The 72089-nt window shown below is 31.8% G+C and overlaps 8 protein-coding genes across 9 annotated transcripts; 5 read left to right on the forward strand and 3 right to left on the reverse strand.

Moving 5' to 3' along the window:
* The first annotated feature begins 872 nt into the window (after positions 1-872).
* LOC105764837 (ethylene-responsive transcription factor ERF115) lies at positions 873-2727 on the forward strand. The gene is made up of 2 exons (XM_012583607.2): positions 873-1356; positions 2006-2727. Exons 1-2 carry the CDS (start codon positions 1215-1217, stop codon positions 2563-2565), a joined length of 702 nt encoding a protein of 233 aa, XP_012439061.1. The 5' UTR covers positions 873-1214; the 3' UTR covers positions 2566-2727.
* Positions 2728-15155: 12428 nt separating this feature from the next.
* LOC105764839 (mitochondrial import inner membrane translocase subunit PAM16 like 2) lies at positions 15156-17317 on the reverse strand. The gene is made up of 5 exons (XM_012583609.2): positions 17208-17317; positions 17047-17104; positions 16152-16239; positions 15882-16012; positions 15156-15790 (listed from the first exon to the last, which is right to left on the reverse strand). The coding sequence occupies exons 2-5, from the start codon at positions 17047-17049 to the stop codon at positions 15662-15664; spliced, it is 351 nt and encodes a 116-aa protein (XP_012439063.1). The 5' UTR covers positions 17050-17104; positions 17208-17317; the 3' UTR covers positions 15156-15661.
* A 1465-nt stretch (positions 17318-18782) lies between these two features.
* LOC105764838 (E3 ubiquitin-protein ligase ORTHRUS 2) lies at positions 18783-21903 on the reverse strand. The gene is made up of 9 exons (XM_012583608.2): positions 21335-21903; positions 20663-21198; positions 20439-20564; positions 20178-20277; positions 20028-20089; positions 19841-19943; positions 19571-19727; positions 19275-19489; positions 18783-19188 (listed from the first exon to the last, which is right to left on the reverse strand). The coding sequence occupies exons 1-9, from the start codon at positions 21869-21871 to the stop codon at positions 18991-18993; spliced, it is 2034 nt and encodes a 677-aa protein (XP_012439062.1). The 5' UTR covers positions 21872-21903; the 3' UTR covers positions 18783-18990.
* Positions 21904-29835: 7932 nt separating this feature from the next.
* On the forward strand, positions 29836-30453 carry LOC105762515 (uncharacterized). Its single transcript, XM_012580281.2, has one exon. It carries the CDS (start codon positions 29836-29838, stop codon positions 30451-30453), a length of 618 nt encoding a protein of 205 aa, XP_012435735.1.
* Positions 30454-37834: 7381 nt separating this feature from the next.
* Positions 37835-40758, forward strand: LOC105764840 (pentatricopeptide repeat-containing protein At5g50990). Of its 2 annotated transcripts, XR_001124732.2 has the most exons (3): positions 37835-37968; positions 38242-40256; positions 40388-40758. XR_001124732.2 is itself a non-coding variant. In XM_012583612.2 (2 exons), the coding sequence occupies exons 1-2, from the start codon at positions 37866-37868 to the stop codon at positions 39756-39758; spliced, it is 1620 nt and encodes a 539-aa protein (XP_012439066.1). In that variant the 5' UTR covers positions 37837-37865; the 3' UTR covers positions 39759-40758. The 2 variants fall into 2 exon arrangements, 1 of the variants encoding a protein (XP_012439066.1); XM_012583612.2 differs by having other exon boundaries at positions 37837-37968; positions 38242-40758.
* A 4131-nt stretch (positions 40759-44889) lies between these two features.
* LOC105764841 (probable beta-1,4-xylosyltransferase IRX10L) lies at positions 44890-48329 on the forward strand. The gene is made up of 4 exons (XM_012583613.2): positions 44890-45377; positions 46446-46834; positions 47064-47305; positions 47578-48329. The coding sequence occupies exons 1-4, from the start codon at positions 45269-45271 to the stop codon at positions 48089-48091; spliced, it is 1254 nt and encodes a 417-aa protein (XP_012439067.1). The 5' UTR covers positions 44890-45268; the 3' UTR covers positions 48092-48329.
* A 398-nt stretch (positions 48330-48727) lies between these two features.
* LOC105764843 (uncharacterized) lies at positions 48728-50089 on the forward strand. The gene is made up of 4 exons (XM_012583615.2): positions 48728-49122; positions 49224-49282; positions 49574-49691; positions 49807-50089. The coding sequence occupies exons 1-4, from the start codon at positions 48881-48883 to the stop codon at positions 49889-49891; spliced, it is 504 nt and encodes a 167-aa protein (XP_012439069.1). The 5' UTR covers positions 48728-48880; the 3' UTR covers positions 49892-50089.
* A 227-nt stretch (positions 50090-50316) lies between these two features.
* On the reverse strand, positions 50317-51209 carry LOC105764842 (uncharacterized protein At4g14100). Its single transcript, XM_012583614.2, has 2 exons — positions 50686-51209; positions 50317-50580 (listed from the first exon to the last, which is right to left on the reverse strand). The coding sequence occupies exons 1-2, from the start codon at positions 51149-51151 to the stop codon at positions 50387-50389; spliced, it is 660 nt and encodes a 219-aa protein (XP_012439068.1). The 5' UTR covers positions 51152-51209; the 3' UTR covers positions 50317-50386.
* Between the last annotated feature and the right edge of the window lie 20880 nt (positions 51210-72089).

Raw genomic sequence — 72089 nt, forward strand, 5'->3', positions numbered from 1 at the left:
TCTTTTTGGACAAAAACTGCGGCAAACCTCCTTCAAGAATTATTCGAAATAAAAAAAAATCGTCTCAATCGGACAACCGAGCCAAAAGTTATGGCCTTTCAAAGTTTTCCAAGCTAAAAAACATAAACTGTTCATGAATTATTGCTTCCACGTTAGCAAATCGCGCTTACGTGGACGCAATTTGTTGCCATATAAGTAATCGGGCTGACGTGGACGCGATTTGCTGACACATCCCCTGACATCGCGCTGACGTGGACGCGATTTCGGGGAAAATGGCCTATTCCGGTAAAAAATAAAATATCGGGCCCATTTCGGTAAATTTTAAAAAAATAGGGATTTTATGTGTAATTTACCCGAGATTTTCGTACAAAGTGATTTATTGAATATTACAATAATTCCAACATAAAAAAAAAAAGTAATGATTTATTTCTTGTCTCTATGTGAGCAAAAAGAAAATTTACCCTCGTATATTTAAAGTTGAAGTAAGATTCATGCACTCTTTATTTATCTTTGGGGAAAAAAGCATGGTACATGCTAGCTAAAATGTATAAAAGATAGCAAATTAATTTGTTAAATAATATATATTTGGCACGTGGAAAATTAGTTTAGTTGATTCATAAGTTTAAGAGTTTTAGTAAGAATTTTGTAATTGATTTCTTAATTTCATTTGAAACACATTCAAATATTTATCTTTAAGTACTATTAGCTATTGGTACTTTTAAATTATATATTTTAATAAATAAATAAAAAGTCTACAAATTGAACTCCATAGATGGCTTTCAGCATTGTCAGCTATCTTCAACCCTTGTTCACACTTAAAAAGAATCTTATAATTAACACATATAAAAATCCATAGTTACACCATCAAATTCCTTTTCGCCGCTCTCTTTTCCCTTCGTTTTCTCATTGATTTTAGTTCCAATATTAATTGTATTTTTTTTTAAAATTTCCATGTTTATTGCTTTGGTTAATCCGAGAAAACTATAAATATCTTCTTTGGGTTTGCTGGTTTTGCATGATACAGAGTGAAAGACTATCATTAGAAATTAGTAAAAGGGGAAGGTTTATCAAACCTCAAAGTGGATCGACGACAGGGGAAGCGGCCATTTCAATATTCCGGTCATGAATCGGAAGCGAAAGAAGAAACGGCCGGCGCTGAGGAGGTGGATATTGATCCTATATTTCCGGTCTATTCTGCTAGGTCTCAACAAGACATGAACGCTATGGTTCATGCCCTAGCTCAAGTTATTGGAAACAATAACAGTAACCCTCTTCTTCAACTTCATGATGATCAACATCCAAACCCCACTGCTCAACAAAACCAATCTCATCAACAGCCTCAACCTCAAGATCAGGGTATGCATAATCATATATATATATGTGTGTGTATAATTTTTTTGGATTTTTTTTTACTATTTTTGGATCTCTGTCAAATAGTTATTAAAGTTTTTATTTGGCGATATTCATAAGCCCTACTTAATCATATTTTATTCTTCCTAAAAAGGACCAAAAATCCCAATTCCAAACCAAGATGCTGAAAATATGAAGGTTAATTCATGGGTGGGCACACAGGAAAATAAATATAAAGTCTGAACAGTACATGGATTCACTTTTTTTTTCTACCAGTATTTGCAGGATTTTTTATGTTGTGAGTAAAGCTTACATTATGAGTGCATAAATGCTCTCCCCCTTGCAATAATTTCTAGCCAACTTCCTAACTTTGAATGACATATATCATTGGTCTTTTGAGTTCTTCCTTTTCTTCCTTTGCGGCCTGGTTCAGATTACGGCCGTTATTCATGTTCTTACTTAGCACGCATCTTTGGTTTTTTCCCACTAAAACCTTCAATATCAAGTTATTCTTTGATCCTTTTTGTGTTTTTATTTTTTCATTACAAAACACAAAAGAAAAAGAAAAGAAAAAAAAACACATGTACAATACAACCCATAGTTTTCGTCTGAATACGATGTTTGTTCTTTTTAACCCCCTTTTATTTAATTGAAGGGAACGCCAGGAGAAGACACTATAGAGGAGTAAGGCAAAGACCATGGGGGAAATGGGCGGCCGAAATTCGTGACCCGAAAAAGGCAGCTCGGGTTTGGCTTGGAACGTTTGAAACAGCTGAAGCAGCGGCCTTAGCTTATGATGATGCAGCACTTAGGTTTAAAGGAAGCAAAGCAAAGCTTAACTTCCCTGAAAGAGTTCAAGGAAGATTAGAATCCAGTTATCTCACAACAACTCGTCAAGAACTGGAACGGACGGAGGCGCCACCTCATCCGCCACCAACCTATCCTAATATTTCTCAGTACGCGCAGCTCCTCAGCGGTGGCTTACCCAATACTGCTTTCAACTACGCCATGCCAAGTGGTGCTGCCTATGGATCCTGGCCAGCTTTTACTACTAGTTCTCACTCTTCATCTTCATCTTCATCTTCCACAACGTTAACTTCTCAACAACAAGGGTATATGGGTGGATTTTCATTGCACTTTGGTGGTTCATCTCCAACCTCAGATCATACCAACAACATGGGAGATTATGATTATTACTATTCAAGAGATCAATAGAGTACTGTTTTAATCATCGTTTGGGTTTTGCTTCTGCATGCATTTCATTCCCTTATAAACTTGTTTAAAACTCTTGTGGCAACTTTTTTTTTTTTCCTTCAAGTTTTTTGACAATTCCAGAATCGTTGGTTTGATCATGATATTTTATGGGCTTCTTTAATATATTCTAAGCTCTCTTTATGAAGACAAAACACAGTAGGTTAACTTGGAAAAAAATGCAAGAAAATGAGGGAGAGAATTGCATTAACTGCAGGAAATATGAAGGGAATAATTTGTGGCCAAACTTGGCTTTAATTAGCTTAAATAATACTCCTACAATTGAAGTAGTAGAAGCTACAATGGGTTTCAATTTTAATTTCGTGCTAATGAAATTTTGACATTTCATTTAATTTTTAATGGTTATATATATTGAAGGTATATGATTCTATATTTGTCACTAAATTTTAATTATTTGGATTTATTTTTAAAGAGATTGAATGAGGTAATAAGGTGTAGTTGCATTGTTAAAATGATAAGATTTTTACCTATTAAATATAAGCTGGTTGTGTATATGTATATATATGGATGGTTAACCTTTCTAAACTCATTACTTGAGTTACATGTGTCTGTATATATGTGAATACTTTGATAGGCAACTATAATTATTATAACAATAAAGTAGGCAAAATGAAAATAAAAATCAGTAGAATAGCATAGTTACGTCCGTAATTATAATACGGTCATTTGCGATAGCAATTTAAGTCTACCCTAAATGGAGTAATTCTACCTTCAAAATGAGTTGAATTTTGGCATTGCTTTTCTGTTTCCGTATCTGAAGCAGGGTTTATGTGGAGATTAAAAATAGGGTAACCACATACCAACTCCTAGGTATATTGCTAACTCAAATTAAATATAGCCAGATCAGATATGAAAGACTTTGGAGGTATATAAAGAATTTTATGAGAAGGATAAATAATAGTATATAGCAAAAGTAGGATGATGAAGAGATAGTAGAAGTGTGTAACTTGCCGAAGAAAGTTGACCTCCACAGATATTGGTGATTGAGTCAATGAAAATTCTATTATTAAATACAATACTCAAATTTGGAAAAGAACTTGTCTAAACCCCCATTCATACGAACCCAACCTTTTTCCAATTTTCTCAGTTACGTTGCTTATTATCCATTACAGAATGATATTACCGGATGTCCATAAACCACACCAACTTCGTTACAACTACATTTTGCCACCCTCAGCTGCTCCATTTTTTTTAGAAAACAAATAGCTGATACTCTAAGCTTCAAAATTAGACCATAGATCAACAAATTAGTTACATTTGGTAAGAATATTATTTATTTATCATGTTTTACTATATTATTTTCAATCACATAACTTGTTTTAGAAAAAGAGAAGCTTATTTTCAAGAAACATGAATTTTTACGTATCTTTCTAGTTTTAATTTTCAATTTGTATCGGTTATTCTTTACTTTAAGTCTTACTATTGTAATATATATGTAATAAATTAGTTTTTTACTCACGTTATCACACTAGCAATCTTTCTACACATTGGTTAATGAACTTGCCAACTGCAAAAATAATCATATTTCGAGATATTTGTGCCTCAAGTAGAATTATCTATGTTGGCCATTGATGTTGATGGATGTCTAGGCCGACCTCTCTTTGATCAAAAATATTGGGGGGTTGATCTCCATGATTCTCAAAAATCTCTAGCTTGTTTCGAAAAAGGTTGCGAACTAGCTCCTCCTACCCTTTTACTTTGAACTCGGGCTTCGTCAGGTTTCCTATCCAAACTCATAGCTTGCTCTGCTATTTTTGCCATTCGCCCAAATCCAAAAATTCTTGAATTCGATGTGCAACCAACCGTGCCCTGATTTCATCTCTCAACCCGTGGAAGAATTGTTTACAACTTTCCTCCTTAGTCAGGACCATCTCCAGAGCATATCTACTGAGTTGTAATAATTTCCATTCCTAATCTACCACCGAAAAAATTTCACTGTGTCAACATTATAAATTCCTGCATCCTATCTTCCAAATACAATTTCTCGGACATATTTCTTTTTGAGCTCAGCTCAAAATAAGGTTCAAGTGACCTGTTCAACCAGAATATGATGAGTCATTCTTAGCCATCATTGGTACCTCTCCTCTTTTAACAACAAAACTGCACATATAACACACTCAAAAGGGTGTGGATTTAGGTGTAATTGCTTGTATTTGGGTGTAATTGTTTGTAATTACACAAGAGTGGCTTGTTTGTGTAACCATTGTAATTGGTGGGTTCCGCCGAATTAGTGTAATTGGAGCACCAAATTACACTTTTCAATTCTTAGGAAGAGGGTGAGAATTAGAGTAATTATGTGGGTAATTACATCCAAATCCAATACAAGTTATATTATAAGCATGAACACGTATAAGTGTTTGGGATGATTATAGTCAAGATTTTATTATATTATAAATTCTAAAATATTATATTATAAAAATAATTTATGTATTTTATAAAGTTATAAAAAATTATATTATTTAAATCTTAAAAAACACTACAATTATGGTAAAAAGTTTATTATAAAATAATTTGCATGTTATAAAAGTGTTATAATATATTTATTTATAAAAGTTATGGCTAAGGACATAACTTATTTCATTTCCATGCTATATCTTATAAAAGTAATATATTTACTTATAAAAATATTATTGTTTTTTTATCATAACTTATTTATGAAAAACAACTTTCTAAAGTTATGACAAAATTTTATATTATTCATAAGAAGTGTTATGAAAATTTTGAACAATTTATAAAGGTTATATATATTATAAATTTTATATTATTTTTACTTAATTTATGTATTATGAAAAAGGAATATAACCCATCATAAGCCTTTTTCCTAATTAAATTTATGTAACATTTTATAATTAAAGCTATAGACTTTTGAACCGTGAACCTAAATATTAGAATGTTGATCCTAATTAAAGATGTCCATGGTTCGGGTCAGATCGAAGCCCGATTCCAGAAAAATTCATGCCTAGGCCTATTTTTGGGCCAGCCTAGCTTGCCCAAAAAGCCCATTTCACTATTAAAAAACTATATTTGTAATTGATATTTTATATACTTTTATAATTAAATTTAAAAATAATTTTATTATTTAAATTGAGTTTGGGCTAGGCTAGCCCGAGGTACAAAAATCATTGTCCAAGCCCGACCCTTGGACAGGTCTAATGCTAATTATGTAAATAGAAAATGTTTTTTGTACTATATCATGGGGTACGATACCATTTAGGAGAATGATGCCAAACACAAGCACCATTGACTATAAAACTTTTGAGTTCAATAAAAATAGTTCGACAACAGAAGTCTTAGTAATTCTTAAAAGAAATCATAACATAAGTTTTTGATATATATATCCATTTATTTTTATTCATAATAGCATTAATATATAAGTTTCACTTTTAAAAAAAATAAGTTTGATCCAATTTTGAAAATCACATTTAAAATCTAATCCGTTTTAAGAAAACATTAGTTTATTTTAAATATCTCATTTACTTAATTTTAATTACAAGGTTAGTTGGAAAATCCATATCTAGGCTACTTAAAATAATTTAAAAATAAAAACTTTAAAAAATATTAATTGTATTAAAATAAATAATAAAAAACAAATAAAATAACACCCCAAATTACATCAGCCCAATACCCAATCTTACCCAAACCTAGAGCGGCCTAATAACACCAAAATCAGCCAACCCTAGCCCAAGTTGGCCTAACCCGAATGGCCCACATACCTAGCCCTAAAACATTCTCAAAAAAAACCCTAAAGCAACTATTTGCCTCAGCCACCGCAACAGTAGTCTCCCACACGTGCGCCTCCACGCCACGCTCCTCCGTACGGCCATACCTGCAACAGACACACAAACAAACAACAAGAGAAAAGCAGAGAAAAAGAAAAGAAAAAAGGAGTTTGTATTTTTTTCATTTTTGTTTCGGGGTTATAAAAAAGCCTTTCAAAAACCTGTAACGGGGGAAGGGGGGAGAACCCACAGGGAGATTGTATCAAAAAATTCTAAAAAGCAATAGAAAAGCAGTTTCTAGAGGTGATTTCGAGTTTTATTCTCTTGCAATTTTTTTTCTTCGATTCTTTGATTTTGTTTCTTTTATTCACTGTTTGAGAAAAGGAAACGGAGGGAGAGTTAAGGGTTTTACCTTTGTGGCGAATCCGAATCATCGTCCTCTTCGTCTTAATCGGAGTTGGGGCGATGGATCGGAGAACTTCCGAATGGCCGGGGCATGAAGCGGTGCAGGGAGCCCTTTTTTTATATATTGGTTTTAGGTATTCTTTAAAATAAGAATAGGTTGCTAATTTTAGGGTTTAGTTTTGTTTTTATATAACGAAAGAAACGACGCCGTTTAAAGGCCTGTTGACCCGTTCGGTGACCCGACCTGAGGGAAGGATCCGCGCGTTTTGGGTCTGATGGGATTATTCCGCAGCAAGCCCCTCCATATTTGTTTTCATTTCAACTCAATTTTTATTGTTTTTTTAAATCGCTACCTCATATTTCGTTCCAATTTCAATTAGATCCATGACTAAATGGCACCGTTTCGATGATTAGGTTTGAGTGCCTGGATTTATGCGCTTAATTGTTATTTTAGTCCCTCAATGTTGAATCAATTATCAATTTGGCTCGAATTTGTTTCTCTTTTTAAATTTTGGTTGCAATTTTGGTTTAGTTCCTTTTAGTACTTATTAGTTCTTATTTTATTATATTTATTTAAAAAAGATCTAACATTACAATGATATTTGAATTGGATATTGTTTTAAAACTTGTTATTAGTGTAATTTTACTATTATTTCAAACTAATATTATCTAAATTTATCATACATCGTTATTTTAATTTATTAAATATTATAATTTTGAATATATTTTGAATCACTACTTAGGTTTTATAATCAATATTTCTTTTTACGTTTATTTAACATAATTGGTACATTTTCTATAACTTTATAATATTTTTAAAACTTTCTTTTCTAAAAGTTATGTGTTGATACTTTCATGTATGTAATTTTAGTAACTTATTTTGAAATATATATTTGTATATATGTCTTAAATCTTATATATAATTTATTTCTTTTAAAATACTCCCTTATATACTTTACTTACTTCAATTTTTGTACATATATTACCACACATATACTATTATAAAATTTTATTTTGTATGTATCGTTTATTTAAATTAGCATATATATTATTTTGAGTTTATTTTAAAATTCATTTTTATATTATTATTTCATATAGTATTCCTTTTAACCTTTTGATATATTTCAATATTCATTTTTCTTTAGTTGAAAACTTATTATATTTTATTTATGTTATTTCACTTGGCATTTCTTTTAAAATTGACTATTAATTCATTTAGTTGTTGAATGTTGATATTTGTGTTTGCATGATGTGTGTTTGATATTATTACCGCATATGTATTATATTATTTATTCGTATTTATTGGTTATCAATGATTATTAGTATACTTTAGCCTATTATTTTGTGTTGTATATTAACATCCCATTGCATTTTTTTAATATTCGGTTTCACTAAAACCCCAAAATCATTTTTATTTCATAATTTTTAAAAAAAAAAGGCCTAGCGTTTATAATTCTCGAGAGAATTGTGCCCTAACTTACTGGGTTCCAATTTTTCTCGATGAATTAGATAGCCATGTGCTTCTTTTATTAAAACCATAGCATTTTAAAACTAAGCATTTAAGATTTCAAAATGTTGGATCCTAACTTACTGGATGTGACATTCCGTTATCCCGATTTTAAAATAAAGGCAATGTTGGATATTTAAGAACTTCAAGAAATCGAAACCTAACTTATTGGATCCCGATTTCTTGCTTGACTTGAATGACCGAACAACCTTTCCAAAATTCATGAATTTCAAAAATTTGAAAATACTTAACTTTGACGATTAAATTGCCGCACTCTAACTCACTGAGTGTGATAATTTATTTCTTCAAAATGAGTATATCTTTTATTCAAAGCTGAACTTTAAAAGAATCGTATTTTTTTTAATCTTTTCAAAATTTCAACACTAAGACATTAAACAATCAATTCGGTACCAATTTTAGGCGTCACGGGGGTGCTAACCCTTCCTCGTGCGAAACTGTCTCCCGAACCTATTTTCTCAAATCTCGTAGACCAAAATCGTTTTAAGGTGAGCCGATCACATCCCAATAAAAGATTGGTGGCGACTCTCATTCCATTTTCAAAATCGATTCTCGTTTTTTTCAATAAAAAATGGTTTCGACAGTATTCTTGTTTAATGTCAAAAGCAAGTAATGTCAAATCCCAAAATTTAACACCCATATGGAATAGTAAAGTCCATGCCATAGTCCGTTTGTAAGCAATGAAAAAATCAACAAACTTTATAAAATAGGGTTTAAAATACTTTGTATAAAAATTCGATGACGATGCTCCGAATGTCGAGTTCGAGCACTAACCTCAAGAATTATTTGAAAAGGATGGGAAACTAATGAGTGAGTTATAAAACTGCGATGTTCGAGCATCAAAGTTAGGGGGTGTAAGGGAGGTAATGGAAGGAGGATTCGGGAAATGAAAATTATGAAAAGGTATTTACCGCGACAGCAGTATTGACTGGTCCTTCGGAGCGATACCGTGGCGACGATATATGGCGTAAAACCATAGATGAAAGAGACTATGGCAATCTAGTATAAGGTATATGGTGTAAGGTCATATATGAAAGAGGCTATGGCAATCTGGTATGAGGTACGTAACATAAGACCGTGGATGAAAGATGTCATGGCAGTATGGTACAAGGTATAAGGTATACAGTGTAAGACTATAGATGAAAGAGGCTATAACAGCTAGGTATAATGAGTAAGACCATGGATGAAAGACTCCAGAACATCATATGATATTACGGCAAGATGGTGAATCGGTGTGAAACCACAGCTAAAAGACTCCATGGCATCCACAGAACAAATAGTTTGCTGGGACAGTAAACATAGAACAGATAGTCTATCGGGGCAGTAAACACGGGTGGTCCGCCAAGACCAAGGGAATATATGGCAAGAAGGGTGTAAGACCTTAGCTCAGATAAGGCAACCAATAGAGCCCACTAGTATATGAGTGCAGGTAGTTCGCCAGGACGTTAAACATGGGGATTATGTTGAGTTAGACCATGGTGATATGTCGTTATGACATTACGGAAAGTCTGTTGTGACGAAAAATGTGGAAAGAACCGTTAAAATGAAAGACATGGGACCCCTACAAGGGAGTTCACCATACAGATGGTACTCTATGGGCTAAGATAGAAAGGGCGACATGAATGACATGATAAATTTGTAGGTACGCATAAGCGAGATGTGCCCGAAATGCATAGACCACAATGATAATAAGGGAACTCGCCGAAGGTGGCATGGAATGGGATCTTAGGCATGTCAAATGAGTTCGCCAAGGGAAATCCTAAGGAAAAGTTAGTTGTTGGGTATTATCTAACACCTCGGAGACATCATGGAAAGATAACCAGAAGTGGAAAAGATCTTATAGGATCATTATGCAAGTACGAAATCGCAAGGAATAGGGAGTTTCATAATCGCTAAATCCTCCAAGTAAAATGATCGAAGAGAATGATTAAAATGGGGTCTTTACCCTAAAGAAGATCCAAGCAGTCAAACCTTGAGTTGAACATAGTAATGGTAACGCGGTAAGAATCCACTGAATTGATATGTATCATCCAATAGACCGCCACCATAGTACGCAGACTGCTAGACGCTGCTACACCAGGAAATCTGTGGTGCTCCCAATGATGCATGGGGGGTTTTAAAAATTGCATTTCGTTTCTTGTCTCCTGAACTAAAGAATCAATATGACATTACTGAATGGAATCTCACTAAGTTCGTCTGAACTTACATTTGAAGTGGATGATTGCAAGGTTAAGAGTTGACTCGAGGATCGTGATGAGGGACCAAACCAGATATAACCAAGCCCATATGAAGGGTTGTAATTGTTTCATGCATGTAGAGGGCCACCCCTTGGATACTACGCCTCAGGGAATAATCGAATATAACCGAAGCAAAATCACAAGTCCTATTAAGTTGTAGTAACTGTTCAAGTCTCTTACGTTGAAATGTCGACACCAACCTAGTACATGTATGGAATAGAAATTATTTCATTGTTTAAAGAGAAGCTATTATTATTTATGAAATTAAGTACCGGATAAGGGTATTTAATTTGTTATTGTTGCAAATAATCGGCTAGGAACTTATTAAGAAATAATGGGTAATTGTGGCATCCAATACCCGGACCCAGTGAATGGGTCAAGTATGAGGTGTTAAAATTTGTATGGCACAAGGGTTTAGAGTTTAGGTTTTAGGGCTTTTTTGGCATTCTAATAGTTCAGGCCCAAACAGAAGCCCATTAAAAAATTTAACAGTAACAAAATATAGCCCAAAAATTTTAATCTAGAAATCGGGCATGACATTGACAGCTCATGAGCTCTTTAATTTGAGACATTTAAGACTTCAAAATGTGGTTGATAAGACATTTGTAGTTCTAAAAAACATTTCTCATATTAATAACATCACCTTAGTATAGATAAAAAAACAAAGTTGGATCGTACTAGTAGATTGCATATTTCATAACTTCAGTCATAGGTGAAATTGAGATGATTTATACTTTGTAGAGTACATGGAAGGAGATGTTAATCTAAATGATACAGAATCAAATTTAGATGACGATGAACTCGGTCAAAGACCAACAGATGATGATAAATAGTAAAGAGGGAATAACCCAACAAATATGTATTAGAATAATTAGATAAAATTACATATGATGTTTATTTTTATTAGTAATCATGTTAGCAACTATATTTTGAGACTAAGATAATACATATGATGATTTAATTTTAAATTTTGTTACTTAGAAATTATTTTTATCATACTAATTTTTATAGTATTTAATAGTTTTTAAAATATAAATTATATAACGTGTAATTATAATTTGTACTACCAAACATGACACAGAGAAGTACGATATAATTACAATAAATCTAAAAATTACAATTATTTATAATTATAAAAAATATAATTCCACATATAAACTTATGATGTGAAAAAAGGAAATACCGTGCGTGTTCAATTATAACATATTTAAATAATAACATATAGTATGTAGTCAAAGTAAAGCTAGAGTTTGGACAATCACGTTTTGTCGGTTCGTATAGCAACCAATTAAATCTACCTCAATTACAAGATAATAAATAAGAAGAATAAAGATTATTGACATCTAAATTTTCAACATTTCGATCCGAATATCCAATTTATGGGCCAAATATCCAATTTAATAAATAATCAACCACCACATGGAGAGTGGAGACCTCAAATGCATCTTATTGATTGTAATATATTCTTCATCTTAATTATTACGGTTTTCTTTTTGTTCTTTTTCGCTCTTCGGCACCGTCCTTTTGAAAGCGTGAGCCGAAACAAAGAAAACACAAAAGCAAAACTCAGTAAATATTCTACAATAAAATCAATAAATAAACACTTGGCAACCTTTTTGGCCTTCAAAAATGGAGGGAAACCTAACAATATTCTTCCTTTTTGTGATTTCGACAATGATGGTTTGTTTTTCTATTTCTTCATACCATATTTAAAGGCTATACTTGTATTTATCACTCTAGTAATTTTATTTCTGTGTGAAAAATAGATGTACACAATTTTATTTCACAAATATATTAATATCTTTTCTTTTCTTTTCCAAATATATATATATATATATATTTTTTTTTAACATAAAAGCTTTTGTAAAATATATTTTCAGCATTTTCCAATACTTGTTTCATATAAAATAATTACTAATTTTTCCGTAAAATATTTTCTAAATTGATAAGACTTTGTTCACTATAACACCCTCATACTCGACCGAATATCGGGTCAAAAATCGGAATGTTACATTTTCTACTACGTTCTTCACTTATCAAATATTTTCTTATAAACTTTCATAACTTTTCAATTTAGGTTTTTTTGTCATAAAAGTTCAATATTCACTAATTAATCATATTAAATCAATATCCTTTCTTGTTAATTTATCTCAACATCTTGTTTCACATATCAAATTTCTATGTATTTCACTTCTATTATTTCATCCACATATTTTCTCAAGTTTAACAAGTTAGTCCTTGCCATCATAAAATTTCATATTTTTCCAAAATTTCACTTTTACAATACTCCATACATATTTTATTATCTTATAACACATTCATTAAACTTTTATCATAATTTTCTTATTCACATATTAAATTGGTTCACACGTAAACTTTTGTACATTTTTCAATTTAGTCTTTATTGCCACGTAATTTATTTTTCACCATATAAGCACTTTAATCAAATAATTCATTATAATATCTTATTTCACATAACAAATTTTCATAAATACCACTTCTCTTGCTTCAATTATAAATTTCACAAAATTTACAATTTACTCTTTAACATCATGAACATTCTTTATTTACTATAATTTCATATCAATTCATTACTTATAGTAAATCTCAAATTTAAGTTTATTTCACTAAAACAACATTTATAAAATATTTTTAAGAAAGCGCCAAACAATAAAAAGTTATTTTCATGATTCATCCAAACACAAAAAATATTAATTTTTTAGAAAAATAAATTATTTTCAAAAATCGTATTGTAGTGACATCCAAAAAGAGAAAAATGAGTGAGCATGCATAATTAATTATTAGAAATGGTTTAAATGGTATGAAATACTGAAAAGGTGTCATTTCTAGAATTGATTTAATTGGATGGCATGATGATTTATAAGGAGGGTCACTTATCGTAATTTGTTAAAATTATGTCCATTTGATGTGAGCCCAATCGCCACGGCGCAATTGGGAGACATGAAAACTGAAAAGCAAAGCAAAAGAAGGGATGGGCAGCGGCGGAAAACCAAATGTTGGGGCGGCCGAAATCTCGAGTATTGGCGGTGGAGTGAGTGAGGGTCAAACTTTGCTGCAATTGCTTCATTTTCCTCTTTTTATTTCACATCAGAAGTAGGTTTGGGAATTGACTCCAGAAGGATTGAAGTACAGATCACTGAGGTCTACCATTGGAAACATGTTGTGCAGCTAATACTGAAAAAGCAGATGAGTGTCAACACACCAATTATTACAGTCCATGTTCCAAACACAGCAACCATCATAGCTTTTTTGTTGTCCTTGTCACCTGACGCGTTTCTCTAATCTTCTTGTGCTTCTAATCAAGTTCCAATGTTTAGTGTGGACGTTGACGATTTTGTAAATCAATTGGCACCACCTGAATATAATTATGTATATTCTAGAAGACATTGTTCACTTCCTATTTAAACTTAAATATTTATTTTGTAATGAATTTAAAATTTTAAATACATTTATATTACTTTGGATTTTAATTAATTTGTCCCTTATTCATTTAAACAATGATGATGAAATTTAACAAAAGGTTTTAAATTTTAAAAGTATTTGATAATTATTATTACAGATTTTAAAATCATAATCTTTTGATGAGATTCTTTAAAAAAAAAACAAGGAAATTAAAACTAAGAAAATACATATATTTTGAAGTTGTGTAAGAGGAAGAAAATGTTTAGGGATTTTGAAAAACTATCCCCAATTTCAGTGGTTTAAATCTTATAAAATTCCGTTTAAGAAAAGTGACAACAGATAGGGTCCCCGCACTCTTCACCTTATTATTCTTTTTCTCTTTCGGATCCTTAACGTATTTTTGACGCCTCCAATTTCTGCTGCTAAGTGCTAATTCTTATACTTCATCACTTTTTTTGTTTTTCGTCCTTCTGATTTCACACCTCAATCCCTAATTAACAACAATTATTTCCTCACTTGAAGACATTAATAGAGTATTTGTCACTAGGAATTTTTAAAAAAAAATCAGAACTAAATTTTATATTCTAACAAGAGTTAAATCATAATTTCACAATTTCAATAACTCATATCTTTATAAGTTTTAAAAGATTAAATACAATTTTTGTCATTTTGAAGGAGAAGCCAAAGTCTAATTCTACTTTTTTACTAAATTAAAATCTTGTAAAAGTTGAAAGTCGAAAGTAAAATTTTTCAGTTTTAGGAGGGCCAGCCTCCCTGACTTCATCATATGTATTCGTTGAGATCTCTACCTTTTAGGAAAACCATCACAAACCACCACAGCATCCTTCTTCCTAAAATTATCATTATAAAAATTAAGACGAGTTTGGATTCCATCGTCACATATTACTGAACTTTTGCTGTGATATTAATATTTGAGTAATTTTACTATATTTTTTAATGACCATTTCAATTATATTTATTTATATAAGTGAACTTGGTATTTTATTTTATTGGAAGTGGAAGAAACGTAATATTTGCCTATTAATTTATATTACATTAATCAACTATTATAAATGACATTTTAATCATTTAATTATTTATCAATTGCAAACTTTTTAAATTAGGTTGTTTCTCTGCATAAGTTAATAGCTTCCTTTCATCGTTATTTCTGATTAAAAATACTTTAATAAAAAATTGCTATTAAATCACTTTATATTATCTAACTGATATCAAAATAAAATAATTATTATTTTCCCAAAATAATTCTTCTCCGATCACCCATCCAAAAAGTACCAACAGGTAGGAATAAAGGTGTCATGACTTCCGGGTACATACCTTTCTTTCTTGTTCACTTTTATACATGACGATGAAAATTAGTTTAACTTCAATCAGTGCGGATTTGCCGACAGGCAACCACAACTAGGTGTTTTCCAAAAGCCTTCCTGCCTACCAAACAAGGGCCATCCCCTACACCTACATATAAAAGTAAATGTAATGTAGGGAATAATGTAGCACGTTCATCATATCCCATCACCATATTTGGCTTCACATACTGCTGTCACTCAATAAACTCACACTGCCAAGTATCATTAATTGGATTACAGTAAATGGTTGCAATAAATAGTGTTATCACAAGTGGATTTTCTGTGAGCTCATGGATATTCAGAAGGATTTTTTTTCCCCGATTAGGGGAATGGAGTTATCGTTGCAGGTGTATTGTGTTCAACTGATTATATATCTGGGGTTCCCTGAGCGTTCTCTTGGTAAACTGCTTCTAAACATTCTTTAGCCCGATGAACCTTTGACTGAAGGTAAAAGCTCCCGTTCTTAGCATTTTGCTCGAACAAGTTGTCGTATTTCTGCAAGTAGCTCATTGAAAAATTTTCAATAAAACTTCATAAAAAAGAAGGCATAATATCAGAGGATAATAAGTAAAATTATCTAGCAAACCTTCAAGACTTCCTCCCAGGATGAATGCTCTGTCACACCTAATATCTGCCTTGCCTCTGGTTCGGCCATAATTTTGCTTCCTCTCCTGATATTCTGCATTGTTTCTTGAGCGACACCAGATTTTGAGGCATCTGCAATCCAAGCATATATTAGTGGTTGTCACTTCAAGGACTTCAAACATAGTATACAAACTGCGTAAATGCAAGATTATAATGATCATTTTTTTTATTTTAAAGAAAATGCAAGCCATGACACAGTGGAGAGACATACTTGCAAGAGCCTGACGGTATGCCTGGAAAACAGCCCTTCCCAATATTCCAGATCCCATAACAATCAAGTTTGCAAGAATTCTAGCAGCCTGTACAAACACATGGGGGAAAAAAAAGTTGACTTTCTAATAGCCTTTTTCTGTTACCTTACTAAGATTTCCCCTTTTTTTTTTTTTTAAAGTGTGTATGAACAAGCAAAGCACATACTGTAGTACATACTAGAGCCATTGAAGATAACCAAATTTAGGGCCAATAAAACTGCTATATACCATCATAAGGTTTCTCAGAATGCTATTTCATTATCTTGAACAATGTGATAAAGTGCCCCAAATTATCAAAATGGAAAGTCCATCCTAATGGAAACATGACAAGCAATTATCCTATCCAAACCATGTCCCTAAATCACAACTCATAGCTCAATGCTCAGATTGCACTAGCTAGAAAAATGTTCCAGCTGCGAGATTGCCAAGAAAACTAATATCATTTCCCCCAGAAAATTGCAAGCATGATAGCAATACATGCACATATAAGATTATAAGATGAGTACTTCCGAAGATATTTGATGTGTCATGTTGAAGGAGACCGCCAAATTCCCGAAATCTAACAACATTCCATTGATGACTTTGAAAACACTTCCAAGTTCCAAGAACATGAACAAGTGCTTCCCAACACGACACATAACTTTTTGACTAGCATATTATACAAGGTTTTTCAAACAACATGGCATCAAAAGGAAAACCCTTAATTGTTTAAAATTAATAGACCACATTATTACCTTTAACAGTGCTTCTGAAAATGACATATTCCAGTGGAATTTTTAATACAAAAATCAATAAAGCAAAACAACTTCAAAGAACGGAAAAGAAATATAAAAAACAGGGTTCAGATTTATTTACCATAGCTGAAGATTTAAGGTTACTGTCGAAGATAATTCGGAATCCCCAAAGCCTAAACCTGCAAAAATATCAAATATATTAAAGGCACTAAAATGTTAATAAAATAAAAAGAAAATAATCAATAATAAGTAGATAAAGAAGAGGAATATACTGTCACTTACAGAAGGAGATGTGGAATTAAAGAGTGAGGGTTTTTGGATGATTATTAGGGTTTTTGAACGAAAGGGATGAGAATTAGAAGCTTGTTGACAGGTATATAATAAGTTGGGCTTTGTTTCGTTAAACTGACAAATCGAATTAAACACTCCATATTGGGCCATTTTGGAAACCAAAATGCGTTTCGACAAGTCGGTTATTAAAACACAAAGAGATTTTGGGCTTCTAAATTATATTTTAACTACTTCCCGTATATCTTTGTAGTGCGATAAAGATTATATTTTAATCTTTTTATTAAGAAACTTGAATGAATAAAACAGTTTTTTTTTAATTTAAAATATCAAACATAATAATAAATTTAACCTTCTTTGATAAATAATTTAAAATTTTTTATTATTTGTTTTACGGTTCGATTTAGGGTTGCCTTATTCTAAAATTCAAACCAATATTTCTTTTTAAAATACAATATACATCATCGTTGCACCTAACTTATTGTTGTTTCTAACATAAATATTTTATTGTTTTAAAAATAAAAAAAAATGTTTGATAACTGTTTTCCAAAAATTATATTTAAACTATGAGCTACCACGTATTTCAATCTCCATGGTTTCACCAATAAATTTTGGCTGGAGTGGAGCTTAAAGCTCCAGTGGATGGACTGGAACCCCAGTAAAGGGACAGATTACTCCTTTAGCTCCTCTCTAATTATTATTTTATTTTTAATATAAATTATATTCTTAAAAATATTTAATTATGCTTTAACATAAATATAAATTATAAAAAAAATCACTTGCAAAGAGACTTGTAAATTTCAAAAAGCATCTCTGCCATTAAAGAAACGTACAAACTAATTAACCAATATATAGATAAAATGTTATTTTTGGTTAACAAAATCCAAAATTAACATTTAATTTTTGCAAAATGTTTTAATTATTTAATTTTATAAATTATTTTATTTAAGTGTATTTTCCTCTAATTATTAAGAGTTAAAAAGGAGTTATAGGTAAAAATAAAAGGTTTCATTAAAAATTAAAATATTTTTTCAATTTTATAAAAAATCTAAAATAATAAAAGACAAAACTAGGATAAATAGTAACTATTCATCATATATGTTTTTTATTACAATATAGAGAATATTAACGGATAAAATTTGTTAATTTCGTTAGTGACGTGAGCGATCATCAAATAAATTTTTTATTACAATAAAGAGAGTATTAACTAATAAAATTCGTTAATTTCGTTAGTGGCATGTGAGCGATCATCAAAGAATTTTTATTACAATAAAGAGAATATTAACTAATAAAACTCGCTATGTGAGCGATCATTAAAGATATCATTTATTATAATAAAAATATTAACCGATAAAATTCGCTAATTTCATTAATGACATTGAGAGATCATCAAAGAAATTTTTTATTATGACAAAAAAGAAATACTAACTAATAAAATTCGTTAATTGATTGGTGATGGTCACAAATTGTTGCTAACAAAATGAAATGTTGCCGTTAACTTTAAAGTAACGTACGGGAGAGAAAAGTGAACAGAAAGTTTTTTTTAAGAAATCATTTATGTCACGTGACTGAGAATAACTCGAACTATAGCCTCTCCAACATATTACCTCGACCTTTCGGCCCATGATCAAACACAAATTAATATTTCAAATCCAAGAAGCATAATCTTTAATATTTCCCAAGCTTCAAGGTAGAATAAAATTTGAATATAACAAGTACGACATAAATGTTCTTCAAACTGGGAAATTAGCTGATAAAATTGAATGGCGGTAACCATTCAATTGGTTTTCCTTTGCTTTGAAGGCTTTTCTGGTTTGAGCTCCACTTCATCATCCTCTGAACCTTCCTCATTATCGCTGTTGCCAGACAAATCTTCAGACGAATCTTCGTCCATGGTTCTTTTCTCAAAGGCACTGCTAAAATTCTCACACTCTCTCATCTGCTTCGCAATCAGGTTCTTCAGCTCTATGTTCACCTTCATCATGTTTCATAAGTTTGATTATCCATCAGAGAATATAACTGACGAAGTATACATATTCAGACTGCATTTGGAAACCATACCTCTAAGTCGTACCAATCATCAGCTAAATCATTAGGGCAAGCTGGGCATTTCATGACATTTTTTTTAAAGCGGAGGTTCCGACCACCTGCATTTCTCTCCCTTAGAGTTGACCTCCCAGCAAATACACCTACTAAGCAAAGCTTGCAAAAATTATGACCACAAGCTGTCGTCACTGGCTCATACAGCACGTCCGAACAGATTTTGCAACCAAATTCTGCAATACAAAAGCAACTTATTTGCCTTCAATTTTTTAGATAATTGGTGAAGGCAGTAAAAAGGAAGGCAGTAAGGTAACCTTTTTGAATCCTCTTTCTAGCCGCTTCACTCAGTGGTTTTTTATTTACTGTTCTCCTCACAATCTTCCTGGAAGCAGCATAAGGTTCGCCATTTTTTTTTTCTTTTTTCCTGCTCATTGGTGGTGGTTTCATCCACTTCCAGCACCCATCAGCTTCCTGAAGACAAAAATCATAACCCAAGGTGACAAACAAGACCACGCATGCAACTGAAATATAAACAGCAGTATTTGTATTTCAAGATTAGGCTGTATTTGTATGTATATACTGACATCAAAGTCCCACGACGGGCTTTCTTTTCTCTCCGTTATATCGGAAGCCCTTTCAAGCTCTTTAATTGCTGGCAAAGGTCTGGGGCAGTCGCCGTGCACGTCACTACAGTGAAGATAAAGGAAAACCAAGTGATATGTACAAGATCAAACAGTTCATCGGCAAATATTGTAGAAACTAAGCACGAACCTGGTCCATGGGGCTGGAGCATTGTCGCACCTAAGCATTAAATATCTGCAGACCTTGAAGCCCTGCACAGGAAAGCATTCATCAGTATATTACAATTGCAAAAGAAGAACCAAATTGTAAATATAATGGTGTTGGATATATAGAAAATACTTGAACTCCAACATTTCGCCAGCATTTTTCAACCCTGTAAATCCCATCATAACGTAACCCTTTTACTGGAGCATATGAAGAATGTTTGTCCTTGGCACACCTGCCCATCACCACAAGATAATATAAACTCATTCAAACTGTCAGAATTTCAGATAGTTGAGCATTGATTGTTTAAACAATGACATTTAAATTTGGATTCGTGAACAAATATGTAATGGAAAAAAAAAAAAACTTTAGATATTGGAAGTTGGAACAACTTACCTGATAACCCGAAGAGGGTAACCTTTTCTGCAACTGAGACGAAGCGCCTCATTCGCACTCTTAAACTCTTGATCAAAAGACTGGATCTTATTGGTCCTTTTGTTCCCACTCAGATCTCTCCCTCCACTGCAATTTTTTCCTCATGAACCACAGAGTTAAATTCAATGTTACGACGTTATCCAAACTCTTTGATGAACAAAACAGGAGGGTGAAAACAAAATTACCTTCCAGTGTAAAGGAACCATTCTCCATGATCCTCATCATCTTTGTAACCCCCAGAGAGTATGACTGACTGTGCACCATGATTTTGCTGGCCTGCAATACCTGTAATAGGAGGAAAGTGACCACCCCATTGCCTGCATTCCAACCTACCCCCCCAAGTGTCTCCGACAAGCACTCCTCGGTTCCTCACCGGTTCATTTTCGGCCAGTATCGGACCAAAATGATCTGTTGGAATCGTGACAAAGATCCGACCGCTTGCAGCATTGGCCATCCCTTTCCTTTTTGCCCTCTCCGTAGTATAAGCCTTGTCTGGTCTATCTTGATTGTGAACATATTCATAAACCTGTGAAGACCCTTCACCAGCACCACTCGATTTCAACATCTTTGCCATTCGGATGGCAGACACAAGCGTAAGGTTGATACGAGGTTGATTTGCCATCGCCGCAGGTATCGGTTTACGACACAAGGCACAATTTCGCTTCCCTTGTCGAACCGATTGGTTGAAACACTTCAAACAGAAATTGTGCCCGCACGGCGTCTGAAAAAAAAAAAACAAACCACCACTTCGTTTGATTACTTCTGAAACAACAAGAAACATGAAATATGATAAAACTTCGTATAGTCCGAAACATCGTTCACTGCAAAAAAGTGAAAGATCTAAGCAAAAAGCTCACCGTAACAGGTCTTTCGGGCATGTTTAAACAAATGGTGCAGTTAAAGCTCTCATCAGAAACCTTGGACGCTTTCACAGTAGTCTTTGCTTTCCCTTTGAACTTCTCAACCTTACCCTTGTTTTTTTCACCGTCGTCCTTGTCTTCCAGTTCCGGTGATTCAACAGCTGGTCTCCCGCTAAGCAACTCCTGCCTCTTCCTGGCCTTCTCCTCCTCCGTCAGTGACTTGTCAGCCTGAATGGCCAGAATCTTAGCGACCATGGAATTGTCAGCGGCGGAAAAGGAAGAAGCAGCAACCGCGTTATTCGTAGGGGTCAAGGTGTCGAGATCATCTCCATTGATGCGATTTTCACACTCGGGGCAACCCAAGTAATCATCGGAGATGAAATGGGATTCACGACTGGAAATGAGGCAAGACTGGTGCCAAGGTGTTTGGCAGACGATGCAAAGGATGATATCCTCCCCGGGATTTGAACTGGCTTTGCACAACATGCAAAGCTCAGCATCACCAGGCTGCTGGTTAACATCATCTGCCGCCATCGGTGTTCACTTTTGAGAACAAAAACGGAACACAAAAAAAAGGACTAAAAGAGAGTTAAAGAGTGAGGGCTTTGAAGGATTTTGGGATGATGGGGACAACAATGGAGTCTGCGTTTTATAGAGGAGAAGAGCGGTTTCGGGGAATCATTGGCTACGTAAGCTTTTTCCTTTTACGAGTAAAAATATGATGGTTCATGCAACAACGGCTTAAAATGATTTCCTACCAAATGACAATATTGTCCCTCTTATATATTTTAATTTTCCTATATTTCTATACCTCAATTGAATTTGATATTATTTGTTAAATAAATTTTAAAATAATATTTTTTTTATAATAGGAGTATTTGTATCTTTAATTTCTTATATAATTAAAAAATATAATTACTTTGAAAAGTATCTCTTCAAATATTATTTGCTCACCTATTATTGAGATTAAAACTAAAAATTCACTCATGGTTAGCAGTGGTACATTTAGCAATTTTCTTCCTTTAATTCATTATTATTATTATTATTATTATTATTATTATTATTATCTAGTAAATTTTAACTTTTTCCGTACAAATGAGTATTAATATTACATATTTAATTCTACTTAAACTTGCGACTTTTAAAAATCTATAACAATATTAATTTCAACTAAATTATAATAAATTCGATAATTACAATAGATCTGTTGATAGATTCTTGTAACTAAGTTAAGGGCAACAATTCATTTTATTAGCAACAATTTGTGACGATCATTCATACATCACTAACGAATTAACAAATTTTATTAGTTAATATTTATTTTGTTGTAATAAAAAATTTTAATGATCGCTCAACGTCACTAATGAAATTAAAAATTTTATTAGTTAATATTTTTATTGTAATAAAAGACATCTTTAATGATCATTCAACGTCACTAACGAAATTAACGAATTTTATTAGTTAAATTTTTTATTGTAATAAAAGACATCTTTAATGACCGCTCACACGTCACTACCGAAATTAACGAGTTTTATTAGTTAACATTCTCTTTATTGTAATAAAAAAAAATTCTTTGATGATCACTCACACATCACTAACGAAATTAACGAATTTTATTAGTTAATGTTCACTTTATTGTAATAAAAAAATTATTTGATGATCGCTCACACGTCACTACCGAAATTAACGAGTTTTATTAGTTAACATTCTCTTTATTGTAATAAAAAATTCTTTGATGATCACTCACACATCACTAACGAAATTAACGAATTTTATTAGTTAATGTTCTCTTTATTGTAATAAAAAAATTTATTTGATGATCGCTCACACGTCACTAACGAAATTAACGAATTTTATCAGTTAATATTCTCCTTATTGTAAGAAAAAAACATATTTGATGATCGCTCACACGTGTTGATGTTTTTCTTTTCTGATAGTTCACGTTATTAACAAAATTGACGGTTATTATTAGTTACTATTTATCCGATAAACCTAGTTGTCTTTTTATTATTTTATATTTTTATAAAAATTGGAAATATATTTTAAATTTTAATGAAACATTTTATTTTTATAAAATGTTTATTTTTATCTATAACTCCTTTCTAACTCTTAATTAGAAGGAAAATATGCTTAAATGAAATAATTTATAAATATATATATATATTTTATAAAAATTAAATAAATAAAACATTTTGCAAAAATTAGAAGGAAAAAAATATAGAAAATTCGAAAATGAGATTATAATCTATAAAGGTTAAATAAGTAAAAGGAAAAGAGGCGTTGATGATATTTTGCAAGTGGATGGGCAATATTGTAAAATGGGGAGCATTCAGTACTTTTGCTACCCCAACATTACCTTTTTTGTCTTTTATATGCCAGGTAGACATACAGTTCAAAAATTAAGTAAATTACCTTAAAAGGTTTCAAATTGAAATTTTAAGCGGAAAATTCATGGATTTGTTGTAAAATAAAATATTAATATATGTTTTATAAGTTAAGTAATATCTAAAGTATCCAACAATGTTAATTTTTGGATTTTTTAACCAAAAACAACATTTTATCTATATATTGGTTAATTAATTTGTGATGCCAATTATACGTTTCTTTAATGGTAAAGATGACTTTTGAAATTTACAAGTCTCTTCGCAAGTGGGTTTTTTTTATTTTTATTTTTTATAAATTTAGTTTTATGTGTATGAATAAATTTTGATTTATCTAATTCTCACAAATTTTAATATAATTATTGATATAGTATCATTTTATATTTATATATTGTATACAAAATAATTATATTTATCCAATATCAAAATAAATTGATATTTATTTCTTTAATGTATGACTGAATCATAATTAAAATTTCATGTATACATTTGAATCATAATTAAAGTTTTATATGTATAATTTCACCAAATTAAAAATCATATATACAATTACACATTAAACTAAAATTCATACACTTTTGAGATTTACCTCTTTTTCTTCTAGGTTAAGGCTTCCTTTGGATGCAAAATAAGCCATGGTGAGATGGAATATTGAGAGAATATTCTTTTTCACTGCATTGTTTTGATGTTTGGATAAATAATGGTGAGGTGCAGTTGAAAATTTCAATCTCACTGCTGGTTTCATTTTGGACTGGAGCTAAAAGTTCCAGTCTATCCACAGTGGGCAGTAAGCTTTTTTAGCAGACAAAAATGCCCATACTTTTATTTATTATTTTACCATTTTATCATTGAAAGTTAAACTAATTTCTTTCCCAACCTTATTTGTTTTCAGATTTGGGAACTCCACAGACGTTTTGTTTTTCATTTGATGGTTTCTCCCCTCTTTTTGCTACTAAAATTGAGCAGGAGTTTAGGAATTTTGGAAGAATCAAGCCTGACGACGTGTTTATCCAGAACCGCAAGGTAGTCAAAGTTTAGATGCTTTCCTCAATGTCGAAACCATTTTTTTGAAAAAGGGGAATCGACTTTTAAAAATGAAAATGGGAGTCGCTACCGATATTTTATTAAGGTGTGATCGGCTCACCTTGAAAATGATTTTGGTCTACGAAATTTGAGAAAACAGGTTCAGAAGTCGGTTACGCACGAGGAAGGGTTAGCACCCTCGTAACACCCAAAATTGGTACCGAATTGATTGTTTAATGTCTTAGTGTCGAGAATTTGAAAAGATTTTAAAAATATGATCCTTCCCTTTTTTATTGATGTTAATTTTATAAAAGATGCTTGTATAAATCGAGGCGAATGCTAAAGACCTTATTGTCTCAGAGTAATAAAATGTCATGCCCAATACATTAGGACACGACATTTTTAGTCCTCGAGAATAAGCTTGTCTTTTGATTTTCAAAACCCTTGCGGCGAAGTTAAAAAGGGATATTCAATTGCTTTGAATCAAATGAAAAATTGAAACCCAATACGTTAGGGCACAATTTCTCGAAATTCCTAGCATTGAATATAACCCTTATTATTATTTTTTAAAATCTTCATTTCGAGAAAACGACATGTCACATCCAATGCGTTAGGGCACAACGTATCGAATTCCCGAGAATGAGCTTTTTATTTATGTTTTAATTTAAAAGGATACTCGGTTTCTTAGATTCAACGAGGAAGATTGGAGTCCAGTGAGTTAGGACTCAATCTTTACGATGATCCCAAATTCCGAGTGTCACGTTATTTTTGAAAACTTGTATGAAATAACTTTGACACTTGTAATCTTTTGAATGAATAACGAAATAACATTGTACATCGGGAAAAGCTAATTTACAAACTAAAATCAATACTAATGAGTTACAAAGAATCAATTCATGCGAATAAGTTATACAATAAGCATAAAAGCAATCATACCGCACATTAAACCAATATTAATATTCATATTAGAAAGGTAAATGAATTAAAAGGTAGTTAGGGAATCATCTAACAAAAACAATGAGAAAAAAATAAAATATTTGAAATCGTCAATAATAGGTTATACGTATATGAATAAAGAATTAAAATAAATAATATATTTGCAAACTTGAAATATTCAAAATAGAAAAGAATGATATACACATTTTAAAATAAGTAATAGATGGAGTGGAAAACTTAATATAAATAAATTACGCATAATAATATATAAAAGAGTTGAAATAAATAAAATATATAATAAAATAGGGTTTGAAAGAAATAAGCTATTTATATATAAAAACATATGAAAGGATATGTAATAATATGAAATCGATAATATATTATATATATATATATATAAATAATTTATCACAAATTATATATATATATGTATAGAAAAATATTAAGTAAGAATATTATTGTATAAATCTTAAAGCAAAGAACTATATAAGTGTAGTTAAAAATGTATTATAAAATAAAAATGTAAAAATGTATAAATTATATTGAAATTGCAACAAGAATGCATAAGATTGTACATGATAAATCTAAAATAATGTTAATGATATGCTTAGAACAATAATATGTTATAATATTAAAATAATATTGTAATAAATTTAAAATATACTAACTTTAAACATAAAATAATGCTAGATGTAAAATTAAATATATTTAAAAAATGATGAATATTAAAATAAAATAAAATTTGAATACATTTAAATTAAACAAAAACATGCTAGATTGCGTTAAATTCAAAATTAAAAGAGAAAATAAAAATAAAATAACATTAAGGGCCACAAAGGAACGCACGAACAACTTGGGGACTAAAAGGGTAAATACCCCTTCCCTCAAAACGCAGCGTTGCATTTGACTAAAATGAAACAAAAGAAAATCGAGAGCTTAAATTTAAAAAGAAAAAAAGGACTGAATTTAAGTGTGTTAGAAACGCGGAAGGACCGCGTGCGCAAATAACCCATCCTCACGAAACACGCCGATCCTCCCCAGGTCGGGTCACCGCGCGGGCTGCAACATCTAAACGGCATCGTATCAATAATTAACGTAAAAATAAAAAAAAAACCTAATCTAAATCTAATCTGCTATTTGAAAACAAAAGAAAACTAACTAAAAAACCTAAGCACTCTGCGCCGTTCTGCATTCATCACTTTCTAAGGCCTTTCATCTTCGTTTCAACTCTGATGGCCGCGGAGAGAAAGTGAAAATCTAGCCTCTAGGTACGTCTAAACACTCTAATCTCCCTTTTTTATCTTTCGTTGAATGATTTGCATTCGAAACACCAAAGAAAAAAAAGGAAAAGAAGCAAGAACAAAAAAAGGCGAAAGTTAAATCACCTTTCGGTTTTTTTCTGAATTTTTTTTGTATTCAATATATGTGTGTATGTCCAACCTTACAAACACTAAAAAAATGGTCTTATATAGTCGAATCAAAAAGAAAAGAAATAAATCAAAATAAATTTGGTTTTTTTCTGCCATATTTACCTATTTTCCTTTTTTATTTTTTTCGTTTTTTTGCTGCTTGTTTGTTTGTTTGCGTTGTTTGTTCGCCCTTCTTGCAGGTACGGAGGAGTCTAGCTGGTGGTACAGAGACCAACGTGGTGTGGAGGCACTGCATGCGTGGGGAGTGGCTCGGCACGCGCAGAGGGTGGCCTTGGTGGCTGCGGCGCTGGCGAAAACCCTAGAAGCCTCTAGGGTACTCCACTGATTCGGGCTGAGTTCCGGGCCTGAGAGATTCGGGTTTAGAAAATTGGGTTTAGGGTCTGTTAAATTTGGGTAGTTTAGGTTAAAATGGTTTGGGCAATATTGTAGTTGGGTTTTGGGCTAAACGGGTTAGTTATTATTGGGCTGGATGTAAATGGACATTAAAGATGGACTTTTAATTTTTATTGGTTTATATTTTTTGTTTATTTATTTCTGATTTGGGCCGGGCAAATTTGGGCCATTACACTCAAGTTATCAAATGGGAGTCAAAGTTTGAGAAGTATTCTTGCTATGACTAAAACTATAGCATATTTTGTGCTTTCTATTCAAATAGGATATTCTGTGCTTTCTATTCACTTCTCAATTGCTTCAGATTAATGTATATGTAGGATCTCATATTGTTTGTTACACATCCTTTTAGGTGAATTCATGTTATTTTTTCTCCTTTGTCAACATAATAACCATTTTATCTCTGTCTATGACTGAAACTATAGCATATTCTTAATTCTTATTATAGAGATGGATTTTTGTGCAAAATCATGTAGTTTAATTTTCTGGGCTCTGATTGTCACATCATCGTATGATGCTCTAATGTGGTATGAACTTTAGACAATGTTATGCTTTCAACAGTAACAGAGTCCATTTTGAGGAGTCAAATATGTGTCTTTCAGGTTGATAGCAAATCAATTGAGTTCTCTAAGTTGGTAGGTATTTGACTGTTTTACTTACTTGGGATGCACCCTTTTTCTGGTTCTTCATCATATGTTTGTTTTGACGTTTGAGGATGTTAAATCATGGTTCAATGGCAAATATTTTTCATCTTCCCTCTATGTTTTCCTGCTCCTATATTGACTTTCCTGAAAGAGTCTGATTGAACTGATGAACACATACATAATGTGAAGTATGTTCTTCTGCTACAGGTTTTAGTGTTTCTATGTCATTCTTTTGTGATTGATGGTTTTGTATGTTAAATGAACAATTTGTTTTATACTTGTCTCAGTAGCAGAAGAAGATTATATAGTTAAAGAAGAATGAGTCAACCTAAAATCAAGTGTCGTGTGGGTAAAAGTAATGATGTTACGATTTATTATTTTTAATTTATCTCGATTTATTATTTTCAAAATCACATTGTTCCCATTATTTACATATATCTTCATGTATATGTAACATCCTTTACTATTAACTTTTTATTTATGTAAATAATGCGACTATATATGTAAAAAGAGAAATTTTTGTATATATCTTCAGTTTATTAAGGAGAAAATAGTTAAAGAATAATGGGACTATACACACTAAAAATCGTATTCTTATGTGTCATTGTTCCTTTTACTGTTAACTTTTTATTTGTGCCGATGCTTGTTGTTTGTTGCCAAGTATTATTTTCTTGATTTGGATGAGTTTTCTGCTGGTTATCAATATAGTACTCTTCAACCTTTACGTGTACTCTCCAATTTAAAACGGGAGCTAAACAACTTATTGCTTATTTATCCTAATGTTTCCCCCTTTTTTATTTCGCTTCAAGCAGCACAACGATGGTTGTTCCTTGAATCTGCTTGTGATTCTTGTCTCTTCTTTATTTATCCTAATGTTTCCCCCTTTTTTTTAATGTCTGCAGCGACAAGAGCAACTATCTAAATCTATCCAAAAGCAAGAGGTAGTTTAATGTCTCTAAAAATTCCTTTATTCATTTTGAAAAGATAGTCATAATCAATTATCATTTCTATATCCTCGTTATTGTTTCACATGGATCTTTGTGAATTTTTTCTTTAGTGTTCATCTTATGGCTTTCATCCATTCATGATGTATTATTCTTATTTTTTATGAAACTATATTATTATATCTAATTATATATTTATGGTTTTATGTCGGTTGACATTTAAAATCAAGATAATAATATATGGTAAATACACGAAATTTTGTGGAGGGAGATAGTACCTTAGCAACAAAAGTTGTTTGGGATGATGAGTTGACGTTGATATTTTGTGAACTTTGCGTGAATGAAGTCAATGCTGGTAATAGACCAACAACTCATCTAAACTCAAAAGGATGGGAAAATGTCATTGCTCTTTTTCAAGCAAAAACACAAAAAAAATTTATGGAAAACCTCAATTGAAAAATAAGTGAGATACATTAAAAAAGGAATTGAGGTTATGGAGGGAGTTGCTTAAGGAATCTACGGGTATTAAAAAAGACGGTCAATGCTACCGAAGAATTGTGGGCTGAAAAAATACAGGTTAGTGTTACCTTTATCATTATTTTAATGCATAAAGTTTATTGAAATTAATAATTTACAATTATAAAAATCTTAGTATAACATTTAACATTTAACATTTAACATGTTATGTAGGAAAATCCTGATTTTAAAGGATTTAAGAAGAAAGGAATTGAATCACAATTGAATGAGTTAATGTGGCAAATGTTTGGTGGCATTGTAGCAATTGGAGAGAATGCATGGGCACCTTCATCTGCTGTTCTTCCAAGTGGGGTTCCTATGGGAGATGGTACACCTAATGAGGGATTTGGTGATTCAGATGAACATAGTAATGAGAATGAAGGTATTCCTCCTAATGAGGTATCATCAAACCTTTCTCATGAAACTCCTAATCGAAGAAAGCAAACACTTGGGGTTGTACACGGTAAAAGAAAAAAATTAAGTTCAAGTAGAAAATCATCAAGAAATACATTAACTACTCATATTGAAAAATTGTGTGAGAGTATGACTAGTCCAAGGAAGTCAGTGAATGAAATTATTTTTCCTCACTCTCAATATACCATTTCAAATGCAATGGATGCTTTGCGTGTTTTGGGAGATGAAATTCCAAAAAAAGATGAAATGTACTATTTTGCCATCAAAATGTTCCAAATACAGGTGAAACGAGAAGTATTTTTGAACTTAGATCCAAATGATAAGGTTTGGTGGCTTCGACGTGAGTATGCTGAACAAAATTCAGTTGCATCATTTTCATCCTTGGTAGCAACATCCTCATTTCCCTTCCAACCATACCATCAACCACCTCCACCATAAACTCCTTAGAATTATTATTGTAATATAACTATACTACTTTTTTTATATGTAAAACTAATGTATGATATTTTTTATGTTTGATATTTGTATGCTATGCTTTTAATCAAGTTTCTGTGTTGTATAGAATGTCACGAAATATTAATTTATTTTCATTTAATTAATTTTTCAGGTTATGGATGAATTTAATAATATGTATAATAGTTTTGGTATGAATTATGATACCCCTGAATTAAGTGAAGAAGCTCAACGAAGAATAGCCACAATTATTACCCAAGTTGAGCACAACAATCATCATGAAGATGAAGAATATGCGTTAAGTAGTGTATTGGTACACCATGAAACTTATTTCACTATGCAACCGCGTATGGATTCAAATTATACAGGTCAAATGTGGGTGGACGAAGTATTAAATGGGCATGATGATCGTTACATGAATAGTTTTAGGATGCCAAAAAATATATTTCATAGCTTGTTGCATGATTTGCAAACAAATTATGGCTTAAAGCCTGGGAAAGTATCGGCGATGGAGAAGTTAGCATTATCATTGTACATTCTTGGAAATAGAGAATCAAATTCAAATGTAAAAGAGCGATTTCAACGATTTGGGGAAATTGTTAGTCAAATTTTTACTGATATGTTGCATAGATTTGCTCGAATGGGAATAGACACGATTAAACCCACTGAAGGTCAATTCGAGGAAGTACGGAACCATATTCAACATGATACAATATATTGGCCTCACTTTAAGGTAAAATTTACACAATCTTTATATTTTTAAAATATAAATTATTTATAACTTTTATCTCATTAGTTGTATTTATTTTAAAGGATTGTATAGGGGCCATAGATGGAACACACATAAAAGCATGAATTTCGCCTTCTTGTCAAATACCTTATATCGGACGGAAAGGTGAATCAACTCAAAATATTATGGCAGTTTGTGACTTCAACATGTGCTTTATTTTTGCATTTCCTGATTGGGAAGGAACAGCACATGATAGTAGAATTTTTTTTTTACAAGCACTTAGAAAACAAGAGTTAAAGTTTCCACACCCTCCACCAGGTTGAACTTTAATTTTTTAATTAATTTTTACATAAAAATATTAAAATTTTTAATTTATTTTTAAACTTGATATTATGTTTTACTTTTTTGTAGGAAAATATTATCTTGTGGATTCAGGATATCCACAAATGGCAGGTTTTCTAGGTCCATATATGGGGGAACAATATCATTTACCTGATTTTCGTCGAGGTAATCATCAAGTATCTGGAAAAAAAGAAATCTTTAATCATGCCCATTCTTCGTTACGCTCTGTGATTGAACGAATATTTGGAGTGTGGAAAAAAATTGTCAATATTAAGAGATATTCCAAGTTATTCATTCAACAAGCAAGTTTTAATAGTTATTACAACAATGGTTTTGCATAATTACATTCGAAGACATGCTTGGTCAAATGATGAGGATTTTCGAGAATTTGAGAATATACCCGACATGCCAGTCTCTTCAAACCATTTTGATAGAGGTGAATCGAGTTTTTCTAACAGAGAAAGTGACATTGAAATCACGATGTTAAGGGAAACCATTGCAACTAGTTTAATGAATCCATATTTGTAAAAACATTTTGTACCATAACCTAATTTCTAGTAATAATGAAACTTGTTATGTCTTATGATACTATTTTTTTTATTAAAAACCATCCGTTTAGTTACTTCAAATTTTGATCCAAGTATAATGTTACTATTTGTGAAAATAATATTTATCATTGTTATAAAAAATATTTAACTATAAAAATTTAAAAATAATTATCATTTTATCTAATAAATAATTTAAATTGATTATATAATTGATTAAATATTGAAAGATACATTTTAATATTTTATTAAATGAATTTATAAATTCACATATTTTAATAATTTTAAAAAAGTAAAATAATTTTAAAAAACTTTTATTATATATCAATTCTAATATGATGTCCTTAATAGTCATTTTTTATTCTCACCTCACCGCTACAGCTGCGTTTGAATCCAAACACACACTCCACCATTGTTTCTAATCTCACTACTACAATATCCAATCTCACCGCTATAATAACTAACCTCACCGCCACCGCTGTTTTTAACCTCACCAGAGGTAAACACATCGCCCATCCAAACTAAGCCTAAATCTCATAAGTGGGATTTGTCTTGATAAACATTAATTATCAACAATATTCAAATGTTGATTATTTGTAATAGTAATTTTAAATTTATTTGTATTTTTTCGAAAAAAAAAAGTTAGGGCCACAACTCACAAATCAAGTGATATTAATTAAGTCTATGAATTTAAAAAATAATACTAAATGTCGATTGAGTCTTAGTTAAATTGGTATGGATGTTGTTGTTGATATAAGAGAATGTGGGTCTGAGTGCGTCGAAATGCATTATCCTCTTGTTTATGGGTTGAGGAGGGACTATAAGTAATATTTGACATTGTGTAAAAAAAATAAATATGATCAGAACCTAAAATGAAATTATTAAAAAAGAATAATACTAAATATTGTTTTTGTGTAAAATATTATCCAATCAAAAGAAATTAAGTTTCTCCCAAAAAAGCAGAAATTAAGTTGTATTAGAGATTATTTTAAAAAACCATAATTTTAAATATTTTCAAGAATTACATCTCTTTTCCAATACCATTCAAGAGTTTGCATGTATAGGAGCCGAAATAATAGTAGACCCCCTCCATAGTATTAGGTAACGATACATGAAGAGGAAATTGGGTAGATTTAGCAACTGCACCGGTAAATAATAAAGAGGCACATAAAGTAACAAATAAAAAATGAACCTCATTATTATAAATCAAGTTATTAAATATTTTAAACAAGTCTTGAAATTCGAAACTTCCCGCTATCCAATAAAAACCTAAAATTCCTAATAATAAACCAAAATTGCCTATCCGATTAGTTACAAATGATTTTTGACAAGCGTTTTCCACAGCAGGCCGTGTCAACCAAAAACCTATTAATAGATAAGAACACAAAATATAAATTTATATCAAATTTGATTATTTAGCTTATAAATTTATATCAAATTCGGTTATTTAGCTTAGGTAAAAATTTTCTCTTTTTTTCTCCAAGCTTTTTGCTTCTTATCTTTTATTTTGCTTGGCCATAATGCCAACCTCCAGGCTAGTTATCGCCCGCCTTTTTCCTCTCTCATCAACCCTTTCTTTCTTTATTTTTCTTATTCACTGCACACGTATTCTCTTTGTTCAGTTTGTAGATCTATTTTATGGGTATCTTTGTTGTCTTCGCAAGTTGTGATGGACAGATGACGGTGCCTATCGTTCGCTAAAACTCCACCAGTCACTAGTAGTTTTTCTTAGAAATTGGGTGGCTATTCGTCAACTTCTTAATCTGTTTCTGTTTTGAGAGTATTTCAGAATAATAAATGGTTTCACGTGTTGATTTGGACTCGTGCTATCTTAAGTTTTATATGTTTTTTTGGTTTGTTTTTCCATCGTCTAACAAGTCTTCAGTTTTAGAGGTTTTTGTCTGCTCCTGTAGCACGTTTTTTAGTCTTGCTTATGCATGTAATTTTAGTTTTACATGTTATTTTAGGGATGATTTTGTTGTCGTTATCTCTAGTTTGGTGAATGCTCGATTCTTTTGTTGATTTTTGCTCGCCGTTTTGGACCATCAAGGACTGATTTTTTTACCATATTAAATGCTTACAATCATTCCAGATATGTTGTGCATGAGTTGTGATGAAGCCAATTGTCAACGTGTGATAATGTTCTATTGATGCTGAGGCTAAAGCCTTTATTATGTTGATGGAGCTTGTCCTTCACCATCTACGACGAGTGTTTGCTATTTATTTTTCTTTGAATTGTATTATAATTTTTATGTTGGATTATATTTGTATTTAATTTAATAGTCAGGCAACTTAATTTATTTTTTAATATGTTAAATAAAAATATTGATATAAATAACAAATTAAAGAAAATATATCTTTAAAGTGTAAATCATATTCAATTGAGTCTTAACTCGATTGGCATAAACATTATTATAAATGTATGAGGACGTGGGTTTGAGCGCGCTGAAGCGTATTATTTTTTCATTTCCGGATTGAAGAGGTGCTATGAATAATTTTAAGTATTGTGATAAAAAATCAAGACCGAAATAAATAATAAAATTATTTTTAAAAAATCTTTTTACTTTTAAGAGATTCTTTTGAGTGGCTAACGTTACTGAAAATAATTGGTTAAGTAATTTTGATTACTTTTAGAAATCAGTTTCTGACAACAATAAAAGTCAACTTTTGTTTTTATATACACAAGGGTATCAGCATTTAATATTTTATTAATGCGATAATTTTATTTTTAATATATTAAATAAAAGAGATAAATGTTAAAATTTTATATAATTTACAAGGTTATACATTAAACTTTAATTTTGATTAAATATTCTCATTTTATTAACTCTGTTATCTATGTGGCACGATTTTTAATAAGTCATATTAAAATTGCTGACATTATATTTTATCATATTAAAAAATAAATAAATTTAAATTCTTTCCACTTAAATTAAAAAATTCCTAGGAAAAGAGTTTCTTATTTCCTCCAAGAAACCTATAGGTGGAAATAATTTTAATTTAATTTGTTTGTTTTTAATATAATAAAATATCATATTAATAATTTACACATGATTTAACAAAAAATGTGCCACATAGATAATGGGTTAGCGAAATGGGAAAATTGAGCCAAATTTAAAGTTTGATGTATACAAATACGTCAAATTAAAGTTGATGTATAACATTGCAAATTCTATCAAAGTTTAGATATAATTTTGATATTTATCCTTAAATAAAATATTATATATTATCATATTGGGGTGTTAAATGGATAAACCTTATATACCTTAATTGTTCAATATTCAAATAATATTATAATTACTTGTGAATTATATATTGATTAATATAAAAAATTGCTTAGAAATATTTTTATTTAAAAATCGATGATATATTTAAAATATGATTTTATTAAAAATAAATTTAACGGATGATTAAAAATAGAAAATTAAATATAAAAATTGAGAAAGTACTCATGTAGTGTATGTATATATGATTAATTTTCTTACTTGTGCAAGAGTTTATCTTGTGTGTTATTTAATTTTTTTAAAATTGTAATATCATCTATAAAATTTTCGCATATAATTGTAATGGTAAAAATTCATTTTCCGTTAATCGTATATATATTTTCGTTTCGTTATCATATTTTTGTGAAATTTTAAGGGTTAAAATTGTGTAATATTTACATCTATTAATTAAATAATTAAGTGGTGTATATTAAATTAAATAATTATATAAAATTTGTATTTAAGAGATAAAAAATATATTTGAGGTATAAAAAGTAATTACAAAATGGCAATCTAATAATCTAAATAAAATATGTTTTCTGGGGTTAGATTTGAAAGAAGTTCTAATTCTAAAACTAATCTAATCCATAGTTTTATTAATTTAAGAAAGAAATTTAGAATATTAATAAATTTAACATTTAGTAATGAATTTTAGTATTTCTTTTAGGTTTTTGGGTTATTAAGCTATTTTCTATTTAGACCCTTTTAGTTTGACAGTTCATCTTCATCTCTTTGGTTAAGCAACAACTTGAAGGACTAAATAGCATTCCATGTAAACAAGGAAGCACGGAATTTTGAATTATAATTTTTAAAAAGAATGTATGTCACCGGAAAATAAAAAAATATTATATAGTATTAAAAACAGAATTTTATTTAAAAATAGGTCATAAAATTTTAAATGTTGTTTTCTGTTGTAAAAACTATTTTGTATATTAGTTTTAAGTTTCAAAAGAATTTTAGAAATAGGTAGCCAACAAAAATATAATTTTAGAAACCGTTTCAAAAATATTATTATTATCAAAATTCGTTTCTAAAAACTAAATCGTAGTAAATGTGATGTTAATTGTACCATTATATATTTTTAAAATGGTTAAATATAAAATTAGTATGTAAATTTGTCTCCTTCTTTTAGATTAATATTTCATGGTAGTAGAATAATATTGTGACATATGGCATAAATAATGTCACGATGATTTTATAATTTTAAAAAATAAAAAGTACTTTTTTTTCTCTCAAAATTTGTAGGTTAGTTTTTTTTTTTCTCTTTTTCTCCCAACCCAAGGATTTTCTTTTGTTTGACAGTGACGTCAACAATGTTTTTTTACTATTCTTCTATTTGTTTCCTAAAAAAAAAAAAACCATTAACTAATTTCACAGAGGGACTCTTCCTTTGTGTTGTTGATTTAGAGTATCTGATGAAGTTTAGCGAGCCTTAACATAGACCTATTAATAAAAGGTTACCATTTTATTTGTGTAAAAAAATAGGTTACTTTTTCATTACAAACAAATCCCTTAATCAAACTTAAAAGAGCATGGAGATGAGGAAGGGGAGTGCGGATTTGTCCAAATCAATTGCTTCAGTTTCTTCCTTCTCTCTCAACAAGTATTTGCAGTAGGGTTTAGGTATAGTTTGTATGGTTGTACCAGCGTTCTCTTGCCTATCCTGATCTCATCTTTTACACAATCCAAACCCAACACCAAAATAAATAAATTTCGGCATATACGAACCAAAGGAAAAAAAAATTAGCTTAAGCTTTTTTAGTTAGCTTGAGTGTGTAAAATTGATTGTGATTTACTTGAATTACTTTGGGAGTTTGGTAAAAGGTCTGCCCCATAAATTTTTTTAATCCCCTTTTACAAGTTCAGATTTCAGAGTTTGATTGATGTCAAAATTTATCTTTTCCCATTGTTTTTGAGTTCCATCCCTTTTGTAGATTAATATTTCAAAATAAATATTTAAATTCAATTTTACGTAAAAGAAAAATTGTGTTTGTGTTTTATACCAAATTTTATACTCATATTTTAGATCTGGTCAGACTTAAAAAAATATAAAATATAAAATATATAAATATCATATTTAGGATCAACTCGAATCTGACTTAGTTCGACTCATGAGCACTTCTAATTGGAAGAAGTGAATTTTCCCTTCCCAAGTGTTTAGATTAAATTTAAATATAAAAATCAACATTGTTAAGAGAATTTTACTTAAATGTCACCCGTCCGAATAACACCAAGCTCAGGATATAAAACAAAAGATGGCCAAAGAAATTCTAAATATAGATATAAATCCTAAATGGAAAAAAAAATTAAGCACCAAAATAAAAAGAGCTAAATTGCGAAATAAGCAAAAATGAAAAGCAGAGTTTTGATTTATGGGCTTTAAACAGCAGAAAGGCAGAAATCCCACGAAACCGGGCTTTGACGATCCATAGAACTGGACTCAAAGTTACCAAAATAAGCTCCCATTCCATCCTTTTCCCGCAAAGCGCAGTCCAAACGGAGGGGAAAAAGAAAGAAATGCTGCGAAATGGAGTGAAGAAGCTGACTCTTGAAACCTCATCCGCAGCAATCGGATTCACTTCACTTCTTTCAGCTCCTGATTTCCTCCATTATTCTAGAGGTACCCATTTCACTTTCTTTCTTTTTTTATCTTCCATTTTCGCTCTTTTGCTGCCTATTGATTTGAATGTTAGAGCAGTTCGAGGAACCCCGGTATGTTTAAATACACGAAATGATGAATTTGAATAATTAAAAATTGAATTCCATCCTATAATTCAATGTAAAACGTTACCATTTTTGTAGTATTGTATCTGAATCCCCTTTGGTATGTAATTCCATTTTTTATGAAGCCTCTTTTTGCCACAAGTTGAAATTTTGCCCTTTTTTTGTTTAGATCATCGTTCAGTATATAAGGTTCTTGAAGCCTGCAGGCTTTCCTCAGATTATAAGGCTGCAAGTGCAATCCACGCAAGAATCTTTAAACTAGGGTATGGGACTTATCCATCTCTTGTAGCTTCTTTGGTATCGACTTATTTGCAATGTGATCGCCTTCTTCTTGCTCGGAAACTTCTCGATCAAGTTTTTCGTTTGGATTTTAATGTGGTCATTGTAAACTTAGTTATTGAACATCTAATGGGACTTGGAGAATATGGTTTTGCAAAGAAGTGCTTCCATAAAACGCCTGTCCGGGATGTGATCACATGGAACTTAATGATCGGAGGATATGTTAGAAATGCACGCTTTGAAGAGGCTTTAAGCTTCTTTCGTGAGATGCTTGACTCAAATGTGGAGCCGGATAAGTTTACTTTTGCTTCGGTTATGACAGTGTGTGCACGACTTGGAGCTATTAATCATGCTTTATGGGTGCATCGTTTGATGACCAAGAAAGAAATTGAACTCAATCCCATACTTAGTTCGGCATTAATAGACATGTACTCAAAGTGCGGTAGAATTCAAACTGCAAAGGAAGTTTTCAATAGTGCAGACCACAGCGATGTGTCTGTTTGGAATGCAATGATTAATGGGCTCGCAGCTCATGGGCTTCCGTTCGATGCAATTGCAGTGTTCTCAAAGATGGAAGTGGAAAATATTTTTCCTGATTCAATAACTTTCATTGGAATCTTAACTGCATGCAGTCACTCTGGTTTAGTTGAAGAGGGTCGGAAATATTTTAATTTGATGAGTAGCCGCTATTCAATTGAACCCCAAATTGAGCATTACGGGGTGATGGTTGACCTCTTTGGTCGAGCTGGCCTGCTAGAAGAGGCTTATGCTGTTATTGAAGCAATGCCTGTGGAGCCAGATGTTGTCATTTGGAGGGCACTTTTAAGTGCTTGTAGAATTTATCAAAAACCAAAGCTGGGTGAAGTTGCCATTGCGAATATGTCACGTCTTAAGAGCGGTGATTATGTCCTGCTGTCAAATATGTACTGCTCGATGAAGAGATGGGAAAGCGCTGAACTAGTCAGAGAATTGATGAAGAAAAAGGGTATTCGGAAAATTAGAGGAAGGAGTTGGATTGAGTTAGGAGGAGTCATTCACCGCTTCAAGGCCGGGGATAGATCTCACCCTGAAACAGAGGGACTATACAAAGTGTTAGATGGGTTGATACGACGGACAAAGTTGGAAGGGTTTCTTCCTCAAACGGATTTGGTTTTAATGGATATCTCCGAAGAGGAAAAAGAAGGAAATTTGAATCATCATAGCGAGAAGCTGGCACTGGCCTATGGAATCCTAAAAACAAGTCCTGGAAGAGAAATTATGATATCAAAAAACCTCCGGATCTGTCATGATTGCCACAATTGGATAAAATTGGTTTCAAAATTGTTAATCAGAGTGATTATTGTTAGAGATCGAATTCGTTTTCATCAGTTTGAAGGCGGTTCATGTTCATGTGAAGACTATTGGTAGCGAATTTATTCCTTTTTGTGCCTATAGACAATGTGGAGCAGGTTGGTCAGGATTGAGGGTTCTGCTGGAATGTGGTTTTCCTAGCGCATTCGCTCGGTCTACCTCAATAGGACCAATGATTGGGTGTCTTGCTTAAAATTCATGGAATTAGTCATGTAAACAGGGGACTATTCTCTGTTCATTGCTATTAAAACCGTACCTGATCTTTCACCCTCCACCAGTGCTAAAGAAAGAAACAAGTATATGATGCCAATGGATTGTAACATTGCTTGGAAGAGGATCAACACTTAGGGTGAGTTTGGATGGGCGGTGCGTTTGCCTGCGGTTAGTGTAAAAACAGCGGTGGCGGTGAGATTAGATACTATAGCGATACTGTAGCGTAAGACAAAAAGTAAGCTAAACGCACCGCACCGCACCCAATCGCCCATCCAAACCCACCCTTAGTCGGATATCTGGAATCATGCTTGTCATCATACTTAACAATTTGGAGCTTTTTGGGTAATCAGCTCAACTTTCACTAGGTTTTTATCATTATTCATTGATGGTATAGATAAACTATTTCGGGCTATATGACTTCGACTCTTCATTTTTTCTTACCGTGCTTCTGTCTTATGTTTACCTGAGTATAGGGACGAGGATCGATCTGGAAAAACTTTACAAAGTCTAACGTACTTGTGTTAGATACGAACTCTTATCTGACATTCACACCCGAGAGGCTAATAAACTTCACCAGCAATTATTTGATTAACCCTGCATATTAGCTATTTCAACACTGTGAGAGTATGTTGATATCTTCAGCTAAATTTTCTAATAACCCTCGTTGCTGTAATTTTAAGTTGTATTGTTTGCCATTTTACTGATGTTGTAATTTTTTTTTTTGTTATTATGCCTTTTGAAAGTATTATTATTATTATTAGTATTACTTTGATCATGTAATTTTATACACGACATTTTGATTTGATTCAGTTTTCACTAATCACTAACAATATTATTAAGCAAATAGATTTTATTTATTTAAATGTGTATAATTGAATCACATTTAAAATTTTATATATATATATATATGAACGACGATAAAAGTTTCATATGTATAATTGCATCAAACTAAAATTCATGTATCAAGTTTCACATTGGAATAAAGTTCATGTGCAAATTTGATATTAATCAGTCATAAATTTAGTTATGAAATTATAATTAATATTATTATGGTGACATTTTATCTTTTCATACTTTTATATCATCTTTAAATAAAAGAATTGAAAATCACAAATTGAAGGATAAAACACGTGCTCAATAGTAATAAAATACAAATTTGTTATTATTCCACTTATATTCATTATTAAATAAATTTAATATATATTAACTAGATTTTGTCGGGCTCACGATGTGGGTGCAAGAAAATATTTTATGTTAAAATATGTATATTTAAAATTTATTCAACAATAAATATAGATGGAGTGGTAACAAACTTATATTTTAATATTATTAAACATGTGTTCAATCTTTAGATTTATAAATTATAATTATTTTAATTAAAGATGATATAAAAATATGAAAAGATAAAAGTATTGTCATAATAACATTAATTATAATTTAAATTTTTTAATTATTTTATAATTGAATTAATGATCGAGCGAAGAGTGAGACCAATTCAATAAAATAGTTAAATATAAGGATGAGGTTAGATGCATAAACATTGATTCTATTTTTATATAAACTAATTAAATATTTGCTGGTGCCCAATTTTAATCATTTGTGCTTATATAAATAATAAAAGAATTTCAAAGGTAGACGTTTATAAAATTTTGGTATACCATTTTGAAATCCCTACTCATGATAAAATCCAAGAATTAAAACCAGCCAAAATTTTAAATTAATTCCCACCTATTTGAATTTTAGTATCAATTTGTTAAAGAGTTATTTAAAATTAAAATTGGTTTTAAACAGACAAGTAATGTGACATATACTGTATAAAATATTCACAAAATGATAAAAAAATTTGATTGGATTTTACTTCAACTGGTTATAAGTATTATTCTCAATGTAGGAGGATGAGTTGAGAGAAATTATGAATAGTTTTAGATATTGTCTTAAAAATAGCAGATATAATCAAAACTTAAATTAAATGGATATATAGTAACTAAATATAATATTTTCTAAATTTGTTACCAAAATAAATATATACATTAAATTACTACATTATATTAAGAGTTGGATTGTATTTTATCTTCTCCACTAAAAAAGGGTAAGTTAATCTCTGTACATTAGATTAAAAAGTATATTTATTCTTTCTATTTAAAATTTTATCCATTTGTATTGTTAAAAACTAACGTAGTTGACGAAATAATTAGACAGTGCCATATAGCATGCCACATGTACTTCATGCTGACGTACATAAACCAATTTTTAACATAATAAATTGATGAAATTTTTAACAAAAAAATCAATTTACTTTTTGATCTAACATACATGGACTAATTTGTCCATTTTTTAATAGAATACACAAAATGCAATCTATTGGCTCACATATCACTAATTCCATTAAATAAAACATTAACCGATCAAATCATCAGTTTATCAGTTCAACAGATTTGTCCAATTCATTTAAAAAACATTAAAAAATCAAAAAATCATATATATATATATATATTAAAAAAATTGATTCAACTAATCTAATGGTTTTCTTCGGACCGATATCTTTGCCGATTTCGGTCTAATTGGTTGAACCGACTAATTTGGTCCATTTCAAGGTTTTTTATTATTATGATTTTTATAGTTTTGATAATTTTATATAATTTTAATACTTGTAATAGTTTTTATAATTTTTATGAGTTTTTATAGAATTTTTTTATGTATTTATAAAAATTTAAATATGTTTTTATTATATTTTTTATAATATTTATACTTTATATCTATTTTCATATTTTTAATATTTAATAATTTATATAGAAAATATTAGATTAAACCGTAAGCTTCACGTGTCACCATCTGATTAGCCCGACAATTTATTCTAACATCAATATGGCCAATGATAATAATTATTAACGGAGGAGTTTAATTAATTAATTTAGTTAACATTAGAAGCTGAAGTTAATACAAGAACTTAATTAATTTTTAAGAAATTTTAACATATAAACCTTTAATAAACAAATATATATAGATAGATAGATACTAGCTTATTTCACCCTCCAATACGAGTGAAATATAAATTTTATAAAAATGTTTATTTTAAAATTAATGCTAATTTCTTAAAAGATAATGATATACATTTTAAGCAAAAATACCTTTTCAGTAGTGGTTTAAATTATTTCCGATAAATATATAAAATTTTAGAAGGATAAATATATAAAATTTTAATAAATTAATATTTAATTAATGATAACCATCTTAATAAAGGAGAAAGTATTCAAATCTTCCTCAGATTTAATAATATTGTTTCAAAAATATTTATCCCTGCATTAAATGAATATTAAATAAAATTTTATCTTTTTGATTAATTATTATTCTAGTTATTTTTTCTCTCCAAATTTTATATTCAATCATTTTCAGTTAAAGATAATAAAAATCTAATTATTTAAAAAGTATATTAATTTTTATAAATTATAAATTGTATTATATTTCAATATAATCATGACTTTAAAGTTCTCAAAACTTTAATCTTACCATTAAGCCAATCGCTCATTAATTTTAAGTTTTTTTAAGAAATGATAATTATATTTGGTGTTTACCGTCTATTTTTAAATTAAAAGAATTTTTATTTAAATACATTTTATATTTAAAATTTAATTATACATATTAACTTTGAGATGAAATTATTTTATTTTTATACTTTTTCGTTGCATTTTAACTGATTTTTTCATTAAAAATTTGAAATAATGGTAAGTAATTAATTTTACATAAAAAGAATTCAATGAATTCATTTGAAGGTTAATGTATAACTAAATTAAATATAAATTTAAATAATTTTATAATAATTCAACATGTGATTAATTAGAAAAGAAAAAAAAATAAAGTAAGGCCCCGTTCTTTAATGTTTCTCAGATGGACTTTTGGAATAAAAAGTATTTTTCCCTTAAAAGCATTAAAGAACGGACATCATTTCAGAAAAAAATTTAACTTAAGAAAAGGACTTTTTGGTAGATGGAGAAGTTGAAAATTTTAATTTTTTTCCGCCAAAAGCGCTTTTGGCTTTTATTTACATTTTTAACCTTTGTATTCTCCTAAAATTTTTAGTATTTATATTTGGTATATAAATATGATCCCTTTTTAAAAACTTTAATCCAAATATATGTAATATTTTAATTTGTTAGGTTTATGTTTTTTATGTTATGTTAATATCTAATATGAGTTATATATTCAAATACATTTTAAAATAAAATAATACAAATGTGTTAAAAGCATTAATTAAAATAAAAATAATTTTTATAATAATACAATTGTATCAATATCTAATTACAAATATTTAATTATTATATTTAAATATAGTTTATGTATTCTAATTAAATTTAATAAATAATTAATATTAATTACTTAGAAATATTTAAAATTAATATTTTATATTAAAATATTAACCATAAGTTATAATAAATTATTTTTATATTTTTGCTAAAATATCATAATATTAACTAATTTGAACATTATTTAAATACATATTTGTTACTTTATAATATCATGTCTAAAATAGATATCTTATTTCTCAAAAGTACTTTTTGACAGCCATACCAAACCCTCACAGCATTTTTCAAAAACAGTGAAGAACTGGCCCTAAATATAAAATACATAAATAAATAGAAAAATTTTCTTAATTGGAATTTTTTAAAATTTAAAATTGAATATTTTTCGTTGGAAACAAGTGAATAAATATATTTTAACATGTCTCCTAATTATTAAAATAACAATGATACCAACTAAGAATAAAAATATGGTACGATTATATATTATATACGTATATACATAATGAGAAAATGGTCAAAGTAGAATCGTTTGGTGTCGGCACCAGATCGTTGTATTTGTTTTAAACATTGAAGAATTAATTAAATAATTAAGAGAAAAAATGTATTATATACATTTTTATAATATAGGAAGGCAGTTCGAAGGTTGATGGCAATGGTTGGGTTCTGGTAAATATGAGATGGACCTCTCATCAACCCATATAATATATAAAACATAAAATTAAACCCAAAAAAGGGTATTGAAGCAAAATTTGCTTGTCCTTCTCTATCATAATCTTTTGGCCTTTCTTTGTCAAAATAAAGAAACCCATTTCTTTCATACCCTTAAAAATCTGGAAATTCGTAAGAAATCTCCTTTCTCTCTTAACTACTTCTTCTTGTGACATCACAACTGCTCTTGCTTTGTTCTCTTTTTTTCCCTTTATTTTCTCTTTGGGAGGGGGGCTGTAGTTTGTAGCTGAATCTTGGGCTTGTTCCTTTGAGTTGTGATCCTTTGCTTAGATTTGACAAATATATATTTTTTGTTTAATTTTGGAAGAGTAAGACTCGGAAGAGGAAATGGAGATTTGGGGATGGGTTTTTATTGGAATTCTTTTTCTTGCCGATTTTGTTGTCAAAATTGAGCCTTTCAAGCTGGGTCGTAGTCAACCTACTGAGAGAATTTCAGGTAAGATTTACCTCCTTTTTTTTACCATTTTTATCTCAGTGTATTTAGCGAGTTTCAGGAATTGATTTTTATAATATTTTTGGGGGTTTCTTTACTTTTTATGAACTATAATTCCGATCTACTTAAGTTAAATCTTACTAGAGATTTGCTTCGTTGTTTATGACTTTAAATTGATTCGTCTGGTTTTTTCCTTTTTTTTTTCTCTCAATTTCAATGCTTTGTATTCAATAATTACTCACCAAAAAGTGCCGATTTTAGTGTAAAAATATAAATGGGGTCAAGGTTTATGTATTTCCTAAGGTTGAGAAATTAGTTAATCCCAATGGTAAACAAAGGATAGAATAGAACTGAACTGCCTATTCGTACGTTAGAACAAATAAGTGGATATTGATGAACTTTTGATTGGATATCAATATTTGTAATGCTAATTGTATGATGTATTGGAATTTCGTAGCATACCTTTGCCATATTATTGATCTTAGTCCGAGTCAATTTAGTTTCAAGCTGAATAAGAATAGTACAATAAGTAGAAGAAGAAAACCGGAATAGTCTGATATTCGATGCTTTATGACCTTAGGTTCAAGATTTTAGTTCATGTGCTTATGTGATGATTGCTGCTAAAAAAATAATCTGAAATTCGATGATCAACATTCTATGTGAGGATTTCTTAGGGCTGTTTTAGGATTAAGGGATTCTTTCTAAGAAAACTGATCTAGGCCATATGGGCTATATCAACATCGTGTGAAGTTTGGAAATTCAATTACCCGCTTTACAAAAGTAGGCATGTGGCATTATCTACTTAATATAGGAACATTGTTTTTTCCCCCTCTACGAGGATGTCCAAACTTCGTTATTTTCCTTATTTCATTAATCGGATATAGAGTGAAAGGGAAGACAGAATTTGGACTTAAAGAGACTGAGGAGCAGGAAAAGTTTCCTCATTGGTCAATTGAATTGATTTTGAGCATCTTTGCCACAATGACATTCTTTACTATTAACCAATCAACTCTATTGCAATCAAGTTTGAAGTGTGGAATTACAAATTCGATGGGGCTTTCATGTTTGCAGGCAGTGCTGGTGATGTCTTGGAAGATAATCCAGTTGGAAGGTTGAAAGTCTTTGTTTATGAACTTCCTAGCAAATACAACAAGAAGATATTGCAGAAGGACCCAAGATGCCTCAACCACATGTTTGCTGCTGAGATCTACATGCATAGGTTTCTTTTATCAAGTCCTGTCCGAACCCTCAACCCTGAGGAGGCTGATTGGTTTTACACTCCTGTATACACTACATGTGACCTTACACCAAATGGCCTTCCTTTGCCATTTAAGTCGCCACGAATGATGAGAAGTGCAATTCAGCTTATTTCTTCGAATTGGCCTTATTGGAACCGGACAGAAGGAGCTGATCACTTCTTTCTAGTGCCACATGACTTTGGAGCATGCTTCCATTATCAAGTATTACCCTGCCCTCCATTATTCTCAATTTCTTGCACTGTCTTGTATGATAATCGGCACATATTTCAACTGATTGGCTTGATTATTGATTTCCTACGGTGCCCCACTGGATTTTAGTCTTTAGCAATTGTCTGAATGCTTTTTGGTTCTTGTTTCCTGGAAAATGATTACCCTCCCCCCCATCTTTTATTTGGAATAGACCATTACCTATGCGTGTATGTTGTTGCAGGAGGAGAAAGCTATTGAAAGGGGGATTCTTCCCTTACTCCAACGAGCCACATTGGTCCAAACTTTTGGACAACGGAATCATGTTTGCCTGAAAGAGGGCTCAATTACAATTCCACCATATGCTCCACCCCAGAAAATGCAAACACACCTGATTCCTGACAAAACTCCTAGGTCCATTTTTGTTTACTTCCGTGGACTGTTTTATGATGTTGGAAATGACCCTGAAGGCGGTTACTATGCAAGGTATGTCTCACTAAGCTGACTTGTTAGTAGACTTGTGTTTGAACAATAAAAGGACCCCTTTTTTTTATGAGATGTTTTGCTGTGGAAATTATGATAATGGAATTGAGGCCTGCTTTTGAATTGCTAGAAAAGATTAGAGAACCATGATTAAATTGCCACATTCCAAACCAAAAACGATTGAATGATTTTCTTTTTAAATGCAATGTAAGTTATTTATGGATGCTTGTCCTCAAGATAATTGTGATTCTAGCCACTTGAGTTCAATTCTGCAGGGGGGCTAGAGCAGCAGTATGGGAGAACTTCAAGGACAACCCACTTTTTGACATTTCAACCGAGCACCCAACTACCTACTATGAGGACATGCAACGAGCTGTATTTTGTTTGTGCCCACTTGGATGGGCACCTTGGAGCCCTAGATTGGTTGAAGCAGTGATATTCGGATGCATTCCTGTTATTATAGCAGATGACATTGTTCTACCTTTTGCGGATGCAATTCCATGGGAAGAAATTGGAGTTTTTGTTGACGAGAAAGATGTGCCCAACTTGGACACGATACTCACATCAATCCCACCAGAAGTAATACTAAGAAAGCAGAGATTGCTTGCTAACCCTTCAATGAAGCAGGCAATGTTATTCCCCCAACCTGCTCAACCCGGAGATGCTTTCCATCAAGTTTTGAATGGGCTTGCGCGTAAGTTGCCGCATGACAAGAGCGTGTACTTGAAGCCTGGTGAAAGGGTGTTGAATTGGACAGCTGGCCCTGTTGGTGATCTGAAACCTTGGTAGCAGTTGTAACATCAAATTCCTAAAACCTTCCAGCACTCTGCTGATTTGACCTACCTCTGAACGTTATCGGGGTTTATCTGTGTAAGTGATCCAGAGATACAAAAAATGTAGAACATAATTCTTCCAAAATGAATTAGAATATTGGTCTTTGTTTTGCAGCTTTAGCAATGTGATTGTTCCTTGTATGTTATCTCAGAATTGATTAATTCAAAGAAACTACATCATTATAGGTTGATAATGATCTTTGTGGTGTTACAACTTTCAAAGGTGGTTCCTATGACGCTTCACCCTCATTCCCTGCATTCATCTTTTCTAACTGGTTATTGGATTTGATCCCAACCAAATCCCTCCTCCCTAATTCATTTATTTACCACCATTCATGATTCAATTTTTTATATACAAACTTTATAATTTCAGTTTTAAGAAAATCTTTGAAATAATTTAAAATTTTTAATTATTAAACTCTTTTGATATTATTATACAGATGCTATCCTATATTCTTTAATTTTTATTTTCAGGTGGGTTATTTTCGTAAATAATAAAAAAATAGATATATTTATAAAAATGTGGATGATATATGTAATTTCAAAAGTAAATTGTAGAGGGTTAAATAAGTGAAGTCCAAATGTAGGAAGAAAAAGTGGGTAGGGAGAGCTTGTGTGGGGAGCATGACAGCCACGCTTCCACGTATTTTACCAAACTACACACCACTTCATCACCCTCTTATCTTCTCCACCCTTCTCTTCCAATCTTCTCACAAAGCAGAGTAGCAGCAGCAAAACAAAGCAAATGGCCCTCCAAGCGCCCACTATCTCCATAAAACCATCTAATTCTCCACTTGCTCCTACACCCAATGCTGGCCTGCGGCCACCCTTCGATCGTTTTGCTTTGAAATCATCTTTCTTTTCTCCATCGCTCCATCTCTTGCTTCCCTCTCCCCACCAGCGCCGTCCAACTAATACTGCTTCACCTGCACCAAAGTTTTCCATGCGTGTGGCCTCCAAGCAAGCTTATATTTGCCGTGATTGCGGGTACACACCTCACTGTTTCGATCTTCTTTGTTGTTGATTTACACTGTTTCTAAGTTGAAATCCAAGGGTTCTTGAATTTATCCTTTGGACGATTGTTGCAGGTATATATATAATGAGAGGACTCCCTTTGAGAAAGTTTCTGATAGTTACTTTTGTCCCGGTAAACCATTTTTTTTCACTCTTATAAAATGAATGTGATTTCTTGATTCTTGTTTTGTTAAGGTTCCACTTCAGTTTGAACCATTGTTGGAATTTCTTGAAACTTAGGGTGAGTTTAGAGTGAGTGTAAAAACAGCAGTAGCAGTGAAATTAGATATTGTAGTGATACTGGAGCGTAAGTAAGCTAAACGTACCGCACTCAATCCCGCATCAAACTCACTCTTAATTGCTTAAAGTAAAATGAGTTCAGAACAAATAATTTATACCATCGTATTTGAATGGGAATTTGCAGTTTGTGGTGCTCCAAAGAGGAGATTCAAGCCATATCAGCCAGCTGTGACAAGATATGCTAATGATACAGATATTAGAAAGGCTCGAAAAGAACAAATAAAAAGAGATGAAGCTGTTGGGTAACGCCCCCAAACTCCCTTAAAACACTTTCTTAACCCTTCACCTTTACTTTTTAAATTGCTTTGTTGATCAGCTAACGTTTGGGTTTTGATTTCATGTTTGAAATTAATGCAGGAAAGCATTGCCTATTGCAATTGTGGTTGGAATTGCAGTGCTTGTTGGTTTATACTTTTACCTTAACAGTACCATCAGCGGATGAACGAAATGGAGGAAAATGCCGTACATGCTCCAGAATTTGAAGGATTATTGCTGTGATTTTGTTGTATTTCTGTAGAATTTTAATTCAATTCACTTCTATTACCTTCTTGAATCGCATGTGATGAAGCATGAAATTGCAATATTGACATTGTTTTTGAATGAAACTACGATACGTGAACTAGAAGCACTGCAATGGATATATGCAGAGTCTTATCAACTCTTGATGAAATAGAATTACCCGTAATGCTAGGGCATTTAGAACATGTTGCTTTGACTGTACTCATGTTTTAAAAAACTCCAAATGCATTGGAAAAACTGAGAAAAATAAATATGACCATGCCAGATATTATGATCCTGCAATCCATTTCTTCTTTGTATAATTAATAGTTTTTTTGAGCAAAAGTGTCAAAAACCCAGAAAAAAATGTAAAAAAGAAAAACCCCACAAACTTTATTCAAATCATCAAAGGAAAAATACACTGTTTTATTAACAATAATCATATAGTCATAGAGGCACCGGAAGAAATCTGTCTCATCAGCTTCCCATGGAGATGATCACTCGATCCCAAAGATTCAATCAAAGCTTGATTCCTCTTCCCATCAGCTTCCTTGAAACAATAAACAGGCGCCTGCCATTTAGAATCCTCAAGAACAGCTCCCACTTCAAATGTCATTACATGAGCAGTGTACCCTACAAACACACCCAAAAATCAACATCGAGAAATCAATGAACCCTTCCCTTCAAAATAACAATGCTGGGGAAAAAAGCAAAATAAAGAAAAATGGGAACTGATACCAGAGTAGAAAGCCCAGAAAACAGGTCTCTTAGTGACGACATCTTCATAGTACCAAATGAAGTCGACTTTCTCCCAAACATTGCAAAGGAACCCATCTTTTTGTTGTTGTCCCAAGTAATTAGCTCCATCAAGCCAATTAGGACGGAGAATACCGACATCAAAGTGCAAGACTCTGCATTCTTTGTTCGAATCCAGAGTGTAGATAAACGAAGTGCCATTGTCCCATTCAAGGTCGTAAAGGAGCTTACCGAGCTGGTTCTGAATAATGTTGAAATTGCGGCCATTAGGCCAGTCGTACCAGAGATCAACTTTCTGGAGAGTGCCACTGTTGTTCATGAAGAGAACGGAGTGGAATTGAAGAGGCCATGTTGATGGTGTTGGGTCGTTGGGTTTCGATGCTAACAGTGAGAAATGGAATGAAATGAATACAAGGAGGATGAAAATGGGTTTAACTGTAGAAGCCATTCAAAAGCTAAACTGGTGAAGGAAAAAAGAACACAAACAGATAATCGAGGAAAAAAAAGAGGATTGGAAATTTGAGGTTGCCTTACCCTCAAAAATTGACGTGGCAATTGTAAAAAGTGATAGAATAACTTTTTCAACCCTCAATTTTTTCAGTTTTATCAATTTGACCCTTACAGTATAAAAATACATAAGAATTTAAAAAAATATATATATTTTGTAATTTCAATAAAAATCTTACCAATACATTAATACTATAAATTAAGCTTAATGTATTTCTTCGAAAGAATATATTTAGGGTTGGATTCAAGGTAATCGATCTTGCCTTAGAAGTATCATTTTCTATTAGTATCGATGGAATATATTTACCGCTATTTTTGCAAAACATTTCATATATGTATATAAAAAGTATTTATAAATATAAGATAATGAGATTTATTAAACCTCAAATATAAAATACTCATAAAAATAAAACTTTAGTTAAAGCGGTAAAGAAAAGATTTTTAAAAATGTTAGTGGTGTGGACTCAAATATCACCCTATGTAAATTTTAAGATATCCAAAAAAAAAACACCCTCATCAATTACATAAAATAGTCTTTAATAAGCTTCACAAATACAAATTCATCATTAAACAACCTCAAAATAAACAAGTAACAAAAATAAATAAGATTATCGCATTCTATACATATAACAATTAGTAATTTAACAAATCCAAAATAAATAATAAAATTTAAATTTAAATTTAAATTTAAAATACATTTTAAAATAATTGATGTCAGCTATTGAAATCATTGAAGGTGCTAATGATTTAGACTAATTAATAATATTATAATAATAGAGAGATCAAATTAGATTAAATAAAAATATACAAATTAAATAATAAACTTAAGCATAGCAGGATGATCGATATCATAATATTACCTATCTAACACCCCTAACCCACATTTGTCGTCGGAATAAGGTTTCAGAGCATTACCGAAGTTTACCAATCAAACAAACTTGAATTTCAAACATTTCATATCATATAATATTCAAGTCATAAACCAATCAAACTTATATATATTGTCTATTATTCGAGCCCTCGAGGCCCAAAATACATGTTAGAAATAAGTCGAGACCAATTCAGAAACTCAAAGAAATTTTTCGAAAAATATTAAAAATTTTCAAAGCTACAGGGTTCACATGGTCGTGTGGTCAGGCTGTGTGGGCATTCGAAATAGGGACACTCGACCGTGTCCCAGCCCGTGTCTGTACCAGTGTAACTAGGGGTGAGCATTCGATCGAATCGAATCGAAAATTTTCGAGTTAATCGAGTTTTCGAATCTCATTTTATCATCCTAACTTTATTTGAAGTTTTCTCGAATCGAGTCGAGTGAGATGGAATTCGAATCGAATCGAATCGAATATATTTGTTCGAGTTAAATTTTAAAAAATAATTTTAGGTCCTTGTAACCATTGTCACCCATCGTAATAAAATTTGTCCACCTTAATCAAATTTTTTATTAACTTTCATCACTTCTTATTAATTTTTATATACTGGTTAGCTTCTTTGCTTGCTTAGTTGTTTCAATTATCTTCAGATTCTTGTCACTATGTATTTTAGAATTAAAAAATATATTAAATGTAAAAATATGATTTTTTAATAAAAGTTATTTTAAAAATAAAATGTGAAATTGATACCAATATACAATTTTAACACGAATATTTTATAGCATAATTAATAATTCAATTTTAATATAAATATTCAATATGACTAAACAATTCAATAATATAAATAATATAAAATGTGAAATTTAATTTAATAATATAAATAGTAGATATAAATAAAATTATTACTATTTATGTTTAGTGATTTTTATTTGGATATTTTGATTTTTATTTGGGAGTAAAGGGTGAGAAGTAAAAGTTTAGAGGAAAAATAAAAGTTTTGGGGAATAAAAGTTTGAGGAAAGTAAATAGGGGAGTAAAATTTTGGAGGAAAATATTAAAAAAATTGGAGGGGGAGGGTTTGGGATAGATGGGAGATGAGATGGGAAGAGAATAAAAGTTTTAGGGAAAAGTGGGAGGAGTAAAATTTTGGGGAAAATAAAAGGTTTTAAGGGTTTTTGGGAGTAAAATTTTGAGAAAAAATAAATGGGAGAGTAAAATTTTGGTGGGAAATGGATTTTGGGTAGATTGGGAGGTTGGGAGGGGAGGGGAGGGGAGGGGAGTAAAAGTTTTGGGGAGAAAGTGGGAAGGAGTAAAAGTTTTGAGGAAAAAGTAAAAAGGTTTGGGAGTTTGGGGTAAAAATGTAAAATATTATGTTTGATATTCGAATTATTCGAATTATTCGAGTTATTCAAATTCGAAAACTCAACTCGATTCGAACTCGAAATTTGAAAAAAAAATTCGAGTTGATTCGAATAACTCGATTAACTCGATTCGTTTAACTCGAAATTCGAATTTTTTTTCGATTTTTTCGAGTCGAATCGAGTTTTGCTCACCCCTAAATGTAACTCTTTGACTTGGGTCACACGGCTAAGCCACACACCCATGTGCCAAACCGTGTGCCCTTTCGAAATGGCTTAGCACGCCTGTGTGCTAGTCGTGTGTCTCACATGACCTAGTCACACTCCCGTGTACTAGCTGTGTGTCTCACACGGCCTAGTCACACACCCATGTGTCTGGCCATGTGGAATCAGAATGTACCTTAAACAACAAGTTTACCATTTTCTGCAAGCTTGGACACAAAGTAATTCAAAAACCATTCGTTTAACCAGTTCAAAACACAATCAAACACATTCAAATCATGTCAAAACAATCATCCTAGGTGCCTAACCAATGTACCCTCATGGGTACCACATTTATATCATCAAAACATATCATCAAAGCATTATTCAAGATCAAATTATAAACATACCTAATTTAATCCATTTTGCCTAGTTTATGAATATTTAGACATCAAATTAACATGCTATAATATAACTTCAAACACAAACACATATTCATATGTATATACCAACCAATATTAAACTTACAACCTCGTTTACAATCAAACCACAAAATAACTATCATTTAGACACCCTAGGTACATGCCGACACAAAAGAGTAATCATCACCACGTTTGAGTTCGGGAGCGTTGTTGGATGCAGAATCGGCGATCGAAATTGAAGTATCTAATCTGTGCACGGAAAACAAAAACTGTATGCTGAGTAAAACTCAGTGGTATTTCTATAATCCGAATATTTAAAGATAAGAGATTACAAATGTATATTTGAAATATAAACACATATTAATATTATTTAAAAATCACAACTACCATGTGCCAACTCTTTGAATTCTTACATAATAACATATCATATTTCATTTGTTTCACAAATATCCCAATTCTCATACTTGCTATATAAATAGTTTTTCACAATTTGTTTCACATTTCATTTAAACAATGGCATTATCCATTCCATATTCAATTCATGAGTATATAACTCATATATTCCATGTATTTACAACATATTTCACATTCTATTTTAATTCACTATATCACTTCCATTTCTCATATCATGCCCTTTCAATATCAATTATAGAACTTTATTATTTATTTACCCCTATTAACACGACTCAGACTCGGACGGATATACAGATCCAACTAAATACACAAGTTTGACACCCAGTGCCTCATCAGATAATTCGAAGTAATAAATTAACACCCAGTGTCTCATCAGTTAAACCGAAGTAAATTGGCACCCAGTACCTCATCAAACAAATCCGAAGTAATAAATTGGCACCCAGTCATCAACTCAAAGTCGAAGAAGTCCCTGAACTCATCCAATCCTATGGCATGCCATCTATATCCGACTCAACCTAATACAGTTAATAGGGTTTAATTTCACTTTCCTAATACAACCAAAATTCAATTATCATATTTGCACACATAGATATATTCATTTCAATTCAATAACCAATACATTCATAATATATATATCAATTCAATCCATTTAATCAACTTTAATTCAATTCAATGTCAAAGTGCCAAATACTCACCTCAACACTTATCATATGTATTAATTAAAAATACAACAATTAATAACTAATTTCTGATTATAGAAATACAAACCAGAAATTTCGAGCTATTCGACGTCAACTTTATCTTCCCCTTTTTGGTCGAGAATTCTGGTACGACGTTAGCTACGGAATTAAAACAATTAAAATTCATCAATATAACACAATTCAATTTCTTATTGAATATTTCAATTTTGACTCAATTTTTGCCTAAATTTTAATTTAGCCCCTAAATCGAGACTAATTTTATTTCTTCATAATTAATCCTATATTTTCATGCAAATTCCACTTTAAATTAAATTTAACTCCTTATTTTCACTTAAATCTATAAATTTCAAAATTTTCACAATTTAATCCCTATTACTAAAATTTACAATTTGTTCTACAATTTAATCCTTTTTTATTTCTAACTTTTAAATCTATCAATTTAATCCCTAATACTAAAATTATTCAACATTGACAACACTTAAAAACTCAATAATTGCTAAACTTTCGACATGAGTTGGGTAGTACTTAACACCGGATTCTAAAATATAAAATTACAAGAAAAATAGACTAAATTGACTAACCAATTGAACTTGGAAACTTTAAAACCCTAAATCCCTTCGTCTCATTTTTCTCCTTTTCTTTTCTTTATGTTTCATTTAGCCTTCTTGGCTTTTTTTTATTTACTTATTATTATTGTTAGAATTAAGTGACTCGAATCCCTATTTAAATAAAATACAGTGGTAAAATAAAATAAAAAGTAAAATCCATATAGAACTACATTTATTTTATTTTATTTTAGAATAAGGTTTTTTAAACCTTATTAAACTCCATCTATTTGATATTGATTAAAATAAGGTGTTTCAATCTTACTACACTCCTATTAGAATATGGTTTTACAAGCCTATAAGTAGACATAGTCTACTCCTCTTGTAATCATTCGAATTCGACATAATGAATTTTTCTTCTCCTCTACTCGTGGTTTTTTCTCGAAAGGGTTTCCACGTAAAAATCTGTGTGTTCTTTATTTTTATTTCTCTTTTCTTTGCGATATATTATCATTACCGACATTTTATTATTTTACAAATTGGTATCAGCGCTTTTGGGTTGTTCATCTCAATTACGGTAATTGCATATTTGAAGTGTGAAATTCCGCTGTTGGATCACAACACTAGATTTGCGTTGTGGCAGATAAAGATACAGACAGTTCTTGCACAAATGAAATTAGAAGAAGCCCTGCTAGGGGTAGCTAAGATGCCTTCGACATTGACGGAGGAAGAGAAAAAGTGCAAAGATCGAAAGGCGTTAACACATTTACATCTATGTTTTTCTAACGAAATTTTGTAGGATGTGATGAAGAAGAAGACCGTCGCTAAATTATGGAAGAGGCTAGAACAAATATGTATGTCAAAAACTCTAACCAACAAGCTGCATATGAAACAATATATATTTATGCTCATCGTTTGAAGGAAGGTGCGCCTGTGCACAAACACTTAACAGTGTTTAAATAAATTCTCTCAAACTTGGAGGCCATGGAGGTTCAGTATGATAAGGAAGATCTAGGATTGATTCTACTTTGTTCGTTGCCTCCATCTTATTCAACCTTTAGAGACACGATTTTATATAGCCGCGAGTCTCTCATAGTTGGTGAGGTTTATGATTCTTTGACCTCGTATGATAAGATGAAACATCTTGTGGTTAAAACTGACTCTCAAGGAGAGGGTCTCATTGTTCGTGGGAGACAAGATTGAAATGCTGATGATGATCGTGGAAGGACACAAGAACGAAATCCTCGCGGTAAATCTAAATAAGGGTAGATCGAAGTCTTCAAATAGAGATAGAGCTTGTAACTTTTGCAAGAAGAATGACACATTAAATCTGAGTGCTATAAGCTACAAAATAAGATCAAAAGGGAGGTTGCAAATCAAAAGGGAAAACAACCAGAAAATTTCAGTGAAGCTGATGTTGTAGAAGACTATAGTGATAGTGAACTTCTAGTCGCTTCTAAAGTGGTCGAGGAGTGGATCCTTGATTCGGGCTGCACCTTCCATATGAGTCTCAATCGGGATTAATTTACAACTTAAGAAACAGTGTCTGAAGGTGTTGTTTTGATGGGAAATAATGCTTCGTGTAAAATCACAGGTGTTGGAATAATTAAAGTTAAGATGTTTGACGGAGTTGTCAAAACACTTAGTGACGTATGTCATGTTCAAGAATTGAAGAGAAATTTAATTTTGTTGAGTACTCTTGATTCAAAAGGGTACAAATACACAACTGAAAGTGGGGTTTTAAAGATTTCCAAAGGTTCCTTCGTTGTGATGAAAGGGCAGAGAAAGACTGCCAAGTTATATGTTCTACAGGGTTTTATTGTTACTAGTGATGCAGTTGTCGCTTCCTCTTCCTTGTTAGATGATGATATTACTAAACTTTGGCATATGCGCCTAGGGCATATGAGTGAGAATGGCATGGCAGAATTGAGCAAAAGAGGACTTCTTGATGGGCAAGGAATTTGCAAACTAAAATTCTGTAAGCACTACGTTTTTGGGAAAGCAAAAGAGAGTTCGATTCACCAAAGGAATCCATAACACGAAGGGAACATTGGAATATATTCATTCTAACATGTGGGGGCCATCTAGAGTGCTTTCAAGTGGTGGAACTAATTATATGCTAACTTTTATTGATGATTTTTTTAAAAAAAGTTTGGGCGTTCTTCTTGAAGCAGAAAAAATATATGTTTTCCGCATTTAAGTATTGGAAAACTATGGTTGAAAAACAGATGGGAAAAAAAATAAAATACCTTCGCTCAGATAATGGTTTAGAATTCTATTCTGATGAATTTAATAAATTGTACAAGTTAGAAGGGATCGTGAGACACTTGACAGTTCGTCATACTCCACAGCAAAACGGCATTGCAGAATGAATAAACAGAACAATCATGAAGAATGTTCGATGTATGTTGTCAAATGCAAACTTACTAAAGTCATTTTGGGTCGAAGTAACCTCTACTGTATGTTTTTTGATCAACCGATCTCCATCCGTTGCCATTGAGAAAAAGACTCCACAAGAGGTATGATCTGGTAATCCTGCTGACTATTCTGATTTAGAGATATTTGGGTGTCCTGCGTATGCTTATGTTAATAATGGAAAATTATAACCGAGATCCATTAAACGTGTTTTTCTTGGTTATAAAGCTAGTGTAAAAAGGTATAAGTTATGGTGTCGTGAAAATAGAAAAGCTATGATTAGCAGAGATGTTGTTTTTGATGAAACTGCTATGCTACTTAACTTATCTCTTAATGACTCTTCCAATAAAGAAAATCAAAAGTAGGTGAAGTATTAGATTAATCCAGAATCTACAACAGAGTCAACTCTTCAAGTTAGTACAAAAATTCAGAATAGAATTGCTTCTTCACCACAATACTCTATCGCCAAAAACATAACTAGAAGATAAATTAAACCTTCAAAGAAGTATGCCGAGGCTGATCTAGTTGCTTATGCTTTAAATGTGGCCGAAGATATATATGCAAACCAAGAGCCATCTAATTATTCTGAGGCGGTTAGCTGTGAAGACTAAAAAAAGTGGATGTTTGCTATGCAAGAGGAGATGAAATCACTCCACAAAAATAGAACATGGGATCTTGTGAAACTTCCTAAAGGTAAAAAGGTTGTTTGTTGTAAATGGGTGTTTAAAAAGAAATAAGGGACTCCAGGAGTTGAAGAACCAAAATATAAAGTAAGGCTTGTTGCAAAAGGTTACAGTCAAATTCTAGGAGTGGACTTCATAGATGTGTTCTCCCCAATTGTGAAGCATAGTTCGATTCAAGCTTTGCTTGGTACTGTGGTCATGCATGATTTGGAGCTTGAGCAGTTAGATGTAAAAACTGCATTTTTGCATGGAAAACTTGATGAAGATATTTACATGGAACAACTAGAGGGTTTTACAATCTCAGAAAAAGAGGACTATGTTTGCTTGTTGAAAAGTCCCTTTATAGTTTGAAACAGTCACCAAGATAGTGGTACAAGAGGTTTGATTCCTTTATGACTTCTTATGATCTAAAAAGAAGTAGCTTTGACAGTTGTGTTTACTTTAAGAAAAACAATGATGGTTTTTTTATGTATCTACTCATTTATGTTGATGACATGTTGATAGCAGCGAAAGATAAATGAGAGATAAGAAATGTTAAAGCCCAACTAAGTGATAAATTTGAGATGAAAGATTTGGGACCAGCAAAGAAGATACTTGGTATGGAGATTCTCAGAGATAGAAAAGCAAGTAAATTGTACCTAAGCCAGAAGGGGTACATTGGGAAAGTTTTTTACATGTTCAATATGCAGAGTGCTAAGCCTGTTAGTACTCATTTAGCAGCCAATTTCAGACTTTCATCTGCTTTGTCTCTACAATTAGATGATGAGATTGAGTACATGTCACATGATCCATACTCTGGTGCAGTGGGATCTCTCATGTATGCTATAGTTTGTTCACGTCCAGATTTATCATATACATTCAGTGTAGTTAGCAGATACATGGCAAATCGCGGTAAAAAATATTGGAAAACAGTTTAGTGGATTTTAAGATACTTACGAGGTACTACTGATGTTTGCTTATAGTTTGGAAGAACTAGAGATTGAGTCATTGGGTATGTTGATGCTGATTTTGTTGGAGACCTTGATAGAAGAAGATCTCTTACAGGTTATGTCTTTACAATCGGAGGCTGTGCAATCAGTTGGAAAGCCACTTTGCAAACTACAGTCTCTTTGTCTACCACTGAAGCTGAGTACATGGCGATTACTGAGGCTTGTAAAGAAGCTATTTGGTTGAAGGGACTCTTTAGTGAACTCAATAAAGACCTTCAAATCAGTACGGTATTTTGTGACAGTCAGAGTGCCATCTTCCTTACAAAAGATCAAATATTTCATGAGAGAACAAAACACATTAATGTTCGATATCATTTTGTTTGTGATATTATTGCTCGTGGTGATATTGTTGTGAGCAAAATTAGTACTCATGAAAATCCTGCAGATATGATGACTAAGTCACTTCCTATAACCAAGTTTAAGCATTGCTTAGACTTGGTTGGTGTTCATTGTTGAAGTTAAACCCTTAAATGGTTTTATGGAAGAAGTGGAGAACTTGTTCATTGAGAGTTCGCGATGAAGAACTTGTTCGTTGAGAGTTCGTGATGAAGAACTTGTTCGTTTAGAATTCGTGTCAAGGTGGAGATTGTTAGAATTAAGTGACCCGAATCCTTATTTAAATAAAATATAGTGGTAAAATAAAATAAAAGTAAAATTCATATAGAACTACACTTCTTTTATTTTATTTTAGAATAAGGTTTTTAAACCTTATTAAACTCCATCTATTTGATATTGATTAGAATAAAGTGTTTCAATCTTACTACACTCCTATTAGAATATGGTTTTTCAAGCCTATAAATAGACATAGTCTACTCCTCTTGTAATCATTCGAATTCGACATAGTGAATTTTCTTCTCCTTTGCTCGTGGTTTTTTCCCGAAAAGTTTTCCACGTAAAAATTTGTGTGTTATTTATTTTTATTTCTCTTTTCTTTGCGATAGATTGTCATTACTGACATTCTATTATTTTACAATTATTATAATAATATAATATATATACTTAAATATTAAATAAACATATTTTATTAATATATACATATGTATATTAAATTTACACATGTAATCACTAATACCATCCACTTGTTAAAATAATGTTTAATTGCTTCTTTAGTCCTTTTAATATTTTTAATCTATAATTCAACTTTCACCCTATATGCAAACGAGTCCGATTTACGGGAACGGAGTCTCAAGAATGCACTTTCTGACACCCCTGACTATCGGGTCGTTATAACCTAAGACAATCTTGTATAATAAAAATAATTAACTATTCAATTTATTTTGTACGGATTTATATATTACATATTTGAATATAAAATTTATTATACAATATTAATTTATAATGCATGGGAATATATATGAAGAGTACATAAATTTTTATCATATTGTAACTTTTAAAATTTTATTTTATATTCCAGCCAAAAAAGAATTAATCCAATGCGAGATGAGGGTTGAAAATCATATTAATACTAATTAAAAGAGAGTCGATCATAGTTGAAGTTTGATAAAGATAAATTTATATTAGGGTTAATTTGACTAAATATTTCTAAATTAGTTTTTAAATTTTAAAATGTTTTAATCATGTAACACTTCATACTCGGTTCAGTCATTGGACTTGAGTTACAGGATGCTACTACAATAAACTGGAACATTAACATGCAATTTAATCAAAAACATTCAATAACTTAATATATACAAGTTAATTTCATGTTAAACATGCATTACAAATAAAATCGAGTCTCAATCAGGCTTACGAAAACCCTTAAACCGACTTAGAACCAAATTAGGACCATTTTGAAACATTTACAAAAAGATAGGTAAAAAGGTAAAACATGGGTTACACGACCCTGTGATAGGGTTGAGGCCGTGTGGTGCCATCGCACAGCTGTGTCCCTAAACCGTGCAACAATCACATATCGTGTAGTCGAGTGTCATACGACCGTGTCATCCAACAGTATGTGACACACGGCCCTGTGATAGCTCGTGTGCAACAAAAATGACCTATTTAAGCAAGTTTTCATACCATACCTTTAAGTGACCTATAACGCCATTTTATGTTACTCTTACCAACACCAAAACGTACATATTTCAAAGTCAAAACACCAATTCTTCTAACCATTTAAACATATAACAAATATGCCCACAATGACACAAACAGTTCAATAAGCTCAATTCAAACACAATACATATTAAAACCTTAAACCATTTAATGCCAATCTCAATTCACATGCTTAATACATTTCAATTCTTTACCATTATCATAAACTTCCTAATTGTCAAATTGATACCAACCAAGTTGCGTATGAGCTTAAATACAAAACTAATATGTCAAAACATGATCACAATCTTGAAAAGATTAACCATCTTATATACATGCCACAAATAAACAAGTTGAAACATCAAAGTATATCGTGTCGAGAGACGATAGGTGTGTGCTTCTAGTTGATCCAATTGACACGTTTCAGACGTCTAAATCTACAAAAAAAAAGTGATAACACGGGTAAGTATTTAAAATACTTAGTAAGCTCATACAATATAAACAGTTACATACCTCAATTACTTATCACACATTCAATTTATTATACAATATAAGTGTCTCTATCAAAACACAACGAAACAACATCAAATACATAAGGCTTTGAGCTCAAACTATACATATAACCTTAACTATTTATACTTCCATTACAATCCGATTTGCATCAAATATCCAACAATCATTTTGCTAACATTAACTTCATATCATCATATTTCTATTTTACTATTCTACCTGATGAAACATCGTAAAAGAACTCAGTATACAGGTGAAAATATCAATAGTGTCTGGTTACCCTTTCAAGTTAACTTGCACAACAGAGAGCTTGATCAAGGCTTAATATACTTATATGCTCGAGTCCGCAACAAATGTTGGAACTCAGAACCTAGAAAATAACCCATAATCTCGTGTACAAGACTTTTACTAAGTTCATCATGATTTAATCTCAATTTATTTCTATTTCATATCAATCCATTTTATTTATAGTAAAACCTCAATTTATAATTCACAACAAAACATTAATTCATAATGTAATACAATACAACAGTAATATAAGTTTGGTTATACTGTATGAACTTACCTGACAAATCAATAGCTATTTAGATAATGAGACTATTCAACAATTTTCTCTTTCCACGTAAATCTTAGGTTATTGTAATTATTGATCTATGATATAGATTTATTTCAATTTAATCATCCAAATATCATATAACAACTTATTACACATATATGTAAGCTCAATCTCATCTTCCAATTATTTCCTCAAGTTTTACATTTTATTCAATTTAGTCCCTAAAATCAAACTTATCATAACTTCCAAATTTAGACTCCAAATTTTAAAATAACTTCAAATACATCCAATTAATGCCTCCTATTATAAAAAATTACAGAAATTACTTGTCAATTTCAATATATTAACAATTTAGTCATTATGTTCAAAATTATTAAAAATCGCTTTATAAAATAGTCATATTCTCCATCAAAACTTCAAACTCTACAATAAACATTCAAAAACTTCAATTAACATCAATGACAACTTTAGAAATCTTCAACAGTTTAGATAACGGAGATATGAATTAACTGGATATAGTTGCAACGATCTCAAAAGTGTAAAAATTATAAATATTAACTTAAGAATTACCAATTCGGAGGGCTGAATGTGTTAAAACTTAGAACCCTATTCTTTCTTTCTTTTTTCAGTGAAGAAGACGAGTGGAAGGAAGAAAATAACTTTGTTTCCTTTTAATTTTACTTTTATACTTAAATTAACTTAAGTAATTAACATTAACCTAATTAACTTTTAATTAATCATTATTTAATTAAACACAAACTTAATTAACAAAGTGGATAGCTTACAACTAGCCTCCACCACCGTTTGACAGTTAAAAATTGGTCCAATTACTCAATTGGTCCTTCAATTAATTAATTAAGCTTTATTTCAATTAAACCTTAATTAATTAGGGCCTAATAACAATTAACCCAAAAGTTAATGGGACTTATGACACCCACCACCGCTTGGACTTTTGAAAATGGTCTAATCACCATTTTGATCCCGTATCTATTTAAAATCTATTGAGATTAACTTTTATCATTTTTACACTTTAGTCTTTTTTCCACTTATATAATAGCTCCCTAAATATTCAACAATATTAATATTTATGAGCTCAGTTTATGAAAACGAGATCTCAATACATCATTTTTCAAAATCACTGGCTTTTTGTACGTATCATTCGTACCTTGATTAACTGACCAATTAACAAAAATTATTAGATTAAAATTCAATAAAACACTATAATAAAATCGTAAATATTATTAAATAATATTTACAGATTCACTCGTCGGAATTGAGGCCCTGAAACCACTAAAAAAATGGGTCGTTACAAATCAAGTCTTTAAAGTATCATTATTGTATTAAGGTAGACATTTCATATTCTAGCCATTAGTTTTCCATGTAAATATCAATTCAGATTTGACATGGTACATCTTTAAAACAAATGGATGAAATTGTGAATACGTATAAACTTATTGTATGCATAGCATATATTTGAGGTGCTAAAAAGATAATAAGTGTCATTAATATTTAGAAGGGCTATTTTTTTCATGTTAGATCCAAGATGTTAAATTTGGTAGATACACCTGAATTTGTAATCTGACCAACTTATTTTAAATTTTGTTTACGCCAATTTTGAATTGACATGTTAGATTAAAATTACTTGAAATGAAGAGGTTTTTTAGTAGTGGAGGTTTATTTTTAAATGATAGTATAGAATAATTCTAATATTTATTTGCCTCGTCCTACCTTGATATTTCAAAATACCATTTTAAAATTTACCCTATATATTTATATTTTAAAATGATAAAAATGTAATAACACATTATGCAATAACTCTAAAATATTTACATTAAGATATTTATAGATTATTTTCCTACATTCATATGTCAAGAAATTACTACAAATAATTAAGAAGTATTAAATGGAGTTAGACAAGACAAGGCATTATAGATGTAGAAGTAACAATGGTATTCAAAATTTAACATCTATGGTGTTAGAATAATAAGGTAAATCAAGTAAAATAAGGAAATCAAGGTAAGATTTTGAGGTGTGAATAATTTTCTTTTAAGATTTTGATTATATTTTTAGGTATAGCAAATTCATAAACAATCCAAACTAAAGTAGTGGAAATGACAAATGGAACTGTTTTATAGGCAGAGAATAGCTACATATTAAAGTATCTGTTTATGAAATAGTGATGTCACATCATCTGTATATACTTTTTAATAGTTTAATGTCATATTAATATTTTTATCTTAAATTTTAATATTTTCATCCTGCAAAAAAATTAAATCCAAATAAAAATCCTGAAATTTTAAATAAAATTACTAATGTGACATTAAATTATTGAAAAAGGATAATATATGTGTTTCATACCATTTTTTTTCAAGATACATATGTTTTGATGAAATTGATGGCATGTAGAAAAGATGATCTAACTGTGGGAGGAGATAAAGTAAAAGTTGCAATTCAAGTAAGTAGAGATATCATTTAAGGTGCAATTTTATTGCAGGACCCACTACTTTAATGGTTATCCATCTCCATTTAAATGGAACCTTCTTTGTGTTAGAGATAATAGTCAGTTAGAGAAGTAGTTAGAATGAGCTGAGGAGTTAGCTAATCTGTTAAGGAAGGTGGTTATCTGCTTCTATAAATATGTACATTTAACACTGTATTGAGGAGCTTAACAAGAATAATTTCAGATTGAAAACACATTTTATTTCTTTAGTTTACCTAAATTTCTTCATGGTATCAATCGCTAGGTGTTCTTGAGCATGGCAACAACAAATTCTGCTGCTTCTGACTCGGTTGAATTGAATGGCTCTGTTTTTGGTGCGGATCGGGTGGTGAATTCGCTTCCTCGGCATGAAGTAGTGAAGCTTGATGAAGGAACTTTTCTTCAATGGAAGCAACAAGTTAGGTTTATTACTAATGGCTATGAGTTGTTTGGATTTCTTGATGGATCTATTTCTGCGCCGCCGAGATTTGTGCAAGCAACGGATGGTGCTCTTGTACTCAATCCGGCGGCATCCGTTTTTCAGCAACAAGATAATCTTCTTACTTCGTGGCTCCTCTCCACCATAAGTTCGACTATTGTGTCTTCTTTTATGGATGTTCAATCGGCATCTGATGTATGGAACACAGCGTTGGCGATGTTCGCGGCCGATATAGATCAACGACAGTCAAGATTGCGTCATGATCTTCACTCTCTCAAGAAAGGGAGCTTGTCGATCCGCGACTATGTGGCAAAGCTAAAAAGTTTGTGTGCTCTCTTGGAGTCGTCTAGAACCACCATCTCGGTGGCGGAGCGGACGGCAGTGTTACTTGCGGGCCTTCCGTCTGAATTTGAAGGTGTTGTATCTTCGGCCTCGTTGTCCTCTACTCCTTTGCCGTTTCAGCGTTTGGTGGAAGCCTTGATCGAGTGTGAGAATCGGCATGTTCAAACAACTCAAGAGGTGGTGTATGCTGCTAACTTGGTGGAAGATGAGTCCACGGAAGGTTCTACAAGAGGAGGTCGTTCGGGGCTGCGTGGCCGTAGGAGGAACTTTCGGCCGCGTCTTCAATGTCAGATCTGCTCCCGTTTTGGTCACGTCGCTCAGAGGTGCTATTACCGGTACCACCATGACGATTCATCGTCGATGCAGGTTCAATTGCCGAACCCTCGTGGTTCTGGAGATGGTGGATGGTCTTCAAAATCGAATACAAGACCTAGGATTTCCAACCTTGGTCAAAATTATTATGGAAATAATTTTGGTCAAAATTGTTTTGGGGTTGGTCAAAATAATGGTGTTTCTGGTCAAAATGTGTGTGCTGATGGCTATAATGGTTTTCTGGAACAACGTGCAGGAAATAATTTTGGTCAAAATTGTTTTGGGGGTGGACAAACTAATTGTGTTTCTGGTCAAAATGTGTGTGCTGATGGCTATAATTGTGCAGGACCGAATGTTGGGCTACATGGATGGCCTAGGCCAGGTAGCCGTGAGTTTAGACCACCTACTAATGGGCCGCATGATGTTGGGTCACCTGATGGAATTAATGGCAATTTTGGTCCCATTGATATTGGGCCAAATGCTCCCCTTGGACCGAATGCTCCTATTAGGCCCACTAATCCTATGTTGAATCATGTGCAGCTTGGTTCTTCTACACCGACCGGTAATGCTGCAGTTCCATGGCGCACTAAGCCGCGTGCTCGGGTGTTTTCAGCGTCAAATCCATGTTTTGGGCTTCCTCGGTTGGGCGATCTTCATGCGTCTGACTCTTCTGATCCGTCCGTTTCGGGTTCGCACATAAATTCTACTCAATATGGAGTGAGTGGGGATGAGTCTGACTCGCCAGTTCCTGGAACGGTTGGGACATCATCCTGGTATCCCGACTCTGGTGCCAGCAATCATGTGTGTCGTGATTCTTCAGCCCTGCATAATACCGTTCCTTACTCAGGTACGTCTTCTATTTTAATGGGCGATGGTACACCTGCTATGATATCGTCTATTGGTCAAGGTGTGTTGCCGACAAGGTCTAGGTTGCTTCGGTTATCTAATGTTTTGTGTGCTCCATCCATTCAGAAAAATTTATTGTCAGTCTCACAATTTGCAACTGATAATGGGGTATTTTTTGAATTTCATTCTACGTACTGTGTGATTAAGGACAACGTGACTCAGGAGATTTTGATGAAGGGGCGTATTCATAATGGACTCTATCAGTTTTCTCTGCCTGATGGTTCTATTCCTCGTATGTCTCATCCGTCTGCTGCTCAAGTAGAATATTCTACTCAACATGCTGAAAGTCAGGTGTTTTCGCTATGGCATAAGCGACTTGGGCATCCGTCGTCGAATGTTGTTAAGAATGTTTTAAATAAATGTCAATTTCGTATGAATAAAACTGCTTTTAATGATGTTTGTACTGCTTGTAAAAAGGGCAAGTTTCATAAGTTGCCGTTTACGGTTCCACTACTGAATATACTGATTCTTTCTCGTTGGTTGTATCGGATGTATGGGGACCTGCGTCAGTTGCCTCTAGTAACAATTGGTACTATGTGTCGTTCATTGAGATGAGTTCTCGGTTTACTTGGGTGTATTTAATTCTGCAAAAATCTCAGGTTGTTACGTGTTTACTCAGTTTCAGAAACTTATTCACACTCAGTTTGGTAAGACCATAAAGCAGTTTCAGAGTGATGGTGGTGGGGAATATCGCGCGTTGGCATCAACTTTAGCTTCTCAAGGCATTGTCCATCGTATTTCGTGCCCACATACTTCTGAACAAAATGGCGTTGCCGAGCGTAAACATCGGTACATTGTGGAAATGGGCCTTACTCTTCTAGCTCAAGCCGGACTGTCAATGGAATTTTGGGCATATGCGTTTACATGTGCAGTTCACTTAATAAATCGACTTCCCACGCCAGTGTTAGATGGTAAGACTCCATATAGTGTTCTTTATGAGTGTGAACCTACGTATGATCATTTACGTGTTTTTGGATGTTGCTGCTATCCGTATCTGCGCCCGTTTCAGCGTCACAAGTTAGAGTTTCGTTCTCAACCTTGCACATTCTTGGGTTACAGTCCTTGTCACAAAGGGTATCAATGTCTTTTGCCTGATGGTCGTGTTGTTGTATCTCGTCATGTGGAGTTTTATGAATCCCGATTTTTGTCTCCGACGTCTCTGTCACGGTCCACTCGGGAGGTGAGTACTGTATCTCCTTGTTTTCCTGTTGTTTAGAAAAAGTCTTCTTGTCAAGGGAACTCAGTTGCTGATCCTGTTTGTCCGTATACTGTGACTGGGACTTTGAGTCCTCAGAATGAAGTAGGGGCTACTCCTACAAATTCTAACTGTCATAATACTCCGTCTTTGGATGTGTCTTCGGTTCCTCGTGATGGAGTAGGTAGTTCTCATAGTGGTTCAGTGCACTCTGGAAATCAGGGTCCCACACCTGTTGTTACGATTCCGTCTGTTTCTACAGAGCCAGAAATTTCTGTACCTACCACGAATGTTCATCCCATGACCACTCGGTCAAAAGTTGGAGTTTTTAAACCCAAGGTACTTGCTATTGAAGTTGTCGAACCGTCTACGATTGAAGAAGCTCTCACTAGCTCGAAGTGGCAGACTGCGGCTCAAACTGAGTATGATGCCCTGATTCGTAATGGTACATGGGAACTTGTCCCTATGCCATCAGGTCGCAATGTTATTGGTTGCAAGTGGCTGTTTAAAGTCAAGAAAAATCCGGATGGTACAGTTGACCGGTACAAAGCTCGTTTGGTTGCAAAAGGCTGCTCGCAAGTCCCGGGTTGCGATTTTCAAGAAACATTTAGTCCTGTTGTAAAACCTGCTACTATAAGGATTATCTTGTCGATCGCGGTTACTAAAGGATGGTCGCTTCGACAAGTTGATGTCAACAATGCCTTCTTAAATGGTGATGTGGATAGTGAAGTGTTTATGCAGCAACCTCCGGGATATGTTCAGCTTGGGTTTGATGGGAGACCATTGGTTTGTCGCTTAAAGAAGACTTTATATGGTTTGCGTCAGGCTCCACGAGTTTGGTTTGAGAAGTTGAGAACGTTTCTTCTAACAGTTGGGTTTGTTGGTTCGAAGTCAGATGCCTCTCTGTTTGTTCGATTTCACTCAGGGTCTATTCTCTATGTTCTTGTCTATGTTGATGACATATTTATTACTGGTGATCTGTCGTCGTCTATTGACTAGTTTGTACAACTTTTGAATAATGAGTTCTCGTTGAAAGACATGGCTGAGTTGCATTATTTTTTGGGTGTTGAGGTTACCCGATCCTCTTCTGGGAGTCTTCATCTATGTCAGAAAAAGTACATCCGGGATATGTTGAAATGTAGTGGGTTGGAGAATGCTAAAAGTGTTCATACGCCCATGATTAGCTCGTCACATATTTCTAAGAATATTTCTAAGAATGACGGGGATCCTTTGTCGGATCCAACTGAATATAGGAGCCTGGCTGGTGCGTTACAGTATGTGGTTCTTACCAGACCTGATATTGTATATGCGGTTAATAGGGTTTGTCAGTTCATGCATTGTCCGACCACAGTTCATATGGTTGCTCTTAAGAGGATATTACGGTATTTGTCTGGTACTCTCGATTTTGGCATTATTTTTCGTCGGTCTGATTGTTTGTCTCTGGTTGGGTTTTCGGATGCGAACTGGGGGTTGGACTTCGATGATCGGCGATCTACTACGGGATATTGCATATTTTTTGGATCTAATCCTGTATCTTGGTCATCGAATAAGCAGCAAGTGGTGTCTCGATCTACGGCTGAGGCTGAATACCGTAGTCTTGCTGCTGTCACTAGTGATGTTTTATGGTTGATTTCGTTACTGCAGGAGTTGCGTATTGTGTCTGTTTCTCCGCCTAATATTTGGTGTGATAGTTCCAGTGCAGTTGCAGTTGCTGCCAATCCTGTTCTACACTCCAAATTTAAACATGTGGAGTTAGATTTATTCTTTGTGCGTGAGAGGGTTGCCGATGGTTCTATTTTGGTCGGGGAAGTACCTGCGTCCGATCAAGTTGCCGATGTCTTAACTAAGCCTCTTTCAGTTTCGTGTTTTTCTCGATTCAGAAATTTTCTTCGAGTCTTTTCAGTGGAGAATGTGGATGCATGTTTGAGATAATAGTCAGTTAGAGAGGTAGTTAGAATGAGCTGAGAAGTTAGCTAATCTGTTAAGGAAGGTGGTTATCTGCTTCTATAAATATGTACATTTAACACTGTATTGAGGAGCTTAACATGAATAATTTCAGATTGAAAACACATTTTATTTCTTTAGTTTACCTAAATTTCTTCACTTTGAAGAAGAGAACAATTGCCAATGAGCCGAAGACCCTTTTTGGTTCTTTTATTTTCCATAAAATACATGAAATGGGTTGAGAAAGAAAGAGAATGATGCCGATGACCCTTTTTGAATAACTAAAATTTACTATGTCCATGCCCTAGAAAACTTTGGAGATTAGTTTTTTTTTTTTTAAAGCAACAACAACAAAGGGAAACACCAAACCCAAGTTGAAGCACCTACGCAGGAAAAGAAGGAGGCAAAGACAGGCATGGTTTTGGTCCCTTCAACATCTCAATTCTAGTAAATATGTTAATGTATTCTTATAAAATTCCAAAATTAAGGGCATGAAATGTAATTATCAAAGTATTAATTATACCTCATAATCATAATTTTTTTTAATTCTTTAGACCTGTTAGATTCATAGAGTATAATTATATTGTAATTACCTTGGATATTCATGTCATGTAGGGGTTGGTTATATATAAATTTAAATAGTATTTAATCATTTTTTATTTTTTTATTTTTTTATAATGATGTTTTAAATAGATATTAGTTAATTTTTTTAAATAATTAAAATGTTTGATTCTTTTTTATCTAATTTGGGCATAAATTGAGAACTAAGTAGTCAAACTCTCTAATTATAGTGTTTAATGAATGGATGTTTGTAAGAGCTTGTTGAACTAAAACCTCCAAAGTAAAAAACGCTAGAATGGACGTCGTCTTTTTTCACAGCCATTTGTGAACGAGATATGTAGAATGACATATCTGACTATACTTGCTCAAAAATTACCCCATTTGTCACATGTTCTCAAACCTAATTATCACTAATTTACATACTAATAAGAACATTACATAATTATCACTAAGAATATAGTTTACAATTATATTGATACACTATTAGTATTCATCAATTTTCACAAGGTTAATATTTGCAAATAAGGAGCTTAAGAAATTTAATTATTTAAATTTTTAAAATATTTACTAATTAATTTTCATAATAAATGTTTTTTACGAATAATAGATGTTTTAATTCCTTCGTAATAGTGTTTTATTTCAATAATTTTACCAAATAAAACTAAATTATTATAAAAAAATAAATACTTAACTATAAAATGGGTCATGCCCTTATTTGTCATTTTACACATATCAACTTTCAGCTATTAATTAAGTTTTACCAAACACTTTTAAATAAACGGTTAATAGAATCAGTTGGTCAAACCAGCCACTGCAATCAATAATTAGCTATCAGTTATCAACCAATTGCCAAACATGGTCTATATAAATAATATATAAATGGCTTAAATCTTATTCCAAATAAAATTATTTGTATAATATTTTAAATACATTTTATATAGATTTTTAAAATTAAATTAGCCTTTTTGAAAAAAAAACTAATTTATTGAAAGAAGATTTATAAA

The sequence above is a fragment of the Gossypium raimondii genome, chromosome 12, assembly GCF_025698545.1.
Source record: "Gossypium raimondii isolate GPD5lz chromosome 12, ASM2569854v1, whole genome shotgun sequence".
NCBI lineage: Eukaryota > Viridiplantae > Streptophyta > Magnoliopsida > Malvales > Malvaceae > Gossypium > Gossypium raimondii.

Coding starts and splice junctions, on each gene's coding strand:
- LOC105764842 (XM_012583614.2), bottom strand. CDS start 51,151: ATGGCTTCTACAGTTAAACCCATTTTCATCCTCCTTGTATTCATTTCA. Junction 50,581..50,685: donor TTTCTGGGCTTTCTACTCTG/GTATCAGTTCCC, acceptor GTGTGTTTGTAG/GGTACACTGCTCATGTAATG.
- LOC105764838 (XM_012583608.2), bottom strand. CDS start 21,871: ATGGCGGCAGATGATGTTAACCAGCAGCCTGGTGATGCTGAGCTTTGC. Junction 21,199..21,334: donor TGCCCGAAAGACCTGTTACG/GTGAGCTTTTTG, acceptor TTTTTTTTTCAG/ACGCCGTGCGGGCACAATTT. Junction 19,728..19,840: donor GCCCGTCGTGGGACTTTGAT/GTCAGTATATAC, acceptor TTTTGTCTTCAG/GAAGCTGATGGGTGCTGGAA.
- LOC105762515 (XM_012580281.2), top strand. CDS start 29,836: ATGTGGCAAATGTTTGGTGGCATTGTAGCAATTGGAGAGAATGCATGG.
- LOC105764837 (XM_012583607.2), top strand. CDS start 1,215: ATGAACGCTATGGTTCATGCCCTAGCTCAAGTTATTGGAAACAATAAC. Junction 1,357..2,005: donor GCCTCAACCTCAAGATCAGG/GTATGCATAATC, acceptor ATTTAATTGAAG/GGAACGCCAGGAGAAGACAC.
- LOC105764843 (XM_012583615.2), top strand. CDS start 48,881: ATGGCCCTCCAAGCGCCCACTATCTCCATAAAACCATCTAATTCTCCA. Junction 49,123..49,223: donor TATATTTGCCGTGATTGCGG/GTACACACCTCA, acceptor CGATTGTTGCAG/GTATATATATAATGAGAGGA. Junction 49,692..49,806: donor AAAAGAGATGAAGCTGTTGG/GTAACGCCCCCA, acceptor AAATTAATGCAG/GAAAGCATTGCCTATTGCAA.
- LOC105764841 (XM_012583613.2), top strand. CDS start 45,269: ATGGAGATTTGGGGATGGGTTTTTATTGGAATTCTTTTTCTTGCCGAT. Junction 45,378..46,445: donor ACCTACTGAGAGAATTTCAG/GTAAGATTTACC, acceptor TCATGTTTGCAG/GCAGTGCTGGTGATGTCTTG. Junction 46,835..47,063: donor GAGCATGCTTCCATTATCAA/GTATTACCCTGC, acceptor ATGTTGTTGCAG/GAGGAGAAAGCTATTGAAAG.
- LOC105764840 (XM_012583612.2), top strand. CDS start 37,866: ATGCTGCGAAATGGAGTGAAGAAGCTGACTCTTGAAACCTCATCCGCA. Junction 37,969..38,241: donor TTTCCTCCATTATTCTAGAG/GTACCCATTTCA, acceptor TTTTTTGTTTAG/ATCATCGTTCAGTATATAAG.
- LOC105764839 (XM_012583609.2), bottom strand. Junction 16,013..16,151: donor ATACCGTCAGGCTCTTGCAA/GTATGTCTCTCC, acceptor CTTGGATTGCAG/ATGCCTCAAAATCTGGTGTC. Junction 15,791..15,881: donor CCTGGGAGGAAGTCTTGAAG/GTTTGCTAGATA, acceptor AGCTACTTGCAG/AAATACGACAACTTGTTCGA.